The sequence below is a fragment of the Carettochelys insculpta genome, chromosome 5, assembly GCF_033958435.1.
Source record: "Carettochelys insculpta isolate YL-2023 chromosome 5, ASM3395843v1, whole genome shotgun sequence".
Lineage (NCBI taxonomy): Eukaryota > Metazoa > Chordata > Testudines > Carettochelyidae > Carettochelys > Carettochelys insculpta.
In genome coordinates, this window is record NC_134141.1 from 55,483,284 (window position 1) to 55,552,059 (window position 68,776).

At 45.6% G+C, this 68,776-nt stretch overlaps 2 protein-coding genes across 2 annotated transcripts in view; both read left to right on the forward strand.

Moving 5' to 3' along the window:
• Window positions 1-1,207, forward strand: part of LOC142013101 (cryptic protein-like) — a 3,909-nt gene extending 2,702 nt beyond the window's left edge. The window contains exon 6 of the mRNA XM_074994162.1: window positions 1,074-1,207. Coding sequence (XP_074850263.1) covers window positions 1,074-1,207 — 134 coding nt within the window. The remainder of the gene's footprint in view (window positions 1-1,073) is intronic.
• Window positions 1,208-20,008: 18,801 nt separating this feature from the next.
• On the forward strand, window positions 20,009-53,609 carry LOC142013102 (protein FAM240B-like). The gene is made up of 3 exons (XM_074994163.1): window positions 20,009-20,056; window positions 50,225-50,367; window positions 53,326-53,609. The coding sequence occupies exons 2-3, from the start codon at window positions 50,228-50,230 to the stop codon at window positions 53,402-53,404; spliced, it is 219 nt and encodes a 72-aa protein (XP_074850264.1). The 5' UTR covers window positions 20,009-20,056; window positions 50,225-50,227; the 3' UTR covers window positions 53,405-53,609.
• The last annotated feature ends 15,167 nt before the right edge of the window (window positions 53,610-68,776 follow it).

The window sequence follows — 68,776 nt, forward strand, 5'->3', positions numbered from 1 at the left end:
AGTGTATAGACTAGCATACCTCCCTCTCTGTTTCTATAGGAGCCACATAGTGGAGTCAGCATGGATGAATATCACCCCAAATCTCTTGAGCACCTTCATAGTTCTTCAGTGTGTATACACAACCTTCTCTGAAGGGAGGCATTCTCCTGTCAGCTTCCTTAATCAAGTTCCCCAAAAAGAGGTAGATAGGTTGATCTAATGCTGTCCATATGAGGATTAGGTCAGTATAACTACAAAACTCAAGGAGTACAGACTTTCCACACCCTTGAGCAAGTTATTATACCAACCTAGGGTAGACCAGGCCATAGACTTCTAAAGTGTTTTAAAGACTGAGCCCAATGTAGTGTTACCACCATGTACATTTTAATAGAGTAAAGCAGGAGTCATGTAGCACATTAAAGACTAACAAAATGATATATTAGGTGATGAGCTTTTGTGGGTTAGACCCGCTTTAAATCATTTTGTTAATCTTTAAAGTGCCACATGACTGCTGGTTTGTTTTGTCAGAATACAGACTAACAAGGCTACCTCTCTGTTGCTATTTTAACAGACTGTGATTACAGCAAAAGGTATGGGATATCCTAATCAGCTTGTTCACTAAATTTTCATGAAGTTCTTTGAGATCTACTGGTGAAAAGTTCTAGATAAGCGGATATTATTTTTGAAAGCTAAGTACAAAAAAGAATTTTTAAGGCTGACAATTTTCTGCTTGTGTGTTAATGGCTATAGAAGGGAGGCTTTTTTCCCTTGAGGAAAGAGTTAACAGTCAACATAAAGAATGACTGCATGCCAATTGCTAACATCTTTGCCGGGTTTGGTATTTACTTTTGATTATGCTGAGATTAATGCCTGCCAGAGCTGATAAGTGCTATCAGTTGCTTCTCAAACGATCCTTGATGGCATCCATTTACATCTCTCTTCTGAGAATGGACTTTTAGATTGGCTTTCACATCTGATAGCATCTTTGCAGGTACTTAAGTTAAAGCTGGGAGGAAATTTCAAAGTCTGTTGAAATCTTTCCTCTTTCATTTGTCTGTTAACTTTATTAATTTGCATTATTATTATTTTCTCAGATCTAAACGTGGAAGAGGAGGAATTTCTTCGGTTACGTTCTAGTGGCTCAAGATCACAGCAAACAATGTGCTCTCTCCTTCTACTCTCCTGCTTCTTTACGTTCTTCTGCAGCAGGCTCCATCAGCAGCTTTGACACTGGCTATGTGAAAGGGAACTTGATAAGGATGGAAATCCCCTCACTTTGAATCAGAGTTTTACCCATTGACAAAACCCTTTTTTCTAACAGGCTGAAGAAGGACAAGAGGTGAAATAATCTTCCTTCAAATCCAACTTAAAGATACCTCTACTTACTTACCTGACTGATGGGAACCTATTAAGGATTAATTAGTTAATGTTAGTAAAGAGCTTAGATTACAAAAATCACTCCACTGTATGAATGCTATGTATTAATTTTTATTACTACTTCCATCAGGGTCTGATTTAAGCAGTTCTCCAGTTTTGAAATACTGGCTCTTCCAGTGGAAGAAACCCCTGCATGCTCTATGCCTAAAGTATTGAAAATTATAACTGTTATTTCTTTTTTATGTATTTAACATTATTTAAAATGAAATAAAACAAAAATCTTATTTCCAAGGATCCCTTTGTTCTTTTTTCCTTTCACTAACTTTAAAAAAGCACAGGAGAAAGTTGGTAAATGACTGTAGCATTTCCTGTGGCTAATTGTCACTCTTGGGATTCAATCTGACCCACTCTCTGGAAATGTGTCTATTCCCCTGCCCTTCCCCCCAACCCGTCCTCATTGAGACCCAGCTCTGTGTAAGGATGCCACATTCCTCAAAGAGATAATAAAATTCTACTGCCCCTGGCTAGCAGTAGAGTAATTCCAAAAGCTGCATTATATTGACCAGCCAGATCCAAAGTTCTGTCTTCCACACTCTTCTGCCTAGACCAGCACACCTATACCAGTGGTGCATGTATAGCCTATGCTCTTCTCCACACCAGCAACTGAGTTGTGGCCAAAGTTCCCTCTAATTTTTTCCATCCATGGGTGGAATAAATTTTGTTATCTGCACCAAGGCATGTATAATAGGCACCACTAATGGAAACACTATCTGCCAGGTGTCGTTGCTGTGGGCAATTGACTAATCAGCTGTGTGGTGTCTGCACCTCTCTTGGGCAGGAGCCCAAGCACTCAGCTTACAGGGACCACTGGTTGTAGGTAGGCTGCACAGGGAAATAGAGGTCTCTTTCCAAGAAAGCAAAATCAAGTAAAACATCTATTCTCTAAGGCTATATCTACACTAGCTCCTTCCTTTCAGAAGGGGCATGGTAATGAGCAAGTTGGGAAGATGCTAGTGAGGCACTGCCATGAATATGCAGCACCTCATTAGCATAATAGCAGCTCCACACAATTTTAAAGTGACACTTTTGAATCACATGCCATCTGTGTAGACAGGGACTTTTAGTAAGGACTCCCCCAGACTTTAAAACCCCCTTCTTCTTACTTGGTTTTAAGAAGAAGGAGCTTTTGAAGTCCAGGGGGTCCTTTCAAAAGGCCCCTGTCCACATGGGTTGCACATTGATTCGAAAGCAGCATTTTAGAATCATGTGTGGCTGTCATTTATGCTAATGAGGTGCTGCATATTCATGGCAGTTCCTCATTAGCACCTTCCCAACTTGCTCATTATTATGACCCTTCTGAAAGGAAGGGACTAGTGTAGACATAGCCTAAGAGACAAATATACACACCAGTGCCCTAACCAAATACCTGACAAAGCCTTCAAGGGAGAAGGAATCATTATTCTTCCCTCAGAAAAGCTACAAAGCACCAATGAAGCCACTTTTGTGAAGTGAAGATGACCATTAAACTCCCCAACCCCAATGACTACTTTTAATGTAAAAGTAGCACCCCAGATGTAGATTAACCGCTCCAAACTCTAGAGAGGATAAGAACCAGAAGATCCTAAACTATACATGCCTTTGGTCAAGCGGGTGACGCTGAGTTCGAAACCTTGCATTATGCTCAGGTCCTTTCCACTCCCCTTGTCGTATGAAACCACTTCCCCACTGCCAGAAAGCATTGCAACCACAAAGATGGGGGCAAAATTTACACCAAAATGGCATGTTATTTTGGAAAATATTAATTTTCTTATGCAAGTTTTGGGGCTTTTGGTGACTTGGATTCTATATCAAGTGTGCATGGCCCATGGAAAGGCTTTCAAGTTTGATCTAGGAGCCCCATTTGCAAAAGGTAATAATATACCTAACACAACACTGAAATTTACTTTATGATTGGACACTTGTGAAAGTTCCCAGTAAGTATAAATTGTTAAATTAACAGTACTTGTGGCTAATTTATGTCTACTATATAAGACATGAAAAATTATAGTGATTAATGATGTAATGTAAATAAGGCATGGGGCAACGAAACCTGAGATGCTGGAGAATGTGAATGTGTGTTTACTAACCCTGATGGAGGGCTGTATCTTATTGGACTGTTGGGGCATGACTTAGATCAATAGAAAGCTCCAGCAAAGCATCATTTCCCTGCGGTTCCAAAGCCTCATTCCAGAACAGTCACCAATAGGTAAATTTTCAAAGCATTGCCTGGGGAAATCAGCTATGCAATTTGACTCATGCATCTGATGAAGCGGGTCTTTGCCCACGGAAGCTTATGCTCCAAAATATGTTAGTCTATAAGGTGCCACAGGACTTCTTGTTGTTCTCATAGCGATGCAAGTGTTTCTCTTTAACATCAGCAGAAATCACTAACACACTCTGCAAAGTCCTGATTATTTAATGTTTGTCAAGAAGAGCTGACAAAGAACAGATTGACCTTTAAAAAAAGTAGTGTAAAAATGCATGCCCCCTCCATCTCTTGCCATTATCTTCCAGGGCAGCGGAAATGTTAAAGAAGAGCTCTTCAGGCCCTATTTAGACCTACCAGACTAGGTAAGGGGTATTATTTAAGTTATATCTTTATTTTGAAAGCTATTTTACTTCTCCATGTATCAGTGTTCCAGACATTGTTTGTCTGTGGGTTCTGACAGAATAATGAAGCTAGTCTGTTCTGTTTTGAATATTTACACAGGACAGATCAGGATTTCAGTTTTAAATGAAGCAAGGGCATATTTAGTCTCTTAAGGAAACAAAACCACATGTGATAGCTGTTCCACATGCAGTTTTGCACACACTAAAATACAAATAGAAGGTCTGAAAATGTAAGAGCTGTTGGGGACAAAAGAAGCACATGGTCAGACTCTTTGCTTAGGCCAAAAGTGTCTCCGCTCTTATCTGTCTCCAGCTGTTTAGAAATGTAGATAAAAGAAAATGTTCCTCCACCCCGACTACCATGGAGGCCTGGTCCGTCCTTCTAACAAAGCAATTACAAGCACTTTGGTGAGATTTGTTTACAGTCAACACTGAAGTTTACTCTACAGCTTCATGCTAACTCTTTTTATAGACCATTCAGTCAAACATCGCATGTCCTAGCAAACTAGACATCTGTTGCCACAAGTTCATGCTTGTGCCCTCTCTCTATGTGGCCACGTTTGGGGAGGAGGGCAACTGTCAAGGGGAAATATTTATCAAATGTTTCACACCTCTTCAGGCCATTAGACTTCTCACTCCTCACAGTTTACCTCAGAACTAAAACAAATGGCACAACCTGTCCTCTATTTCTTCCCCTCTCCTTTCAATCCCACTCATGCTACCCCAGACAGCATGTAATTGATAAAGACATCAAACCATTTATAAAGGAAATACACCAAGGAACACATTTATTGTCTGAGATGTAGCATCATTGGTATCTTGAAAAAGGATCTGCCTTGGGGTGGTATAGTTTTTATTTCTCACCACTTCTGAATGGTCACTATATTTGACTAGGTAGTCATGATGTATTTAATACTACACGGAGCCTTAAACTCTCATAGGCTTGCTCCCACCTATTTTTAACTTGCTGTCCTTAAAAGACAGTTGCTGTAATTCTGTAGATTTTGGATATTTAATACAGAGTGAACCAAGACTTTTCAACAGCTTTTCAACACAGTCCTATAAACTCAACTTTTCTGTTTTGATACATTGGCTATTTTGAGGAGAAACCCAGTGGTGATACATGAGTAGTGGGCAATAGGGTACTGTGTCCCCTCCAGAAGTATGCAAAAAACTTATGTTTCTGTGTATCACTAATGATGAACACAGAAGTTCTAGAGCAGCCTACTACGAATTACCTGAACTTGTCATTCACGTGTCTCTGAGGGTTCTTCTCTACTTCCATCCTACTTCAGAGATGACCTGCAAGTATATGCCATGTACGCAGGCTGGGGAAACACTGTGAGGAGTTGGCCCTGTTATTGGTCAAGTCCAGACCAGTCCCAGTTCTTCGGGCTGTGCCTTGACTTGACTTGCTTCCAGGATGTAGACAGGGAGGTGGGTGGATATATATCAGCTGCTCAGAATCACTCCAGTGGGAAGAGAAGAGAAACTGTCAGCTGCCTCTCCCTCTATTGCCCTTCTTAGGGTAGGATTATACTCTTCCTGTCATCTGCTATGATACTGACACCTGCTGGGTCTCCACATATTTCACTAACAGACTTTATTACTAAGGGAAGAATATGTATCTGCTCTGTAGTGTTATAGGTGCACAGTTCCATCAACTCATTGCAGACTCTGATTTCCCAGTATCCTTCCTTCTTGTTTAAGACGGTGAAGAAGCTTTTCAAGCTTATCAACAGTGAGCATCTTATTAGTTTCAGAAGCTACAGACTTACATACATGCTCACCACTTCCTTCTCTCCCCTACCCCCACCTTTGCCCCAGTGCTACAATGAAATCATAAGAGTCACAAACACTGAATGGTAGAGCTTTATTGGTGCCTAAGAAACTGATGGTGCAGGAAGGAATTAGATTCAGTAGCTTTAGTCCCTGAATTAAGCTTGAAATTCTTTCTTTATATGTAGTTGAATATGAAGGTGCTGCTTAATGAGCTGTAATGGGTCTCGGAGAAGAGTTAAACATTCATTATTTTTGTGTCTTGGAAAGAGCTAAATATATATCAAAGAGGTAGCCAAGTTGGTCTGTATCTCAAAACCAACAAGAAGTCCTGTGGCACCTTACAGACTAACAGATATTTTGGAGCATAAGCTTTCATGGGCAAAGACCCGCTTAGTTATCTGTTAGTCTATAAGGTGCCACAGGACTTCTTGTTGTTTCTAAATATATATACTAATATCATCCCCAAATAAGCTCAAGTCGATGAAATTGTCAAGGACTCCAGCTCCAAGGCATCCTTCAGTCTGCGTAGACTATAGATCACGCCCTTCGTAACTCCATTTAAGATAGTCATTTGCAAAGTTGACAGTGACTGTGGAGGCCCACACGAGAGTGACAGTCCTTGCTACATCTGCTGCATATGTAGTGGGTGTCTGGCAGGTCCTTTCTGTCCTTTCTACAGGCTCGCTTCTCCTCTGCCAGCTGTCTGATCTTCATCTCGCTCTTCTGAAGGCCTTTGTGTAGTTCCTGCTTCCGGCTGCCGCGGTCGTCTACCAGCTCTTCCCAACTATCTGGGTCAATGTCTACCTCCATGAGGTCCCTCTTACAGACATCTTTGTAGCGCAACTGGGGGCACCCGGGAGGTCTTTTGCCAGAGGCTAGCTCACCGTACAGGATGTCTTTTGGGATCCTTCCACCATTCATCCTGTGGACGTGGCCAAGCCAGTGGAGCCGCTGCTGCCTGAGGAGGGTATGCATGGTTGGAATTCCAGCTTGCTCGAGGACGGCGTTGTTGGGCATTCTGGCCTTCCATGATACCCCCAGAATGTGCCTGAGACAGCACACGTGGAAGACATTCAGTCTCTTTTCCTGGCGGGCGTACAAGGTCCAAGACTCGCTGCCATAGAGGAGGGTGCTGAGGATGCAGGCTCTGTAGACTTGCATTTTGGTGTGAATGTACAGCTCGTTGTTGTTCCACACTCTCTTGCTAAGTCTGAACAGAGTTGTGGCTGCTTTTCTAATCCTCCTGTTTAGCTCAGACTCCAGCGACAGGGTGTCGGTGATGGTGGACCCAAAGTAAGTAAACTCGTGGACAACCTCTAGCGTGCAATTGTCAATGCTGATTGATGGAGGTTCAGCAATGTCCTGGCCAAGTACGTTTGTCTTCCCTAGGCTGATGGTAAGCCCGAAGTCCTTGCATGCTTTGGAGGACTGATCCAGCAGTTTTTGAAGCTGGCCTTCTGTGTGTGTCACTACAGCAGTGTTGTCTGCGAACAAGGACTACCTAAAATATATCTGTCCTTGTTACACACCATGAGCAAAAAAATTTTCTCTCAGAACACGAGAACTTATTTTAGCATCTATATGGTTCCAGTAATTCCTTGGATTGAAAGATTATGTGCAAAAGGAAAAACAACTATAACAAGCAATATTAAAATCCACACACACCCCAATTTTTCATGAGGTGGGACTAGGAGAATCTCCTCTAAAGATCTCTTGCTTTTCAGCTCCTCTTCAAGTGATGGTGAAATTTGAGGATAGACCTGTGAGAGAAATGAAATTGGTGTACAAGACTTCCCTGGGTAAAAGAGAAAAGGTTATTGACCTATTGCTTTGGTCAGAAATATGTTAGGAATAATTGGAACCTTGTTAGAATGGTTAGAAATTATTGAAACCTTGAAGATTCTGTATACTAAAGAAATTCAAATAGCCCAATTAAAAATAGCTGTATAGAGTGGTTTAACTCACTATTATTATTCACAGATTCTGGAAGGTGCTATTCCTGCTTTCCCACAAACATTTTTCCAATGATTAGGAAGCAGGCCACAGTGGCTTGTGCTGAACATCTAGGAAACATGATTTCCATCACGAAGGCAAATCCAGTCCCCATTGTTCTTGATAGTTCCAGGCTACTATGAAAACTAAGAGCCAGTAGAATAATAAATCTACTCTATCTCAAGTATTTTTCTGGGTGGAAAACTCTTTCCAATGAGTGAGGTACAAAGATACATACAACACTATATTATATTAAAATGTCCTGCAACCTGTGGTTAACATAGAGCTGCCATTAAAGAGCTAAATAAAGATTCTGGCTTCCCATTGCCTCCTTTGTTTGGAATGTTTGCATGAGTGATATCAGCGTAACTGATATGCAACATAAACTGCATTGGCTAAATTTAGCGAAGTGACACAGGCATATTAGGCAGGAATACGGAGCTCAATTCATTTTCAAGATCATGTCATCATCACAACCCAATTTTACAGTTAAAAACAATTTAAGTACTTGTAAATACTAAGTTAAATACTTAACTTTGATTTTCATTTGCATTAGGTCACCTTGGAAATTTCTCTGTTGTTTTAAAAACATTTCTCTGGCTGATGGGAACTGCACATAAAAAAGTGCCCTCACTAGGCTTTTAACATGTCCCTTTTAATATATGCCTCCATCAAAGAAGAGTTGTAAAAGTAAACTAGAGAAGTAGTCTGGACACTGCAGTTATGAGGGAAAGTGAAGAGGAGAGAGACAGAGAGAACACAGAATACATTTCACCATTCCTGTGGGGAGGTACAAATGTCTCCTTGGAGGGGCAAAAAAAACATCTAGTACTGAGACAGCATGATTTCCAAGAGATTAATGACATGTTGCAAAAGCTAATGCAGTGTAGTTTCATACTGTGTTCTTCTTTCAGTCAAGCAAATTTACAGACACGTTTACAGTATGCAATGATATTACTGTATCCCAAATTCTGAGTAAAATCCCAACATAGAGGTTGAACTTCTTTAATCTGGAATTCTGTCATTCAACAACATCTGTAATCCATCATGATTTTAGTTAGCCAGATGACCACTTATTGGGGTGTGGCCAAGTTTCCAGTGGTCCCATAAAGATTGTTCATAGTCACCAGTCCTGGCTCTGTCTTCTGTGCAGTTATTTAGCTCTAAATTACATCTAACTGTCTTCTAAGAGCCAGTAAACTGTGGAAGTGTTGGTAATTCCGCCAGGCAACACTGACCTCCCGTGGTCTGGCAAATTCATTTAGCACTGGTCAGATCCCGGGGTGCCAGACTTGAGGGGTTCAACCTATCCAAGATAAGACAAAAAATATTTGTGCTAGAATACATGCCATTATAGGTCAATTCAATTATACACCCACAGAATTGAATTGAGAGTCGTGAATATAACACTAGGAGTTTAGATTAGGAAACTAGGAATGCTGTGCCACTGAAATGTACCTACAAGAAATAGCAGATAACCATCTGAACAAAAGCTCCAAGTACAACACTGTAGCCGCATCTACACGTGCACGCTACTTCGAAGTAGCGGTGCCAACTTCGAAATAGCGCCCGTCACAGCTACACGTGTTGGGCGCTATTTCGAAGTTAACATCGACATTAGGCTGCGAGACGTCGAAGTCGCTAACCCCATGAGGGGATGGGAATAGCGCCCTACTTCAACGTTCAACGTCGAAGTAGGGAACGTGTACTCGTTGCGCATCCCGCAACATCGAAATTGCGGGGTCCTCCATGGCGGCCATCAGCTGAGGGGTTGAGAGACGCTCTCTCCAGCCCCTGAGCTCGATGGTGGCCGCATGGAGCGGCCCCTTAAAGCTCCCCGCCCCCTCCCTTCCTGTGCAGGAAGCTGAGAGCTCGTGCAGGAAGCAGCCCAGACACGCGGCCAGCCTGCACGTCCCTCAGCCACCACAGACACGCACCCCAGCTGCGATGGCCACACGGCAGCCCCCCAAGCACCCCCAGGGGACCCCCCCAAGGGGAGCCAGGGCTCCCAGCCCAGCAGCCAGGCAGGGAAGCAGCAGCGGGGCCCCTCCTGGATGGAGGCCGAGCTTCGGGACCTGCTGGGGCTCTGGAGCGAGGAGGAGGTGCTCCAGGTAATGGGGAGCAAGAGGCAGAATGTGGATGCGTTCGCTCGGCTGGCCGAGGGCCTGGCCGCCCGGGGTCACCCTGCCCGCACTCCGGATCATGTCCAGAGTAAAGTGAAGGAGCTGCGGCAGGGTTACGCCCGGGCCCAGGATGCGGCCGGCCGATCTGGGGCCGCCCCCGTCACTTGCCCCTTTTACAGGGAGCTCAGGGACATCCTGGGGCCCCGGCACACCTCCTCCCCTCCGGCCACTCTTGACACCTCGGCTGAGGAGCCCCAGCAGGCCCCGGAGCCGGAGTCCGCCCCGGAGACAAGCCCCACACCCCGGGGACCCCCCCAGGAGCCCACCCCCAGGGCACCGGAGGAGGAGGAGGAGGAGGGGGAGTCCTCCTCGAGTGACACTGGCCTCCAGATCATCCTCCCATCCAGGAGCTCCAGCCGGGCGTCCGCCCCCCAGGTGTCCCCCAACCGTGGGAGTGGACCGTCAGGTACGTACCCCCCCCGGTGCACACCCCCGGGGTTGAGGGGCGGGGGTAATAGATATGACCAGGGCCCTCCACATGCCCAGATGACCATGGCCCCAAGGACAGCAGTGGCATGTCCCTCAGAAGAGTGCATCAGCCCCTGCCCCCGCCCCCCGCCAGCACGACAGTGCCATGCCCCATCCCTGGGGCTGGGAGAAGCGGAACCTCTAGGGTCCCCCGGGGGGAGGGGGTGGGACACCCAGCAGCAGCAACAGCATGTGATGGAGTGCGGGGAGTGCAAATGTGAGACTCAGGCTAGATATGAGAAACAAGCTGAATAGCTCCCAGGGACTAGGGATGATCCTGGGGCTACAACTGGCAGGTAACACCTCTGCCCTGAACAAAGAGGAGGGAGGAGCCGAGCTGGGTTTGAATCGGGGGCAGCAGTTAGAGGCTAGGGGAAGGGAGAGCTAGAAGGCAGCCAGCCTGAGGAGGGGGAAAGCTACACCCCAGAGGGGCACCCCTCGGGGTCTTCTCCCCAGGATGGGTTGGAAGGACTGTCTCTGACTGCTGTGCTGTTGCTTCTGTGAGAAACTGGGCATCTCTTGCCTAATATACCTCCTGTCATACCTGCTGAGTGAGAGTCACTCCTGCCAGCGGATGGGGTGCAGTGCAGGGGGACCCCAGAACCCCATCACAGCAGCATCTCCCAGGGATGGGGATGGGGAACCTGCAGCAGAGGGGTGGGGGGACAAGGGCCACGGCTCGGGACCCACACTAACGGCTGTCTCCACTCTCCTTCCCCCCCTCCTGTGTTCCGCAGCTGCACCATCAGAAGGACCGGAGAGCACCTGCGAGGCGTCAGTGGTCCCAGACAGCCCTCCGGGGCCATCACTCCAGGCCAGCGCCTCGGCAGAGGACCGACCAGCCCCACGGCAGGCAAGACGGTGGACCCAGCACCACCACCCAACGGAGACGGACCCCCAGCTGCTGGCCCTCCACCGTCGGCAGCTGGAGGTCGCTGAGCAGCAGCTGCAGGTGGAGGAATGCCGCCTCCAGCTGCAGGAGCGGGTGCTGGCCTGGCACCAGGAGGCATGGGGGGCCTACATGCAGACCCTCAACCGCATCGTGAACTCCCTGGCTCCCTAGGCCGCGCCGGCCACCGCAGCGCCCACCCTGCCTGCTCCACCTGCTGCTCCACCCGCTACTCCACCCGCTGCGCCGTCCACCATCGCACCGCCACCCGCCACTGAGGGTCATTCCGCCAAGGGGGACCTGGGACCAGCTGACACTCGCCGGCCGTATGTCCCAGTCTGGCCGGCCCCCAGCCAGCCCCAGCCAGGGCTGCGGCCGAGGCAGGGATCCCAGCTGCCCACTCCCAGCACTGGACTTTAGGGGCGTGGGGCCCAGGACATGGCCCCCCCTCCCCCTTTGTATATATTCCCCCCAATTTTAAGTTAGTTTGTTGTAAATAGTTTGTATATTTGACCCCTGTTACAATGCTGATCCTTCCCCCCCACCATGTAAATAGTTCTCCCCTTCCTTGTCTTCCCCTTTCATGTTATCCCTATTTTTATAATGTTAGTTATAATGTCAGTTAGATTTCCCATGTACATAGTTAGTTAGTCTTGTTGATAATAATAATAATAATAAGAGTTCTAAAGATGTTTGATTTGACAAACAACTGTCTGCTTTTATTTTTACAAGAAAAGTAGGGGGGTGTGCTCTTGGGTGCTCTGTGGTGTGGGCGTAGGAGCAGGGAGTGTTGTGGAGGATGGCGGGGGCACAGTGGGGGGCCTGCCAGCGTTCACCCCGCAGCCTCATCAAACTGGGCCCGCAGGGCCTCCCAGACCTGGGTCCCTTCAGGGTCCACCTGGGGGCAGCGGGTAGCTGCACATTGGCCCTGCCGGCCTCCACAGCCCAGCCCTGAAAGAAGGCCTCCCCCTTGCTCTCCACCAGGTTGGGTAGGGTGCTGCATGCGCCCACAATCTGGGGGATGTTGGTGGGGCCCGCATCAAGGCGGGTGAGGAGACACCTCCAGCGCCCTTTGAGGCGGCCAAATGTGCGCTCCACCACCTGACGCGCGTGGTTCAGGAGCATGTTGAAGCGCTCCTGGCTGGCAGACAGATGGCCCGTGTACGGGTGCATGAGCCAGGGCCGGAGGGGGTATGCCGCATCTGCAATGACACAGAGAGGCATGGTGGTATCCCCCACAGGGATCTCCTACTGGGGGATGTAGGTCCCCGCCTCCAGCCGGTGGCACAGGCCCAAGTTCTAGAATACCCGGGCATCATGGGTGCTGCCAGGCCAGCCCACATAAATGTCCAGGAAATGGCCCCAGCTGTCCACCAAGGACTGGAGGACCACTGAGTGGTAGCCCTTCCTGTTTATATAGCATCCTTCACTGTGTTTTGGGGCGCGGATGGGGATGTGAGTCCCATCTAGAGCCCCGAAGCAATTGGGGAAGCCCAGGGTGGCAAAGCCCGCGATGGCGGCATCCGGGTCCCCCAGCCTTACGAGCCTGTGGAGGAGCAGGGCGTTGATGGCGCGGATGACCTGCAGGGGAAGCACATGGGAGAGCACCAATGAGGGGTGTGCAGGGTGTGTGTGGCCCTCCCCTGCCAGGGTCCCCCCTCCCCTCCCCTGCGAGGGTCCCTCTCCCCTCCTTTCCTCTCCCCTCCCCTGCCAGGGCTGCCTCCCCCTCCCCCCGTGGGTCCTCTTACCTCCATGAGGACAGCCCCGACGGTGGCCTTGCCGATGCCAAACTGCTGGCCCACGGATCGGTAGCTGTCTGGAGTGGCCAGCTTCCAGACAGCGATGCCGACCCATTTCTCGACGCTGAGGGCACGCCGCATGGTGGTGTCCTGGTGCCTCAGTGCGGGGGTGAGCCACTGGCATAGCTCCAGAAATGTCTGACGGCTCATGCGAAAGTTCTGGAGCCAGCGGTCGTCGTCCCACTCTCCGAGCACCAGCCGCTCCCACCAGTTGGTGCTCGTGGGGTAGCTCCACAGCCGGCGGCGTGTGCGGCCGGGGGGCGGGGGGGCGGCGGGGGGCTGCAGGGTTGGGGTTGAGTCCTCCTCCCCTGCAGGCAGCTCCTCCTTTGTGGCAAGGAGGTGCTCAGCTGCCTCCTGCATGGCATTGAGCAAGGCGAGCACTGCTCCTGCAGGGGCGGCTGGGTGGACCTCTGGCTGCTGCTGCTGCTGCTGCTGCTGGTGCTGCTGGGGGTCCATGACTGCGTCGCTCGAGGTGTGTCTGGGAGGGGCCCTTTAAGGGAGCGGCTAGCTGTTTCCCCGGAAGTGCTAGTCCACCCTGTGACCCTGTCTGCAGCTGTTCCTGGCACCCTTATTTCGATGTGTGCTACTTTGGCGTGTAGACGTTCCCTCGCAGCGCCTATTTCGATGTGGTGCTGCACAACGTCAACGTTGAACGTCGACGTTGCCAGCCCTGGAGGACGTGTAGACGTTATTCATCGAAATAGCCTATTTCGATGTCGCTACATCAAAATAAGCTACTTCGATGTACCATGCACGTGTAGACGTAGCCTGTATGTAGATAAAAGGGCAAATCCAAGACTTGGATGTAAAAAATGCAGAGACTGTCAGATATGAGGGAAGGAGCAGGGACGATACAGAATCATAGAAGCCTACGGCTGGAAGAGACCTCAGGAGATCATTGAGTCCAGTCCCCTGCTCAAAGCAGGATCAACCCCAACTAATCATCCCTAAGCTATGTACACACTTCCTGGGAATGTTGATGGCTGCTACACAATTTTAGGCACTCCAATTAATGTACATATATGGAAATCCACATCTCATAGAACTGGAAGGGACTTTGAGAGGTCATCAAGTCCAGTTCCCTGTCCTCTCAGCAGGACCAAGCACCATCCCTCTTTTTTTTTTATCCCTTCTATTTGGCCCAGATCCCTAAATGGCCCTCTGATGGCTAGAGCACATAACTCTGGGTTTAGCTGGCCAAAGCTCAAACCACTGAATTATCCCTCCCACAATCATGTACCTAAAATGGATTTTGCAGCCATCAACATTGGTCCTTGTCTTTGCTGCAGAATGTCTATGGGAGCGCTTCTCCCTCCAACATTCCTTAATCCTTTCAGCTTGTAAGGAGTTCCAGGTTTGACACTGATCCCGGAATGTGATGTTTCATGCATGCTCAAAACAGCACCCTGGAAGATCGAACCTAAGCATCCGTTCTTCCGCAGCTAATGTAGACGTAGCCCTAGACAGGACTTTGTGAAGCTGGGACTTAAAAACCTCTAGGGATGGAGATTCCACCACCTGTCTATGTTACCCACTGTAGAGCTTCACCACTCTCCTAAGCTACGTCTACACGTGCATGCTACATCGAAATAGCTTATTTCGATGTAGCGACATCGAAATAGTCTATTTCGATAAATAACGTCTACACGTCCTCCAGGGTTGGCAACGTCAACGTTCAACTTCGACGTTGGGCAGCACCACATCGAAATAGGCGCTGCGAGGGAACGTCTACACGCCAAAGTAGCACACATCGAAATAAGGGTGCCAGGAACAGCTGCAGACAGGGTCACAGGGCGGACTCAACAGCAAGCCACTCCCTTAAAGGGCCCCTCCCAGACACAGTTGCACTAAACAACACAAGATCCACAGAGCCGACAACTGGTTGCAGACCCTGTGCATGCAGCATGGATCCCCAGCTGCAGCAGCAGCAGCCAGAAGCCCTGGGCTAAGGGCTGCTGCCCACGGTGACCACAGAGCCCCGCAGGGGCTGGAGAGAGAGCATCTCTCAACCCCTCAGCTGATGGCCGCCATGGCGGACCCCACTATTTCGATGTTGCGGGACGCGGATCGTCTACACATGCCCTACTTTGACGTTCAACTTCGAAGTAGGGCGCTATTCCCATCCCCTCATGGGATTAGCGGCTTCGACATCTCTCCGCCTAACGTCGATTTCAACTTCGAAATAGCGCCCAACACGTGCAGCCGTGACAGGCACTATTTCAAAGTTGGCGCCGCTACTTTGAAGTAGCGTGCACGTGTAGACGTGGCCCTAGTGAAATAGTTTTTCTCTAAAATCCAACCTACAGCTCCCACACTGTAACTTGCACTTAAAGCATATCATAACCAAGCATTTGAATAAAAGCAATGTATTCTCTGAAAGTAAACACAAAAAAAATGCATTATGTGCTCTTCAGGCTATGAACCATCTTTTTCTGTGAGTATACCAAAGATTAATACATTGTCAGTGCTTAGCAAAAAATACTCTTCTCATGTTTGCTATAGAACCAGATGAGAGAGATCCTGTCTTAGGCAATTAAGAATAATATCTTTGGCTAGTTAAAATAAGTGTGCACAAGATTACAGATAAACTATGACAACAAACCAGTTATGGATAATAATTCAATATTTTTCCATGAATTTTACATATCACCATTTCCTTTGTGCATTCAAATCAAATTGGCAGGGAATAAGCATGCACCCACTCATTGCAGGGAGCCGAAGTGTAACTTCAAATCATTGCTTCTTTCTCTGCAATCTGTCACCACTGAGAACAGTTTTTCTCCATCGCCTTTAGAGCTCCCGTTCAGGAAGTTGAAAACTGCTATTAAATTGCCCCTCAGTCTTCTCTTATGCAAGAAAAACAAGCCCAAATCCCTCAGCCGCTCCTCATAGGTCACATGCTCCAGGCCCTTAACCATTTTCCTTGCCCTCTGCTGAACCCACTCCAATGCATCCACATCCCTTCTATACTGGGGGAGAAGGGGCCAGAAGTGGATGCAAGACTCCAAATGTGGCTTCACCAGTCCAGAGTAGAGGGGAATAATAACTTCTCTAGACCTGCTGGAAATGCTTCTCCTAATGCAACCCAATATGTCATTAGCCTTTTTGGCTACTAGGGCACACTGTTGAGACATATCCAGCCTCTCATGCACTGTAATCCCCAGTTCCTTTTCTGCTGCATTGCTACTTAGCCAGCTGGTCCCCAGCCTGTACCAGTGTTTGGTATTCTTCCATCCCAAGTACAGGACTCTGCAAATCTTCTTGCTGAACCACATCAAATTTCTTTTGGCCCAATCCTCCAATTTATCTAGGTCACTCTGGACCCAATCCCTACCATCCAATGTATCTACCTGACCCCCTAGCTTAGTGACATCTCCAAATTTGCTGAGGGTCCAATCCATCCCCTCATCCAGGTCCTTAATAATGATGTTGAACAGTAGTGGCCCTAGAATCAGTCCTTGGGGCCCTCCAGATGAAAGTGACTGCTAAACAGACATTGAGCCATTGACCCATTGGGCCCTTCCATCAAGACAGCTTTCTATCCATCTTACAGCTTTCTATTCATCCAATCCAAACTTCCTTAACTTATGGGCAAGAATGTTGTGGGAGACTGTACCAAAAGCTTTGCTAAAGTCAAGGTATAGCACATCCATTGATTTCTCCATGTCCACAGAGCCAGTTACCTCATCATAAAAGCTAATTAGATTGGTCAGGCATGACTTGCCCTTTGTTAAACTATGTTGCCTACTCTTGATCACTTTCTCCTTTTCCAAGTGCTTTAAAATGGATTTCTTGAGCACCCCTCAATGATTTTTCTGGGGACTGCGGTAAGGCTGACCACTCTATTGTTCCCCAGATTGTCCTTCTTTCACTTTTTAAAGATGGGCACTACATTTGCCTTTTTCTAATCATCCAGGATGTCTCCTGAGCTCCACAATTTTTCAAAGATAATAGCCAAAGGCTCTGCAATGGTACATCTGCCAATTCCCTCAGCATCCTTGGGTGCATTAAATCTGGACCCATGGATTTGTGTATCACTGGCTTTTCTAAGTAGCTCTTAACCTGTTCTTTCCCCACCAAGAGCTGCACATCTCCTTCATATACTGCATTGCCCAATGCTGTAGGTTGGGAACAGATCTTGTCCATGTAGACTGTGGCAAAAAAAGCATTGAGTACTTCAGCTTTTCCTGCATCATCTGTCACGAGGTTACCTCCCTCATCCAATAACAGCCCCACACCTTCTCTGATCACCTTCTTATTGTTAACATGCTTGTAGAAAACCTTTTTGTTTCCCTTCACATTTTTTGCTAGCTGCAGCTGAAATGGTGCTTTCGCTTTCCTGATAACTCCCTGGCATTCTCCAGCAATATATTTATACTCTTCCTTTGTCATCTGTCCAAGTTTCCATTTCTTATACACACCCTTTAGAGTTTGAGCTCACCAAGGATTTCCCTGTTAAGCCAAGCTGGTGCCTTCCATATTTGCTCTTCCTGCCGCATCAGGATGGTTTACTCCTGTGCCTTCAGTAAGACTTATTTAAAATACTGCCTTATCCTGAACTCCTTTCCCCTTCATATCAGTTTTCCAAGAGATCCTGTAAATCAGTTCACTCAGGGAGTCAAAGTCTGCTCTTCTGGAAGTCAAGGGTCTGTATTTTACTTCTCACCTTTCCCCCTTTTGTCGGGATTCTGAAATCTACCATCTCATGTTCGCTGCAGCCCAAGTTGACACCCCCTTCTATTTTGGCTACTAGTTCTTCCCAGTTTATGCATAGCAGGTCAAGCTGCACACAGACCCTGATTTTTTCCTTCAGCATTGTACCACGAAGTTATCCCCCACATTCTCCAAAAGCTTCCTGGATATTGACTAAGGGGAGCTTTTCCACTCACATAACAAAGCATTGCTCTGTGGAGTTTTTCATCTTGGTGGGAGCTAGCAAGCCCTCATTACTTGTCAGTGCTGGTTACAATTCAGTGGCAATTGTAGGTGTTCAGCACTACAATCACCCAGAGAACAGATGGGCTTTGCAGTACGCTTGGCTGAGCAGTAGGGTATTTTGGACTAAGCTATAGGGATTGAATTCCAGAGCCCTGTCACAAAGAATGCCCTGCTGGTTGCTTTCCACCCTCATAAGCCAAAGGACTCACAACTCCAGTGTCTCCACTGTAAACTGAACACAACTGAGGCAATTTCACGCAGCAGGGAGACATCTCTCTGGCAAGCAGGGCACTTGATTTAGGGCTTGCCCCACAGTTAAGACTCTGTAGTTGTGAGTGGCTGGGAACACCAAAGTGCATTGAAACAAGGCAGGTGCATACAAAGAAAGTTCCTAGTTTACGTTAATGGAGTCTTCTTCAAACATGGCTACACCAATGCAAACTAGACGCCTTTCAGTTAGGGCCTGCCATGTCATCATGGGGGGAGTCATACAATGCAGCACTTGGGTTCACACTGCAGTTTGCACTCTCATAGTCTGAACTGCGGGGCACTATAGGATGGCCTCAAGCTTTGAATGTCACAATTTACAGTTTAAAGTGAACTCAGAAACAAAAAGGTAACCAATGTACATTGCAGAACCCCAGTGCCCCATGCTTGCTGTGGGAAACATATCTGAACTTGAAAAAACCCTTGTTTTGGAATCAGAGCTATGTCCCAAAAAAACCTGTTCTCTGGGAATCGTCTTGTTGATCATTCTCAAAAACTACTTGATCTTGCAGTCCCTTCCTTGTGAAGATACCTTTGAGAAGATAAATAACTAAGATTATTTTGTGAACGATTAAACTCCAAGTAGCCTGAATACAGATCAAATACACATTAAAGGGTTTTTTACCTTTAAGTAAAGGTCAGGGGATGCATTTTGTGATAGTGTTACTGGTACTTGATAGGGATGTAATCATTATAATAGCTCTTATAATGGCTTCCTTTGCCACATTAAACATTTCAAAACCATATCAGCAACACATGTACCTACCAGACCAGCAAAAGACTTCTTTGGCTCTTTTATGTGAAAAATGTCCTTGGCTAATGCAACATACGATATTCTTCCTTATCAAAACAAAAAGCAGTCAAGTAGCACTTGACTGCTTTTTGTTTTGTTTTGATAGTGTATAGACTAGCACGGCTTCCTCTCTGTTACTATTCTTCCTTATGATATTTGAAATCGCTGGGATTCTTTCTCCAAAAAAAAAAAAAAGACTAAAATTTTCAATCTACTTTTACCTTTGAATATAATATTTAACTTACAAATGGCCTGATAGTTCAAAGATGATCAGTGTTAGAGCTGAGGGAACTAAAATTTCCATTTTCCAGGAAAGCCATAATTTTGAAACTTTTTTTTTATTCTGAATCAGAACAAAAACTAAAAAAAAAGTCAAAATTTCCCACAGAAACAAAATTTTGGAAAAAATTGATGTGGATCAGTCAGAACATTTCATTTCAATGACACTGACATGCTGCATTTCATTGTTAACTTTCGAAAAAGATAATCTCAATTACAAAATGAAAAATCACATTAAAAAGAACACTCAAAACATTCTGTGCCAATAAGGGTCAACTCATGCATATTTAACTTTATTTAAATACCTTGCTTCCATTCTTTTAAACCAAATTGTTAAAAGTGACTCATTCCTATAGAGAATTTTCATGTCAACAAAAACCTTTTTCCAACAGAAAAAACCTGTAACTGGAAAATATGTGACCAGTTCTACTGCACACCCACTGGAGTTGAAGCACACAAATTTGAAAATGTTGCCTATCTTAACAACTCCCAGAAACTGCTCCACCCACACAGGAAAAGGAAAGATGAGCTCAGGATGAGACTATCTCTTGCCTCCACCCATCCCTCAAGTATCTTGTTTCCGGACTTGGAGTTCTGCATCCTCAAAATAATCCCTGTATCAGTTCCTGCAGTTTGGTCAGATTTGTAGGGGGTTTTTTCAGTGAGTATATTTATTATGCATCTGGAGATTCTTAGTTTGCTGGTAAATATGGGATTTTAATCTGTCTCAACTAAAGCTTTACTTGATACATGCCTGGTGCCTTTCATAATATCAAAAACAATTTTTTATACTGGTCTGTTCAATTCAAAGGCTTTAAAAATAATCAACAACAGTTGCTTCTAAGGCTTTATGGTCAGTGTCTATCTCATTGTTGATGGTGACAACATGGTGATGCAAACCATTACCATTGTGCATCTCTTTTTATTGCCAGATGCAAGCAGGATTTAAAATTATGTTTATCTGCCTGTAAGTTGGTCCATTTTGGTTTACAGTGGGTCACATGCTAAGATCCAGTTGAACTTCATATGATGCAAGTCAGAAGGAGTGTATGGGAACTGCAAAGGTGGCATTATGCTCCTCTGGTCCTAAGTCTATTTTATGGGAGGTCTGTCCACCAGTTCGAGCAGTTCAGGCTGCTCTGATTTATATCAAGTGCAAATGATTGAAGGGCTAAAACAGCAAACATGGATCAATACACTTTGAGGGTGTCCCAGCCCTGACTCCGTCATCTGCTATAGCAGCAGTTGGCAAACCTTTAAGGTGAAAGATCCCTGCTAAACTAACTAGGTGACTCTACTGGAGATGGTCAAAATGGTGGTTTAGTCAGATTTTACTCTTGAGGCCAAATGCTAGTTCTAATAGCCCGAGGACAGCAAAATCCCTAGCAAATGTCATGGAGGCTCTGGCACAGAGACACTGAAATTGAAACAGAAAATAGATGGCAAGAGAGAGCACTGACACGGTGCACTTTATTAGAAGTTACTGATGACAAGGATCTTATAGAAAATCTCCTGGCACAGACTTTAAAGCTGCTTTCACCTGATGGAAAGCCCAATGTCAGGTGATATCAATTACTCCTGCCCTCTCTTCATAAGGGAATTCCCTTCCTGTAGCTCCAGTCATGCTGAGAGACACATAAATTACACATTCTTGAGAGAGAATCTGTAAATTTGGCTCTGTGTAGTAAATTATAGCCAGATGCAAATTAAACAGATGAAAATTACAACCCCTTGGAAAATGGGATTAATAATGGAAAAGCTTCAGGCAGACACGCAGTGTTGATGCAAGGTTCCAGCATAACAACCAAATGGGCTTTCCATATCTAATTTTACTAGTCTGTGTCACAGAAGCAGTATTATGACTGCAATAAACACTAAATGACCTCTATAAATGTTTCATATATCATATAACTGGTATCAGTAAGAAGTTGCAGTCAGCTAATAAACCATGTCAGTTCTCCAATCTGCTGCCTTACTGACCTTGAGATTTTCCTATAAAAGGTATTAAAAAAAACAACCTGTGTGTTCTGGTACCTATAGTTTAGCTCTTGATGATGTGATTTGTGTAACATCTGTTCTAAAACATGCCTTGATAACAAACATTATGTTATGGGCACCCACTGATGTTAAAAATAATTCCAGTTTAATCCTCATTTTTAAGTTATCTCCTACTTTTGTAAAAAAAGGGAGGGAAAAAGGTTCCTATTGGGCTAACGTTGTCCATGCTGATGCTCAACTCAAGAGTGAAATTATGCTTTGCCTTTTCTTTTTTTGAGTGAAATGGGTTAAGGCCTTACGTTCCTCAAGCATTAACACAAACATTTTTCCCAATATAATACAATCGGGCATTTTGGACTGTCTCCATCAGCTGAAGCTAGAAACTTCAAACGTGGGGTTTTTTTAATCCACGTAACTCTCATAGGCTACGTCTACACTAGCCGGCTACTTCGAAGTAGCCGGCACAATGTTGAAACAGCACGTGTCGTGTCTATGCATGCCGTGTGCTATTTCGACATTCAAATCGACGTTAAGCGGTGAGACGTTGAAATCTCTATTCCCATCAGAAGATGGGAATAGCGCCCTAGTTCGACTTTGAACGTCGAAGTAGGGTGTGTGTAGACGATCCGCATCCCATTACCATCGCAGCAATCAGCTGAGGGGTTGAGATGTGCTGGCCAGCCCCTTTGGGGCTCTATGATCTCTCCGCTCAGCGGTTCTTAAAGCTGCACGGACCTGGAAACCCTGTAGCAGGAAGCTGACAGCGTGCGCGCAGCAGCTGTGCCACGAGGTGTCCCTGCACAGCCCAGAGGGACACCATGGCAGCCAGCCACTAGATGGGCATCTCCTGATCCTGGCAGACCATGGTCAGGTACGTACCCCACAGGGCACAGACCCCCCTGAGCATGGGGCGGGGGCACCACTTGACCGGGGGCCCCCCACATCCCCACAACACCCCAGCCTGCCATGGCCCAGGCACACCACAGCACAGGAACGATGCCACAGCCACCAGTGCCCAGCAGCACTTCCACCCATGGACAGTGCCGTGCCCCGCTCCGGTGGGAGGGGAGAGGGGCGGACCACTGGAAGGGGCCACCCACAGGATCACTGCACACACAAATGGGGGATGGCAGGGGGACACAGGCCCTTGGGGGGATGGGGGTGGGCCATGGGTCAAGGCTGGGTACTCACGTCCTCCCTTCCTCCTTTCCCCCTATTTCTGCAGCCGCACTATCCGTGGTCCCAGACAGCCCTCTGAGACCACCGGACCACCGACACCCGGGGTTGCTGCCTGCACTGGGACGGGCCCATGCCCGCCATGGCCACCGCCACAGTACACATGACCCGGAGGTGGCTGCAGCCCTCCGGTGCCAGGCAGACCTCATGGAGTGGAGGCTCCAGTTCGAGGAGCGGGAGGCCACCTGGCGCTGGGAGGCCTGGCGGGAGTTTATGGCCACCTTCAGCCGGGTGGCCAACACCTTTGAGGAACTGGTGGCCTGTCTGCCCCCCGCACCGATGTCCTCTGTGCTGCCCGCCCCACCTGCTGATGTCCTGCCTGCTGATGTCCCGCCTGATGTCCTGCCTGCTGATGTCCCACCTGCCGCACCACCCACCAACTCCTCAGGGCAGAAGCCACCTGGGGCCAAGGACCCGCCTCGGCCATACCTCCCCATCCTCCCGGCCCCCAGCCAGCCCCGCTGGGGACCCCGGCTGAGAGGGGGACCAGCCAGCCGAACGCGGCAGGGCTCGTGCCCTTCCACCCCTGCCCCAGAATGATGGGCTGATGTGTGGCCTTCCCATGTCTCCCCCCGTACATAGTTGTCCCCACCCTGTATATAGTTATTTATAGTGGACCCCCCACACATAGTTTATTAGAGATGTCCCCACTTGTATATAGTTATTATTATTGTTATTTGAATCTGTTTTATTTGCTAACATTATTATATGCCAAAAAGAGGCGACATTTTTGTTCCTGTAAATAATAATTATAGTTTTATTTTTCCAAAAGCCTGTGTCCCATGTGCTTTTGGTGAGGGTGCTGGGGCGGCGTGCAGGTGTGGTCGGGGGGGTCGCTCACTAGGCCTCCTGGTCAAAGTACTCCCTTAGGGCCTCCTGGATCCGGACCCCATCCTGGTGGACCTGGCAGCTCAGGGCGGCGGCTGGCTGGGGGTAGCCTGTTGCAGCCTCCTGTGCCCAGCCCTGCACGAAGGCCTCCCCCTTGCTTTCCACCAGGTTGTGGAGTGTGCAGCAGGCCCCCCACAACCTGGGGGATGTTTGGGAGGCCCAGGTGTAGGCGTGCCAGGAGGCAACGCCAGTGGCCTTTCAGGCGCCCAAAGGCTCGCTCGACCACTTGTCAGGCATGGTTGAGTCAGGCATTGTAGAGCTCCTGGATATCAGTGAGGTGGCCTGTATAGGGCCGCATAAGCCAGGGCAGGAGGGGGTATGCTGCATCCCCCACAAGGCAGAAGGGTACGGTGGTGGTATCCCCCAGAGTGATCTCCCTCTTGGGGATGTAGGTCCCCACCTGCAGTCGGTAGCATAGTCCCAAATTCCAGAAAACGCGGGCGTCATGGGTAGAGCTGGACCAGCCCACGTAGATGTCCTGGAAGCGGCCACAGCTGTCGACCATGGCCTGCAGGACCACAGAGTGGTAGCCCTTCCTGTTGATGTAGCGCCCACCACTGTGATCTGGGGCGCGGATGGGGATGTGGGTACCATCAAGGGCTCCAAAGCAGTTGGAGAATCCCATGGCAGCAAATCCCTCGACGGCCACGTCCAGATCCCCAACTCGGACGACTCTCTTCAGCAGCAGGGCATTGAGTGCACGCACCACCTGTGGGGAGGGAACATGGGTACCTGTGAGGGTTTGCAGAGTGTGACCCCATCACCCAGGCCCCCCCTCCTCAGGCCCCGCTCCCCAGGGGGTTCAGCCCCAGACCTCCTTACCTCCATGAGGACAGCCCTGACTGTGGCCTTTCCCACTCCAAACTGCTGTCCCACGGAGTGGTAGCTGTCTGGAGTGGCCAGCTTCCAGACAGCTATTGTGACCCTCTTCTCAACGGGGAGTGTGTGCTGCATCCGGGTGTTGTGGTGCCTGAGTGTGGGGATGAGCCACTGGCAGAGCTCCATGAAGGTCCGCCAGCTCATGCAGAAGTTCTGCAACCACTGGTCATCATTCCATTCCCCCATAACCAGGTGTTCCCACCACTCGGTGCTGGAAGGGTAGCTCCAGAGTCAGCAGGGCACCCAACGGGGGGGAAGCAGGAGGCCCCGATGGTTGGGGGCGTCTCCTGGTGCTCCTGGGGAGGGCTCCCATTCCAGAAGCTGCTGGTCGGCTGCCCAGGCAGCATCTAGAAGGGTGCCTGCTCCGCGGGAGGCAGCTTGTAGGGCTTCCAGCTGCTGCTGGACATCCATGTCTGCGGGCTCAAGGTCTGCGAGGCTTGTATCACCAACGCAGGGCTGCTCGTGCGGTGCAGGCGGAGTGTGTCTGGGAGGGGCCCTTTAAGGGAGCAGCTTGCAGCTGCCCTGGAAGGGCTAGTGTGCTCTGTGACCCGGTCCGCAGGCTTTCTGGCCCCTTATTTTGAAACAGGGGGCTTGTGTGTGTGGACGCTCCATGTTTCCTTCCGGGGCAGCTCTTTCGATGTTCCCCGGCACTACTTCGACGTCGAACGTCGACATTGCCAGCCCTGGAGGACATGTAGACGATAATCATCGAAGTAGCCTATTTCGATGTTCTTACTTCGAAATAGGCTACTTCGACATAGTGTCCTAGTGTAGACGTAGCCATAGATGTGTAAATCAGTGTAATACAACTAATGTCAAATTGGCTGCACCGGTGTGGCTGAGGAGAAGCTAACCTGATTCCACCCAGGAGTGCAGTGATAGTAAGTGACCTCTCCTGGGACCAGTCAGAGCATGGCCAGCTGAGAGCTGCAAACAGGGGGCTGCTAATAGGAGAGTTTCCCTGGGAGAGAAGGTGAATCAACTGAACCACGCGAGAGCTATTGAGCATGTTTGTTGCCTGAGCTGTTTGTTGAATTTGAATTTCAGTTACTTATTGACCTCAGTTATTTCTGGGTTAGTTTGATTGATAAGCTGATTGTCTGGCTGAATTTGAATTTCAATTTCTGAATCTGAATTTCAGTTTGCTAGGCTGATTGTCTGCTTGAATTTGAATTTCAATTACTGATTGAGCTCAGTTACTGAGGCAGTTAATGTATGTGTGAGTGAGTCCCTCCCCTTGTGACTAATGAGAGGTCAGAGGCACCAAAACAGAGAGGACTTCACAAGCCAAAGGCTATGCAACCAGTGGAAGCATGACCAGCTGGGAGCTGCAAACCGGGGCATTTGCCTGGGAGTTTGCCTTGGCGGGGAGCCCCATATTATTATTATTTGGTCATTTTTTTATAGTTTCATTTTTCTTCTGCCCTTCAAGCAGGCTCTAATATCTGCAGGAATTCTCCGAAGAAAGGGGAAAATGGATAGTGACAAGTCTATTGACAAATCAGCTGTGCTGTGTTTTTCTTCCTCCTGGAAAATAGAAGGGATTTCGTTGGTACCAAGTGCAAGCTGGTCACCACCTTGGAAGAAAAGATTAGAGGACGTGAGGTGCAAATATCAACCCTCCAGTCCTCGACAGAAGGCAGCATTTAGTCTGCATGCACAGCAGGCTGAGCAACCAGTGGGGGCAGTACGAATCAAAGAAGACTGGAAGCATGTAACCTCCAGGACAAGAAAGCCAATTCAGCTATCTCCAATTCTGGTAGAGGTTTCACTGCTACCAATTCTCATAGAGGTTTCACTGGTCAACTGCTCTGATGGAAGGGATCAGGAGAAGACCCCACTGACTGGAAGGTATATGTGATGCATATAAGATACATAGTCTTAGGGATGGCAGTACTGTGAGCACCACCCCTAAGAGAAGAACATGGGTGGTGGTTGTCAGGGACTCCCTCCTAAGAGGGACAGAGTCATCCATCTGCCATCCACACCTGGAATCTCAGGGAGCTTGCTACTTACCAGGAGCTAGAATCCAGGATGTGACAGAGAGACTTCCAAAAATCATCAAACCTGCAGATTATTACCCCTTCTTACTTCTCCCTGTAGGAACTAATGACACAGCAAAGAATGACTTTGAGCAGATCACTACGGATTATGTAACTCTGGGAAGGAAGGTCAAGGAATATGGAGTGCAAGTGGTGTTTTCATCCATCCTCCCTGTTGAAGGACGGGGTCCAGGTAGAGATCGTTGAATCATGGAAGTAAATGCATGGTTGCGCAGGTGGTATCAGAGAGAGGGACTTGGTTTCTTCAGCCATGGAACTCTGTTTCGAGAACAAGGATTCCTAAAAGTGACGGGATCCACCTAACAAAGAGAGGAAAGACCATCTTTGCGGGCAGGCTTGCAAACCTAGTGAGGAGGGCTTTAAACTAGGTTTGTCGGGGGAAGGTGACACAAGCCCTGAGATAAATGGGGAAGGAACAACAGAGGAGGACTCCAGTACACAATTAGAAAGTAGGCCAATCAACTACTCATCTAAGGTGTTTGTACACAAATGCAAGAAGACTGGGAAACAAACAAGAAAAATTAGAGGTCTTGGCATGGTCAAAGAAGTATGAGGTAATTGGAATAACAGAGACTTGGTGAGATGGCTCTCACATAATCGGCGCATGGTCATGGAAGGGTACAAACTGTTCAGGACTGACAGGCAGGGTCAAAAAGGGGGAGGAGGAGTTGCAATGTATTTGAGAGAGCAGAATGATTGCTCAGAGCTCCAGTATATGGAGGGAGCAAAGACAGCTGAGAGTCTTTGGGTTAAGCTTAGAAGTGGATGCAACAGAGGTGAACTTGTGGTTGGTGTCGACAATAGACCGCCAGATCAGGTAGATGAGGTAGATGAGGATTTCTAAAGATAACCAAAGAGAAGCTTCCAAATCACAGGCTCTAGTTCTCATAGAAGACTTTAATCACCCTGATATTTGCTGGGAGACCAAAACAGCAGCACACAGACAATCTAGGAAGTTTTTGGAGAATGTTGGGGATAACTTTCTGGTACAAGTGCTGAAGGAACCAACCAGGGGCTGTGTGCAGCTTGGCTTGCTGCTCACAAACAGGGAAGAACTAGTAGGCAAAAGAGAAGTGAGTGGCAACCTGGGTTCCAGCAATCATGAGATGGTAGATTTCAGCATTCTGACAAAAGGAAGAAAAGTAACCAGTAAAATACAGACCCTTGATGTCACAAGAGCAGACTTTGACTCCCTGAGAGAACTTATGGACAGGCTCCCCTGGGAAGCTAATAAGAATGGAAAATGAGTTCAGGAGAAATGGCTATATTTTAAAGAAGTCTTATTGACTAAGAAGGAGTATAAATATATGGCTTGAGAATTCTGGGGTGTGGGGGGTTATCAGGAAAGCAAAAGCACAGTTGGAATGGCAGTTAGCAAGGAACGTGAAGGGCAACAAGAAGGTTTGCTACAGGCATGTTAATAAGACAGTTAACAGGGAGGGTTTGAGGCTGCTACTGGATGAGAGAGGTAATCTGGTCACAGAGGAGGTGGGAAAGGCTGAAGTACTCAATGCTTTTTTTGCCTCAACCTTCACACAAAAGGTCATCTCCCAGATTATGGCACTAGGCAGTGCAGTATGGGAAGGAGGTGGGCAGCCCTCAGTGGGAAAAAAAACAGGTTAAGGGATATTTAGAAAAGCTAATTGCACAGAAATGCATGGGTCCAGATTTAATGCATCCAAGCAAACTGAGGGAATTGGAGATGTCATTGCATACCCTTAAGCTATTATCTTTGAAAAACTCATGGAGATCAGGCAAAGTCCCCGCAAATTGGAAAAAGACAAATGTAGAGCCCATCTTTAAAAGAGAAAAGGACAATCCAGGGAACTATAGTCTGGTTAGCCTCATTTCAGACCCTGGAAAAAACATGAAGGTCATCCTCAAGGAATCCATTTTGGAGCACTTGGAATAGCGAAATGTGGTGGAGAGTAGTCTAGTGGGATTCACCAAGGAGACGTCATGCCTGATCAATCTGATTAGCTTCTGTAATGAGATAACTGACTCTGTGGACAGTGGACGACAATGGATGTGATAGACCTTGATTTTAGCAAGACTTTTGATACAGTCTCCCACAACATTCTTGCCCACAGGTTAAGAAAGTATGGATTGAATACATGGACTGTATGATGGAAAGAAAGCTGGCTAGACAGTCATGCCCAATGGATAGTGCTCAATGTCTGTTTGGTGATCAGTTTCAAGTGGATTGCTGCAAGGATCAGTTCTAGGTCCAGGATTGTTCAATATCTTTATTAATGACCTGGTTGAGAGGATGGATTGTACCCTCAGAAAATTTGCAAATGCCACTATCCTAGGGATAGAGGTAGCTATGTTGGAGGGTAGGGATAGGGTCCAGATTTACCTAGACAGATTGGAGATTTGGGCTAAAAGAAATCCATTGAGGTTCAGCAAGCACAAGTGCAGACTCCTGAACCTGGAACGGAAGACTCCCAAGCATTGTTATAACCTGGGGACTGACTGGTTAAGCAGCAGCATAGAAGAAAAGGACCTGGGGATTACAATGGATGAGAGGCTGGATATGAGTCAACAGTGTGCCCTTGTAGCCAAAAAAAGCTAATGACATATTGGGTTGCATTAGGAGGAGCATTTCCAGCAGCTCTAAAGAAGTTATTATTTCCCTCTATTCGTCACTGATGAGGCCACATCTAGAGTATTGCGTCCAGTTCTGGGTCCCCTAGTATAGAAAGGATGTGGATACATTAAAGCAGGTCTAATGGAGGGCAACAAAAATAATTAGGGGGCTGGAGCACATGACCTACGAGGAGAGGCTGAAGCATCTGGGCTTATTTAGTTTGTGGAAGAGAAGAGCGAGGGGCAATTTGATAGCAGCCTTCAACTTCCTGAAGGGGGGCTCAGAAGCAGATGGAGAGAGTCTGTTCTCAGTAGTGGCTGATGGCAGAACAAGGAGCAATAGTTTAAAGTTACAGAGGGGGAGGTGTAGGTTGGATATTTGGAAAAACTATTTCACAAGGAGGGTGGTGAAACACTAGAATGTGTTACCTAGAAATGTGGTGGAATCTCCATCGCTAAAGGTTTTTAAATCCCAGCTTGACAAAGTCCTGGCTGGGATGATTTTGTTAGGGTTGATCCTGCTTTAGAGAGGGTCCTGGACTAGATGACCTCCTAAGGTCCCTAGGATTCTATGATTCTTTGATGACTTTGGAGGATTCCACCCCATGTCTTCGGGGACATAGAGGGACTTTAGCTTGAAAGCTTGCAAGGCCAAATCAGCAAATATATTTAGGCACAAAGTTGGATTTATTAAAGCTCCTCACTCTGGAAAGGTGCCTAACCTAATCTGCCCCTGAGCACCTCTCTGGGTGACAGCTTCATTCTGGAGATCGGGAAGTGTGGGGAAAAGTGAACCTGTATAGCTGCTGTTGCTCTGCTACTAAAAAAGTCACCACACTTCTTTCTGGCTATGAAAGAACCAGGTGAGAGGGAGCAGAAGAATGACATAGATTCCCAAAACTAAATAATAGGTGAATGAAGGTCACCCCATACAGCAGAAGCAAGTGTAGGGAATGTGGCAGCAGGAAGGCAAGGTTACTGAGGCTGGGAGGAATGTGTCTCCCGGAGATCATTTGCATGAGAATGCAAAGGCGTGCATGTCTGATACCTTTCAGGCAAAGCCTAATGGGTAGCAAGTAAGTCATGAGATTTGGTCTATTGTAAACATGTTGTTGTAGAATCACAATTTAAGCTGACACTCAGTGTGGCAGTTGTGAGATCTCACCAATGCTCTGGGTTGTTGTCGGGGACAAGGCAGTCACCATAGCTGCATAAGACATTGATTGCACAGGGCTCTCTGGTTTAAAGCATTGTAAAGCAGGAGGGGAGGGCGGTCGGTCGGTCGGTCGGTCGGTCGGTCGGTCGGTCGGTCGGTCGGTCGGTCGGTCGGTCGGTCGGTCGGTCGGTCGGTCGGTCGGTCGGCCGGCCGGCCGGCCGGCCGGCCGGCCGGCCGGCCGGCCGGCCGGCTTGTTGAGTGCCTTGGTGCTATAGCTGTAAGCCTGGCTTGATTAGCCCTCCCCACCTGTTGAAAGGTAGCATTGGATACTAGGGTGTTCAGGAAACCCTACTGGTGATATTAAGAGCTGAAATCCTAGGGCTCTGCCTCAGGCTGCCCCCTAGCAGTGTGATCTGTAAGGGAGCAATGATGGTGACCAGTAGGTGGACTGGTGGGTGGCTGGTAGGGGAGGTGGCAGTAAGGGGATGCTGCAGACAAGTGGACAGCTAGTGCTGCCTGGTGATGTATCTGTGGGCTCTGGGTTTGGGACTGCATAGTGGGAGGTACCTCCTGTAACTGTGTGTGGGGTAAAGGGCCAAGAGCCCCTGCAAGAGACTTGGTTCTGCTGCATATGGGTAAAAGGATTTGTCTCTTCTTTGCTTAGATATACTGCATCTGTCACTGTAACCTTGGGGTAGGTTATGGTCATTAAACAAGCCATTTCTATCTCAGACTCTGTGCTTGCGAGGTGGGGAGAACTGCCTTACAGGCAGCCAGCACGTGGAGTGAAATTATCCCAGGCCACTGGATGGGGGCTCAAGCCAGTTGGTTGTATCCTTGACAGGAAAGCCCCCAGGAGTTGAACCCAGCCCTTCTGGCAGGCAGCTGGCATTGATAGAAGGGTTACACAAGCATCTTTAAAAACTTATGCATCACCCAGAAACACATTCTGATATTGTCTACTAGATTTAACATTCAGCTTACTTCTCGACTGCCACTCTGGAAGCCTTCTGCCAACATCCCAGTCATCCTTGTTCCACAAGGAAGATGGGATGTGTCAGCAGAGGGGGTTTTCCCCAACATTAGCTATGTCTACACTAAACAGTTTGCAGACAAAAGTGAGGTTTTTATTGACAAAACTTGCGGAGCATCTACACACAAAATCCATTTTGTCAACAGAAACTGTCAAGAAAAAAGCCATGTAAATGCTCTGGGAGGCCCTCTTGTTGACAGTGGTTCAAAAGATCGATCTGCTTTTATGGGTAGGCATGATCTGTTGACAGAAGTTTTGTTGGAACATCTCTTCGGACTGTAACTTCTGTAGCCAGCTTCTAGTGTAAATGTAGCCATTTGGTCCTGCGTGGCTGGGCCAAATGTTGGGGAAAGTGTCTCCCAACAGAATTGTTGGCAGGAGATATGCAAATGCGTTGCACAATTTGCATGTCTTTTGTGGACAGATCTCTTCAATCTAGACATAGCCCTAGAGAAAAGAATATGAGACTCTTGCTCTGTGACAAGCTCCACTAATGTTCAGATAATTTCTATTCCTTTTTGCCTCCTGCTCTTTATGTTGGACCCATGAACTCTCTTACAAATACACACTAGAACTAAAAGGAAGAGGGTGCCCAGATTGGGAAAGAAGGTCCCGATCTGCAAATACTCAGTGAGGCTGAGACCGCTCACATGAGTTTGGGAGACAACTTAAACATTGCTCATTTTAAATCACACAACCCACCCATGTGCGTGGCAATGTGTGCACTGCACATGGGGACAGAATTTGATAGCTACAGATAATAAACCTCAGCCTCTCCAGAGACGTCTGCTTTATAGTCAAACATTTTGTAGAATCTACAAAGGCCCATGTTAATGGCACTAAGCAGGTGTTCACAGTATACTTCTGAGCCACAGAAGAGTAGCAATATATGAGCAGTTTATAGTAAGCTGCTTCATGGAGATTTGCTAATTGAGTGAAACAGTGCCTTTTTTTTTTTTAAACACAAAAGTGCTGGTACTCAGCCAGGTTTCTGCCCCTTCCCCATCCTCAGCCAATCCCATGGCTGGGGCTGTTGAGGTGCCAGTACTCAGTAGCAGCAAGTACCAGAATAAAAAAAGCACTGGAGTGAACAAAGTGTAGATTTCTGATACAATTGGAGTAATTATCACTACATGGAAGGCTTTGGCTACCCCTCAGACAAGTTAAAAAAGACCCTGACCCATTTTAGACATTTCCATCTCTGTCTTGTTTGTACTGCACGGAAGCAGTTTCAGATCTGGCAGGTGCGTGCGTGTGTGCGTGGCTATATTTAAGGTCAATGACAGAAAAAACAGAGCAGCAGCATTGACAGCTGCTGCAGGCTCCAGCTGAAAGTGGGAGGGGGCCCAGTTCCATGCCCTAGAAGAGGTAGGGCCAAATGCAGCTAGCTCTCAGTGCCACCTGGACCACAGCACTAAGCCCCTTCCCACTCCCTCACAGCAGCGTGCAGCTGGAACAGTGCTTCCATGGCACTTCAAAGGGGCCCAGAGCTTCAGTTGGCACCGTTGCCAATGTAGTAGTGTCAGTGGCCAGAGTTCCAGGAGCCTTTGAAACATTGCGCCTGGGGGACACCTTCCCCCTTTGCTTCCCTTCCCTTCCTCTCCCCGTCAGCAGGCCTGAAAATGAGTCAAAAGTAATCTGGCTGGAATATTAGTGTTCACACAGGCTGCATCTACACAGCATTCCACTTTCAGAGGAGGAATGCAATAGAGGGAGATTGAAAGTGCAAATGAAGCACTGATTTGCAAATCTCATGCTTCATTTGCTTAAACTCACGCAATCACATTTCCAGGAAAGACTTTTTCCAAAAGCAAAAACAGCTGTGGGGGTGGGGGAAGGGTGCTTTGGGGGAAAAAAAACCCCATTTTCAAAAGAACCCTTGTTCCTGAAACAAAGTTTGATCCACCTTTTTATATTTATGGAATTTGTCAAGTTAGTGATAGTAAAAAACCTTTAAAAATCTGAACTACAAAAGCATAGACATAAAACACAACTCAAAATACTGCCTGTGGCTTTTGCTACTTGGAATTTGAAATATGACAGCAAAGGAAGGTTAAAGTAATCAGTGATGTTATAAGTACCACTTAAGGTGAGTGTCATATATGATATATTGGCAATATAGGTGGATTTAATGAAAACTGAGATTGGGATCCACATCTGTCATCAAACAAATGTACAAAATATTTTCTCTGAAAATGAAGTGTAATAATTCAAGCAATGATCTATCATACAGTCATAACAATTCCAAACGGTGAAGCTAGTGCCAGTTTAATACCTTTTGTCACCTAACATTAATGGAACAGACTATTCCTGTGACTATTGTCTTGAGAAAACAAACTGTGATATGTCATAATCAAGGACGCATTGTTAGGTTGGCAGCTGAAATAAACGGCATTCTGGAACAAGTCACCCTCCAATGTAAAACCAAGTATGATTTGCTGCACCATTCCAGCCACCATAACAGTCAAGATGGTGGTGTGGAATTTTTCAGGCTTCATGGGATGAATATTAGAATAGATAATGCCAGTGTGTATGTTAAAGAATAATTCTTCGCTCTTGCCAAGTCGTGCTCTTTGTGGTATCCACCAGAGTGGGAGGGAGGCATGCTCTCGGGGGGCCTGTGTTTCATGGTCACCTCAGGCAGGGGGCTGCAAAGTTCATTAAATGAGCCTGATCTTATCTCTCTACTAGTTCTGTTCAAAATAGCCTGGATACGATGAAGGATTTATGTTACCCCCACTTCAAATAAAAAGTACCAAGGGATGGATTTCATTCCTGCCCATGGCACTGTAGAAGCCAGGGCTGCAGTTGCAATATTCATCACTGATTGGTGTCATACAGAAGATTTATTGCAGGAAGAATCCATCTCCAAGGTAAGTAAGGATTTGTTTTTCATAAAATATTTCATCACCTTAATGTCACAAGAGGTGAGTACCTTCTCTAACTTTCTTATAAGACTATATTCAAATAAAGGTCAAGGTGTGAAGCAAGCCAGGGATCAGTGCCCAGTTTAACAGCATTCTAGAAAAGATTAGAAGTATTAACACCGAAAAAATGTTTCAGGATGAGGTCTGTTGGCACAGAGCTGGACAAAACACCAGTGGGTGTCTTTGTATATTATAGACTGATGTGCCAAATAAGAGTTGGGGTTACACACACCTTTTCTGCAAAGGCTTTATCTACATTATCCACTACAAGGATGATTTTAAAAAATAGATACCCGAATCTGAGAGTGGAGCTCTCTCCTTTTCAGTATGCTGTGCTATTACTCTTTCATCTGATGAAGAATGTGAGATGCAGACAGGATCTCTCATGTCCTGTGATTCCACAGCATCAAACCTGGCTTCTCAAAATCATCATTGTGATCTTAACAGAAGTTTTCATAGGTAATAATTAATGCTATTTACCAAGCGATTTGAATTCAGCCATTCATTGGATCAAGCTTCAAGTGACATGGATGAGGGAAAACTCATGTATTACAAACAGTATTATAATGAGACAACACACTACAACTGCTTTGAATGTTGAATGTCAAAAGAGAGTCAGTAATAGATACGGCTCAGAAAAGGGCAGTCATTTGGATATGGTCTGATGTGCTACTCCTGGGTAAGTGTTCACACTCGTAAGTAGTTTAATCAAAATCAGTGGATCTGACCCCAAAAGTGCTCACCTTAGTGAGCCACATATGGGCCCTGCATATTTTTGACCTGTGGTAGGGAAGGATAGAGAAAAGTGAGGCCAAGAGGGGACAAGGCTAACTGAAAAAACCCTCTAGGACATGACACTATAAAAGCATTGATGCTGCTGTGTTAGACTGAGTAGTCTCCAGGGATTACCTATAATAGCAGCACTATGGATATCATTGTACACAAGACAGCTGCCAGGAGCATTGCATTATTCCAGGTTTCTTTCATCCAGTGCTATTGTGTGAGAAAATGTCTCAAAGAAAATGAGCCCATGTTGTGTTTTATGGCAGTCTGCCAAGAATCAGCATGTTCCAATTCTGGCAAATAGGTTAGAGAAGTGATTAATAGTTCACAGGGAAAAAATGGTGTTAACAATGGCGCTGTGGACAGAGTGTTGTGTGCTGCTGCTATACAAAAGTTTTTCCTCACATGAATAGTTCCGTGTGTTCTCTTCATATATGCAGGCAGCCACCATTAAAATTAGCCAGACTCACACTCAGATATGCATAGTAACAGAGAGTGAGCCGTGCTAGTCTATACACTATCAAAACAAAAAGCAGTCAAGTAGCACCTTAAAGACTACAAAAATAGTTTATTAGGTGAGCTTTTGTGGGACAGAACCACTTCTTCAGACCATAGCCAGACCAGAACAGACTCAATATTTAAGACACAGAGAACCAAAAACAGTAAGCAAGAAGGACAAATCAGAAAAAGATAATCAAGGTGAGCAAATCAGAGAGTGGGGGGGGGGAAGATCAAGAATTAGACTGAGTCAAGTATGCAGACGAGCCCCTATAGTGACTCAGAAAGTTCACCTCACGATTTAAACCATGTGTTAATGTTCCGAATTTGAATATAAATGTCAGTTCATCCACTTCTCTTTCTAAAACGGAGCGATAATTTCTCTTCAGTAACACACATACCTTGAGGTCATTGACAGAATGCCCCATTCCATTAAAATGTTGACTAACTGGTTTGTGGATCTGGAGTGTTTTGATGTCTGTTTTGTGCCCGTTGACCCTTTGTCTAAGGGAGTTAGAAGTCTGTCCAATATACAAAGCATCTGGGCATTGATGGCACATGATGGCATAAATGATGTTAGTAGAGGAGCATGAGAAAGTGCCCGTGATTCTGTGAGTAACCTGGTTAGGTCCAGTGATGGTATTTCCAGAGAAGATATGTGGACAAATCTGGCAGCGGGCTTTGTTGCAGGGAAAGGTTCCAGAACTGGTGTTCCTGGGGTATAGACTATGGCTGTTAGTAAGGATCCTCATGAGGTTGGGAGGTTGTCTGTAGAAGAGAACACAATGTTACCCAGGGCCTTCTGGAGTGTAGCATCCTGATTAAGAATAGGTTGTAGGTCTTTAATAATTCGTTGCAGTGGTCTGAGTTGGGGGCTGTAGGTGATGACCAGTGGTGTTCTGTTCTTGGCTTTTTTGGGCTGATCTTGGAGTAGCTGGTTTCTGGGTATGCGTCTGGCCCTGTCGATTTGTTTTTTTACTTCTCCTGGTGGGTAATTCAGGTTTATGAATATTTGGTAAAGTTCTTATAGTTTTTGGTCTCTGTCAGTTGGATCAGAGCAAATGTGATTATACCTAAGAGCTTGACTGTAAACAATGGATCTAGTCACGTGTGCAGTATGGAAACTGGAAGGGTATAGATAAGTATAGCGATCAGTAGGTTTTCGGTACAGTGTGGTACTGATCAGGCCATCCTTGATTAGTACTGTAGTGTCCAGGAAATGTATCTCTTGCATGCTGTAATCGAGGCATAAGTTGATGGTGGCGTGTAGATTGTTAAAGTCTCTGTGGAATTCTTCTAGCGCCTCTGTACCATGGGTCCAAATCATAAAGATGTCATCAATATATCTTAAGTAGAGGAGTGGTAATAGGGGACGAGAGCTGAGGAATTGTTGTTCCAGGTCAGCCATAAATATATTAGCATATTGTGGGGCCATGCGGGTGCCCATAGCAGTTCCACTAATCTGGAGGTATAAATTGTCCCCAAAACGGAAATGATTTTGTGTGAGAACAAAGTTACAGAGGTCAGACACCAGATTGGCTGTGGTTGCATCAGGGATGGTGTTCCTGATTGCTTGTAATCCGTCTTTATGTGGAATATTAGTGTACAGAGCCTCTACATCCACTGTGGCAAGGATGGCGTTAACAGGAACTTTTCCAATGTTTCGTAATTTCCTCAGGAAGACTGTGGTATCTCGGATATAGCTGGGAGCATTCGGCATAGGGTTTGAGGAGGGAGTCTACGTAACTGGGTAGTCCGGTGGTAAGGGTGCCAATACCTGAAATGATAGGGCATCCAGGGTTTCCAGGTTTGTGGATTTTGGGAAGTAAATAGAATAATCCAGGCTGCGGCTCAGATTGTGTGTCTGAGTTAATGAGTTCCCGAGTAGCAGCAGGGAGTTCCTTCAGTAGTTGTTGTAATTTCCTTTGGAATTCCAAAGTGGGATATGCATGAAGTTCTTGTTCACAGAGTACTCTCCCTGACTCCTTGACACCAATCACAGATTGGAAAAAAGGACATGTACTTCAAATCTTACCTTGCTCAAGTCATCTGGTTTCTCTAACATTCTGGGACCAACAGGGCTACAACACTACATGTTTCAAATTCTGGCAAGTGTAGCAGGGAGAATAGATGTGTGCAAGGGAGTAAACCAGTCCAGAATTCTATTCTTTCAGTGATGTCTATATACAGTGCTATACTAACCCATGATATTCTTATCAAAATATGATTCTTAGATCTAAATGACAAAATTGTGCTTATCCAAAACACACACACAAAAACACATTCTCTTTAACTACGCATATACTCTGCAATATAGATACATGTTTGTATTTCTTCACTGTCCTCTCATTAAATGCCCCAAACAAATTTTAAATCCTGTGGTTTCAGGACAACCCCAATACATTTTTCTGAACACCATTAGGAAAAGGATGTGCAATTTAATTGCCCTGTAATGACAACAGTCCAGGTTCCAGTGCTGCTAAAGATGTTGTATTTTATTTCTTTAAATGTCCTACTGTTTGGAAAATGTATTCCTCACAGCTGCTAGCCGTGCAACTCTTGTTGGACAAATCCTGACCATACTCTGTAGCTCCCAGTCACGCAGCAATCCAAAGCTGCACTACTAGCGTAGCCACAATTTCCTTTTTTGCAAAGCTTACCAAAATCAGACCAACTGTCATTGTTCTTATAGTTTGACCCCACAATGTAACAACAGAGAGCTCACTGGAAAATGGATTTTTCATGCCACCAAAAATTATTGAGATTTCATTTCATCCCAATTTAAGACAAAAAGTCATAACTGTCTGAGAACTGACATTCCAAAAAGTTTTGTTTGAAGCCATTATTATTAAGAATACATAAAATACAATAGATTTCAAAATGAGAAATCATTTCAAAATGAAAAATCAGAATGTTCTGTTCTGAAAACATGGAAACAGCATGCTTTTACATCTTTGAAGGGCTTTGTTTTAAAAAATAACATTTAAAAGTGAAAATATTGTCAAAAATCAATACAGTTGCCTGGAATTACTGAGGTTCAACAAATCATCATTCCACCATAAAAATATTCCCTTGGAAAAATTTCAACTCACTTTAATTACTATGCACCCCAGAATTTACAGATAAAACTCTTGACATGTCTGCATACTTTGATACGTTTCCTCAAATCTGCAAACCTATTGCAGCTTTCCCAGAACTAATTTTAGTTGACAATGTCTGGAAATATACACTGTATTACTTTTGTTTTCTTAAATAGGGAATATTTTCTATTATATCATTGCAACTAGTTTTCTTCCCACATATAAAGTTTTTCCAGGATCTGAAACCAAACTGATATGTAAATCTAATGGATGCTGGGTATTTCAAATCTCGTAATATAGGTTGAACCTTTCTAGTCTAGCATGCCTGGGATCTGACCAGTGCTGAAGGAGAGATTTTGGTGATCCATGGGAGGTCAATATTGTGCAGCAACATTACCAACATTTCCACTGTTCACTGGGCTCTTAGAAGGCATTTAGGCAGTAAATTATAGGTAAATAACATTGCAGAACAATGTGAGACTGGCTGTAAAAAAACTTTACAGGGCCATGTGAAACTTGGCCAAACCCATGATAAATGGACATCCAGCTAACTAAAATCATGCTGGACCATGGACAAGAGATTGCTAGATTAAAGAGGTTCAACCTGTCAAACAATTCTTTGCATATCTACAGGATCTGAAATGAATCCTCATTCATCTGAGACAAGAATTACTACCCCTATTTTGTAAATGAGAAAATCAGTGGCAGACCTAATAATAAAACAGGGGGCAGGGGCCTGTTTCAGTTCCTAAATACCAGCTGTTATGATCATGAGGGTTAGCCAGCAGCCTGGGAGTAAGAGGGTTAACCTCCTTAGCCAGGTGGGGTTGGCCTATAGAAATGTAGGTAAGAATTGAATTTTGGCTCCTATCTCTTTTGTTCTCTGTTTTCTCTTCTTCTTTTCAGCCATGAGGGAGAGAGACACAAAATATCTCTCTCCAAAAACAGCCCCTCCAATCTTCTGTAAGGAGGGTAAAGTTTAGATAGCTCCATTAGGCTTTATTGTTTTATGGTTTGGGAAGTGGGATCTAATGTCTGTGCACCTTTCAAAAATGTTCTTTTACTCTCCTTGTAACTAAGTTCTAGGCCTATGGTGAAGACTTCCCATGTGTTTTACTTTGTGACTCTCCCATCTAGTCATGAGGCTTGCAACACAAATATTGTTGTAATAATATAAGTTCTTTCTTTTTCTTTTTATTAACTTGGTATTGGTTAATGTTTGTGTCCTGGTTTTTACTTTTGGGGCTAAGATTTCCAAAGTAGTGTCTCCCTGGTTTCCTTATTATTACTTGGGTGGTGGCAGCAAATTTTATCCCCAAAATCTAAGGTTTTTAGGATTTCTGGGGGGAAGTTTAAACCAAAACCTGGTAAATAAGGTTTTGGAGGTACTTTTGCTGGCCCCCACTTCTGCATTTATCTTGCTAAAGTGGGGAAAGAGCCATGACACCAAGTATTGTTTAAACTTTGTACAAAGCTCCTGGTATTTTAAAGTCAAATAGTAGCAATGACACACACACGAGTTCTCTGTCTCTCTCTCTCGTGTGTTTGTGTGTATGTGTGTGTGTGTGTGTGTATATATATATGTGTATATATATATATATATACACACACACACACATATATATATAGTGGATATTTCCCAGACTGCTCTGCTGTGCAATTTTTGTATTGATCGAGCACATATATATTATGAAGGGCACTTACTAAGCAAACTACGTGTAAGGGAATATAAAAACACAATTGAATTTTTATAGCAGGAGATGAATAACAGCTAGAAACCCCAGGTAGAAAGAACTGGCAGTTGTGATCTGGGTATGACAAATATAGAAAGATTTGTTACAGAATGAGAAAAAAGCAGATACTGTGCGGTACTGGTGATGACTGTAAATACTTTTGATACATGCTGTACTCATCTGCAAGGAACCAAAAAAGAAAAAAAAACCTAAATAAATCATTACAATAAATTCCAACCGGATTTCTTTCTTTGTATAGCCTTCACTCAGTGCCTGAGACATAAATCCTCATAGGTGCTTATCAGAACTGTTGGGTTTTATTTTTCTCCTATGACTTATATCATTATCATAATATTTAAATTATCTCTGATCTCTGTTGCAGAGCTCTCTCCCTCCAACCCTATCCATCAACATTGCCATCAGCCCATTCTACCATCTCCAGTCACTTGACCTTTCTGCATGGGCTTCTGTGTTAATGATTTCTCATCTGCTTTCAGCCTTTTTCTCCCAATCTCCTCTTCCCTTTCCTCAGCACAGTTGTTGAACCTCCCCATTCATCAGCCAGCACTCTTTTGCCCCTCTCTCCCACCTGAAGGTCAACCTTGAAAACTCCTAGACCTGGCTCACGCCCAACATACACTTCCTTTGGCCCTGCTTTAGGGCTGCAGAGCATCTGTGTTGTAAGTCCTTTGACCAGGCCGCCTTCCTCTGACACAAATTCATTCTTGGCTCTTCCAGTTCACAACTCTAGTTCTCCAATGTAATTGAATCTCACACCCACAATCCCAGCTGCTGGTTTCCCCACCTTTGACTCATTCCTTAAGCTCTCCCTTTCTTCTGTCTCACTTTGCCTCTGTACAGGATCTCACTGAATTCTTCTTACAAAATACATTGTAATAGTCCCCTCCCCAGAGCTCACATTTACTCCCCCCCCCCAGAATCCTCTCGTGCTTTTCCCTGATCAGAGATGCAGAAGTTTTTCATTTGCCTTCCTTCTCTAACCAATCCACTTGCCCCGCATACCCTATCCCAGCTTTTGATCTCTCTTCTTCCCACTCAGCTACTCCCTTACTCCTTTCCTTAGCCTCTCACCCCTGGTTTTAGCATGCTCTAGTCTCTCCCATCTTAAAAAGGCAAACAATTTAAGCCCACCTGTCTGAGCAACTAGAACCCCACCTCTCTTCTCCCTTTTTTGCTAAGCTCACCTAACTCCCTGTCTCCAATTGCTGTCTCAAGATCCTCTCCTCCAATTTCATCCTAGATCTCCTGCAGTCCAGCCCTTGCTACTGACATTTATCTGAAACAACTCATATCCAAGTCTCTCATGACCTCTTCCAATCTAAAACTCAGAACAAGTATTCCATCTTCATTCTCCTTGACCAGTCAGCCAGCCACCTTTGACACAAAGTCACCATGCTCCTCTCAAAATTTTGTCCTCCTTTGGTTTTTGTGGCTCTGTCCCTCCTTCAACCTTCATAATCACTCCTGTGTGTCCTTCAGCACTTCCTCATCTACCATTCAATTGTTTATGGGTATTCTATTGGGACTGGTCTTGAACCTCATCCAATGAGTTGCCAGACAGCCATTGCATCCTAGCTATCACCTGGTAGAGGCTGAAGCCTGAAGGATAGAGTTGCTACATGACTAAAGCCTCAGCCAAGGTACCAACTTCACAAGCCCAGAGTGGAGGATCATCCAGCTCCACCAAGTGGTCCAGTCTGAAGGAGGCACAGGAAGATATCTGAGCAACTAGATAATTCACTGCAGCCACTTGTGCCTGTTTTCTGCATTTTGCACCCATATCTGTTCTTGGTACTTGCTCTTGTATCCTGCTTTGCCCATGCCTTTGCGCCATGCTCCAACCATGTTCTGGCTCTGCTCTTGGTCCTTGCCTCTCCTCTAGTTCCTGCCGTAGGCCTTACCTCCAACCTTCAGTTAACAATCGGTCATTTCCAATATCTGACAACAACTCTTGCTTGAGCCTTGGTTCTGGAATATGGTAGGTGGCCCCAGCTTTCAGCTTTAATTCCTGACTCTGACTTTGGTTTGATCTCTGGCTTTGGTAATTGGCAGTTGACCTTTGTTCAGACCCTCAGCTTCATTTCCCAATCTGAATGCCTGCTCAGACTGCTAGACTTGGCTCCTGGTCTGACCACTAGGCAAACTGCCTCCACCCAGACCCCTCTATACCCATTCAATATTGAGATGTCACTTTTAACATTCAGCTGGGGGACACCAGCCTCTTTTGCCCACTTGTTATATTTTCAAACACCTTTGCACTTTTCTCCCATGTTGTCCTTCACACTTGAGAGACAATCCCATAAACATCTGCTACAGAGCTAGCTCATTATGCACCTGCCAGTCTCTCCTTAAACTCTCTTTTGCCAGGACACTTACACCACATAGTGACAAGCTGCTGGTGGACAGAGACCACAGCCTAACACAGTCTCACTGTTTCCTTGTACTCCCCATCTATCTGCCTGTCTCCATATGTCATCTGATAACTTCAGCATAAATTGTAATTCCTGGATACAGCTAACAAATTTCTGTTCTGCATTTGTACAGCCCCTAGCACAGTTGGTGACTAGGGATCCTAGATACTAAGGTAATACAAATAATAATGCAAGAATGATGAGCTTTCATGTGGCAGACCCACTTCTTCAGATCTAGAGATAAAAAGCTCATCACCTAATAAATTATTTTGTTAGTCTTTAAAGCACTCCATGGCTACATCTACATGAGCCCCAAACTTCGAAACGGCCACGCAAATGGCCATTTTGAAGTTTACTAATGAAGCGCTGAAATGCATATTCAGCGCTTCATTAGCATGCGGGCGGCAGCGGCATGTCGAAATTGACGCGCCTCGCTGCCGCACGTCTCGTCCCGATGGGGCTCCTTTTCGAAAGGACCCCGCCTACTTCGAAGTCCCCTTATAGGGGACTTCGAAGTAGGTGGGGTAAGGGGACTTCGAAGTAGGCGGGGTCCTTTTGAAAAGGAGCCCCGTCGGGACGAGACGTGCGGCGGCGAGGCGCGTCAATTTCGAAGTGCCGCGGCCGCCCGCATGCTAATGAAGCGCTGAATATGCATTTCAGCGCTTCATTAGTAAACTTCGAAATGGCCATTTGCGTGGCCGTTTCGAAGTTTGGGGCTTGTGTAGACGTAGCCCATGACTGCTGGTTTGTTTTGTCAGAATACAGCTAACACAGCTACCTCTTTGTTACTAAAACATAATAGCTTAAAAACCTTTGTAAAATAATGAGTTGTATCCCTGGATACCAACTTTCTATCTGAGCTAGCCAAGTCCCTTTGTATCTACTCTTTTCTGGTACAGGAACTTGAGATCCAATTCCTTACATGGAAAGGTATTTTTCTGCTGATGGCAATTGTTTCATAAAATAGTATGTTCCAGCCTCTAGCTATTGAGCTTCCAGCTACAGAATAGTCAAGATGTTACTATTTACTATAAGCTTGTTAGTCCCAATCATATTGCTAGTGATTCCAAAGAGCACTGTCAGTAACAGTTTTCCTACCCTGGGAGGTATACCTTTGCAAATTAAATCTAAAAATAATCAATGCACTCCAATATGATTAAATCTAAAAATAAGCAATCATATTAATCTTGTATAGGAAAAACCCCTTCGAAAGTCTAACCAGCTATTTCTTTCATTTAGGAGCAGTCAGGTTTGGTTCAGCTCGTTTGCAGCCAGATCTATGTCAGAAATGACTGCCTGTCAGTGAGTCTCTCCTTGTCCTTTGGAAGGATTTTCACCAGAGGCTTAAATTAAATCCCTTTCAGTCAGAACTATTGCAGTCAGGGCAGGACAGCTCAGGTCAGTCCTAATGCCTGAGATTTACAAGCGAGCTACTTGGAGCAATTTACATACTTTAACAAAACATTACTGTGTAAGCTTTACATTATGTGCACAGACCCTGAGTTCAGGATCCCGTGTTCAGTGCCCCAGTCAGCCTCTGACTTCTCCCCTCTTCTTTCTTTTGTCTTTACCTGAAGAATTTTTTTTCATTTGCAGCGTTAAACAATTTTTTTTTTTTAAAAAGGGAAATAGATAGTGTATGGCACCCAGGCCCAATTTGCCTTTGCTGGGATAAAGGTACAAATAGGGCAAGATTAAGGTCCTCCCTGCCAAGAAATAGGATTGACTCAGCAACACAGCATCCACACCCAGCCCAGGTTGGCCAACTCTGGTTCTCAGTGGTCACTGCTGTATAAACTCCTAGGCTTGGCCTGGAGCCAGGCTCTAGGACAATGATGGGCAACCTGCAGCCCAAGGACCATATCTGGCCCACCAGGGTTCTTTGTGTGGCCCACAAAACATTTGTTTTACGATTGCTCATGCACAGAGTCAACAGATTTTGCTGGTTTCCATCCAGGTAGCTTTTTTCCTACTGGTATTACTAAAGTGACACACACATAAAACAAGGGCACCTGGAGTGAGGTATGTGCTGACTGGACACACCATTAGCTGTGAGAGCCATGCACTCCTCCTGAATCAAAGTGCCATGTATCAGTCAGCACTCCCTGAACATCCTGGGTACAAATGTGCACTGAGGAAATGTGCCAACAATGCCCAGATGCTTTGTATATTGGACAGACTCCTAACTCCCTTAGACAAAGGGTCAACGGTCACAAAACAGACATCAAAACACTCCAGATCCACAAACCAGTTAGTCAACATTTTAATGGAATGGGGCATTCTGTCAATGACCTCAAGGTATGTGTGTTACTGAAAAGAAATTATCGCTCCTTTGTAGAAAGGGAAGTGGATGAACTGACATTTATATTCAAATTCGGAACATTAACACATGGTTTAAATCGTTAGGTGAACTTTCTGAGTCATTATAGGGGCTCGTCTGTATACTTAACTCAATCTAATTCTTGATCCTCCCCCTCACCCCTCCACTCTCTGATTTGCTCACCTTGATTATCTTTTTCTGATTTGTCCTCCTTGCTTACTGTTTTTTGTTCTCTGTGTCTTAAATATCGAGTCTGTTCTGGTCTGGATATGGTCTGAAGAAGTGGGTCTGTCCCACGAAAGCTCACCTAATAAACTATTTTGCTAGTCTTTAAAGTGCTACTTGACTGCTCTTTGTTTTGTTTTGATACCCTATCCAGGGAGACCACCTTGGTTACATCAATCTTGCAGCCCACTGAGATGAAGGAGGGCCACTTATGCAGCCCACTCGCCAGCGCAGGTCAACCATTGTTGCTCCAGGACCATGCAGAGTGGGAGGAACCCAGAGCTTGGGCTCCAGCCAAAACTCAGAAGTGTACATCACAGCAATGAAATGGCTTTGGAGATCAAGCCCAGTGAGCTGGAGTCGGCTGGCACAGGCCAGCCACAAATTTTTCTTTGCTGTATAGGCATGCCCATGGAGGGCTTCCTGGGGAGATGCAGATCCACTCCCTGCAGAAGTTTCTACCACCAGGGCAGCATTCTGGGACAAGCCAGAGATTGGCATGTGACATAGCTGGTGCATCCCATTTTGCAGCTAAACTCAAGCACATGTGCATATGAAGGACAAAGCAAAGAAAACAGATATATTATTCTGGACAGATTGAAGTAGAAATCCTATCAGCATGCGTGCTAATTGAGGCAAACAGTGAACGCACTGGAGCTTGAAAGGGGTAGGAAGATTCATATTTTTTTTAAAAAAACTGTATACTCACATGCTAAAGTTTTCAAACTCTGGTGTTCAGAAGGTTTGTGCATAACCACTGTGGACTACATATGTGGTACAGCACCTCAGAACTGCAATGCCCAACCAGCACTGAGCCAAATTCTAGGTTTGTCTGCTACAGGAGGAGGAGACAGGAATGGGGTAAAAAGCCTAACTGCAAATTAATCTACATTTGGACATACAATAAAAAGTTTGGTATAAATGATAAGCTAGGCAAGTACACCCATCCCAAAATACACAGAAGTGTCAGCTTCCCAATGTAGCCGATAGCCCATTAAAAGCACTTTAGTCTCCCGACTGTTCTAAGATTCTTCCCACTATTGCTGAACAGAACATCATGTGACCTAACAGTGAAGACTAATGCAGAGTTGCACACCTTCTTCTTCTTTTTGATAGGTCACAACCAAGTGTTGTTGCAACAGATAGGTTGGTTCTTTTAATGGTTAAGACCAAACAAAAATCACTATTTACCTCAGAAGCAAGAGGACCTTCAATAAAACTGAAAGGCAGGATAGTTAAAACAGATAAAAGAAAATACTTTCTTTCCCCAGGAGCCTTTGAAACTCATTGCCACAAAGTATAAATGAAACCAATAGCTCAGTAGGGTTCACATAATGAATGGATAATAAAGAACCTCCACAACTATATTAATCAGAAATTTATAAAAATAAGAAAGAAAGAAAAACTCTTACATTTTAGGCTATTAGGCCACATCTGATTTAGGCAGAGAGAAAATAATAATCCCTATGGAAAAATCCTAATTGCTAGATTCTTGTCTTTTTTATTTTTTTAAAGAACCTGATACTGGCCATTCTCAGAAACAGAATGTTGCATGAGGATGATTAGTCTGATCCATATTGGTAAATGCTGTGAAACCTCCTACCTTTGTAATATTCTGCTGTGTTTAGCTAAAAGGGAAAACACTCACTTGCCTTTAAAGCTAGAAAGAACTAATTTTTTCATTGACGCAAGAATTCATGAAACAAAACAAAACAAAATGAAAAAGAAATAATATTTTCAAAAACAACCAAAATGTTTGTGGGCACAATTTTCAATCAAGAAATAATGCAACCCACAATTTTGTTGCAGCATACAATTGCACCAGCAATTAATTCCACATACAAATATCACCACACATATAACTGTGAGAATTATTTGCTCTGCATGTCACCTTCAAAAGTGTGTTTACCACAGTGAAATCTTTCTGAACATCAGACTCAAAATGAAGAGCCCTAATAATTCAGGGGAATTGGGCTGGCAAATTAGCTGGGCTTTTCAAACTCAGAAACCCAAGAAGAACACAAACAAGTCACAGCAAAGTCTCAAAAAGAAAAGAAAATGATCCCTTCAAAGGGGCTATATTTTGTTCCGAGTTTCTCGCTTCTTTGTCGTAAATGCCTCATATTTTCTCATAAAACAACTGAATTTCTAAATGGAATTATATAAATATTACAAGCTCCCAGCTTTGCTTTTCACTCTGTGCCTGGAAGGTGAATGGCAGCAATTTCTTCGAGCTTTTCCAAGCAAGCCTAGAGGGACTATTTTACTAGCTCGCTGTAGCTCTGATTAAAATTACAAATAATGGTTACAAATGCAGACAAGGCATAAGAATCCACATACTTGTTAAAAATTAAATGTTGTGGAAGATGATGTAATGACATTTTTATGCAAAACCACATAATTTGGAAAACAGGATGTAAAAATATAATCTAAAAACCCTTTCCATGCTTAATGAAGAGCACAAAGGGATGTTTTTGGAAATAATGACATTTTCTGGCTGTTATACAGGACACAGGGGCATTGCTATTAATCCGTTAATAGTCCCATTGAGAGACGAGAAACAGACAAGGAGATTGTTATTCTTTTATAAAATTCCTTCCCAAATTTATTTCTCAAGCTGATGGATGTAAACTGCCTTGAAGGTACAAGATGGCCATCAGAAAGAAATGTAACAAACTAGCCAAATATATTAAATTAAGATGGTTTTATTTTGATTTTTTTTAATTATTAATAAGCTTTTGAAAATTTGTATTCTGTATGAACTTCAACCTTCCCATTTCTGAGTAAAATAAAGGTAAATTTTATCCATTTAATGCTTTGGTAGCGGACTGCTATAGCTATTTTACAATCTCTGTGACAGGATGTACCTCCCTAATCAGGCACTCTTTCATCCAGCAACATCAGTAACCCAGTATGATTTTAGTTAGCCGGATTAGCACTTATCATGGGTGTAGCCAAGTTCCCTGTGGTCCCATAAAGTTTGTTCACAGCCACCAGTCCTGGCTGTCAGTGTTCTGTGCTGTTTAGCTCTAAATTACATCTACCTGTCTTCTAAGCGCCTCATAAGCAGTGGAAATGTTGGCAATGCCGCTAGACAACACTGACCTCCTGTGGCCTAGCAAATTCTCTCATTTGGTCTGGGTCAGGTCCTGAGGGCGCTGAAAGAGAGAGGTTTAACCAGTACAAGTGTAAAAACTTCAGAGTGGATAACCTGTTGCCTCATTCCCCCATATTATTATTGGGTCTCAGTAGAGTTTCTCACTCTTTCTCTCTGTCTCAGGCTATGTTTATAGCCTGATGTTGCTGTTGGCTACATCTACACTAGAGTACTTAGAGCAGCACAGCTGTACCGAAGCAGTGAAGCCACTGTAAGATTGTCATGTGTAGCTGCCGTATGCTGATGGGAGAAAGTTAGCATCTTTTGAACTTCCTCATTAACATGCCCCTTCCGAAAGGAGAGGGCTCATGTAGACACACCTTTGATGTTCACACCTCCACATTAGCTACTGATAATGAGCCACATCCTCCCTGACTGAATTGACCTGGTTTCTCCTCTCTTGATGTCCAGAACTCTTCATTAGCTGCTAATAATAGGCTACATCCTCCCTGACTGAACTGACCTTGTCAACTCTGGCCCTCCTCTTGACTGGAACTCCCTCCTTTTCATGAGCTTATAAATTTAGACCCTCCTCTGGAACCCCACTCATGCATGAGATTAATTAAGCTGGTCTTTGCCCATGAAAGCTTATGCTCCAAAATATCTGTTTGAACCCAGGAGGTCAGGTGGGTTGGTACTTGTGCAGGTAACCCAGGCTGTCACATAAGCCAACATGGCCACACTGCTATTTTCAGTATATTCACTCAAGCAAGGCTAGTACCTGTCTGTCCTCCCAGATGCTGTACAGATGTAACTAATGGCAGATCCAAAGTCAACCCTACAAGGCTGCAGGAATACCTTTAAAAGCACTCTCCCAGTCTTTGTAAGCATAGGAATGTACCACTTGTAACAGCTGACCAAACTTGTGAGACCTTGCACTCACAAGATGATGGCACTTCTGTGTCATGTCATAACTTTTGATTACCTTATCTGATCAACAATTCCACTGGCCAGAAAGGTGAACCCTTGACCCTATTTTTAGGCACTTGCTTTGCAATACAAAAGGAAGCTCTGAAAAGGAATAATTATACTGAAAGTGCTTTAACCCATGCAATATCTTTAACTATTGAGTAAGGTTACTGCCTGACCCCCTTAACTTTTCTGGAGTGTTTCACCCTGGTAACCCCAGATATATAAGTCATTAACACCTTTTGTTACTACCATACAAAATGTATCAATATCAACTGCAATCGGTGGCGATAAAATGGAATGAAAGGCTAACTGCACTATTAATCTCACTGTAAAGTCTTTGGCATGTCAAACTTTGGGGGCCATTTCTATCATGTTTGTGTACATAATTAAATAGTCACATAAAGATATGCTTTCCTGCATCTTGCCAAAATGTGAAGATGCTATGAGAATATACCTGCCAGAAGTGGGTTTACTCAGGATCTCAGGTGTTAAAGTGAACAGGTAATTTACTTTCACAGAAACCTTGGAAAAATCTTTAAAATGTCAGCTGTTTTTTATATTATCTCTTTAACTTCTGAGCACAGCAACAAGGAAAACTCTTCTTCATTATGCTAAAGTGAGTCCCAAATTGTGCACTAAAAGGTTACAACCACAATTACATGGAAGTGAAAGATGCACTCTAAGAAGAAGAGTTAGGAATTGTAAGTACTATATCACAGCATAAACCACAAGTGCCGTCTTTCAGAATGAAGAAGTAGAAGCAAGATTCATTCCCATTAAACTCTTTTTTCCCTCTTCCATGGCAAAAAGACTGCTTGTGAATTCAGTGTTGTAAGGATTTAAGCTGCTGCATCAACATATTACAAGCTGCAAAATAGAAAAGGACTGATAACTGGTCATTTGGGTTCTGCTCCTTACAGAAAATGAATAGCCAATACGTGCGCTTTGAAGTGTTCGGATGTGAAACTGAGGAACTAACAAACTTCTGGGAAAAAACCATTGAAAAACAAACTAAACATCTGCAAATTGAAAAAGAACGTCAACAGAGAAGCGCTCTGCCAAAGTAAGTGGGGTGTGTGGCTGCTTGGCTCATTGGGTTTGTATTGTAATCCTTTAAAAATAGCCAATAAATATATTTGGCGCATACAATAGATGCCAGAATGACAGCCCAAGGCTTTGGAATTCTTTGTATAATAGGCAACAAAGCTTCATGTACTGCATGTCCCTCCATGTGCACTTCAACCATAACCTCAATGGCGATCCCTGCTCAAGTCATTAATGCTGACTTTACCCTTAACTGTGTGATGCTGTGCGGAGCCTCATCTCAACCAAAGCAGAAAATCTGCCCTGACATCCTTTAGCCTTGCTGGCTTTGTGTTCCCTAAAATGTGTGTGTTCTTAACTTGGAGTAGCTCACTCAGTAATACAAGGTCAATCCCTAATGAAAATAAGGCAACTGTAGTTTCAACATGTGTCAGAAAGTCAAGGAAAAGGCTAAGCCTTTACCTCAGCCTGCTAACCCCTGGAAACTATGTCTTCAGAGGATCTTGCTTTGAGCTAGTCACCCTGAGGTAATACACCTTTTTTTTTCCCACCTAGTGAAGATGCTCCTTTTGCCATAAATTGGCCCCAAATAAAGGATGAGTTTGTGCAAAATTCACCTCCCTCTTTCTCTTTTGGAAAAAGATTAAAATCCAACAAAAGAATAAGGAAAGATGGTCTTGCAGTTAGTGCCTGGTCTGGGAGCTGTGAAAACTGAGCTGAGTTTATTTCTTGGGTCTGCCTTAGGTTCACACTGCAACCTTGAGAAAGTCATTTAATGTATCCATCTTCAGCTCCCCATCTGTAAAATTTCTCCAGTCTCTTGTCTGACTTGTCTATTTGTTCTTTGGGCTGGCCAGGAACTGCCTGAGTAAGAATCTGTTCAGTGCTTTGTGTATTGCCTTCATCCTGACTGGGGCCTCTAGGTACTATTGCAATACAGATAAATTCCCACCTGTCACCTAACCTATCTGGTCATCGAGTAAGAAGCATTGCTCCTGGTGCCAAAGGCAACCAAGAGGTTGTCCAGCAGGTGGCAGCAGTCAATCTTGAGAAATAAGGGCGGACCCACAAAGTCGCTTTGTCAAGACAGAAGAGGTGAGAACTAGAGATGTCAGTGAGTTCCAAAGCTCAGGTCAGGTTCCCGCCTCATGTTATAACTATTCCCAGTAAAACAAGCCACATATCATGTCGCACTTTAAAGACTACCAATGAGCTTTTAAGGGGCAGATCCACTTCCTCAGACCTGAAGATATCTGGAGATGTCTCCAAAGCTGAGGAAATGGGTCTGCCCCATGAAAGCTCATCAACTAATAAATTATTTTGTTATTCTTTAAAGTGCTACTTGGCTGGTGCTTTGGTTTGTTAGAATACAGACTAACATGGCTACCTCTCTGGTACTATTCCCAGGGACATTATGCTAGAAGGCACTCCAGATGACTGGGATTTAGTCATTCTCCCACTGATGCTACTGCAGGCAATGGTGGAAAAGGTTCAGAAGATACAGCAAGGTCACGACATTCGCAAATTTAACATTCGCAAATTCAATTATTCGCGAGGGGCTCATTGTCCCCTGAACTGTTGCCGCCACATGGCACAAGGCACTGTAGGTGCCTGCGCAGTGCTGCTATTGCTGCTGCGTGGCACAAGACACCACAGCCCCCCATGCGGTGCTCCTGGACTGCCCCGAGGTGCCCTAGCCACCCGTGTGGTGCATCCAGATATTCACAAAATTCAGCATTTACAAGGGCTGTCAGTGCCAAACCCTTGCGAATGTCATGACCCTACTGCAAATCTGTGGGGCTATGTCTATAGTAGATACATCTGTGGACAGTAACATCTGTCAACAGAGCTGTGGTGACAGAAACTCTGTCGACAGAGTGCATCTACATAGGCCATGTCTACGCTTGCATTCCTCTTTCGAAAGAGTCATGCAAATGAGGAAAATCAAAAATGCAAATGAGTAGATTTACATAGCTGGTGCCTCATTTGCATATTCTTCTTTCGAAAGAAGAAAAGCAGGGTAGATGCAGCTTTTGCTAAAGTAAACCCCGTTTTCAAAAGAACCCTTCTTCCCATTTTTTTATGGAAGAAGTGTTCCTTCGAAGAGGGGGTTTACTTTCGAAAGAGCTGTATCTACACTGCTTTTCGTCTTTTGAAAGAAGAATATGCAAATAAAGCACCAGATATATAAATCTTCACCTCATTTTGCATTTTCATTTTCTCTTATTTGCATGCCTCTTTCAAAAGAGGAATGCCAGTGTAGACACAGCCACACGAAAGAAGATCTCTAGAGCAATCTGCTCTGTCGACAGAGAGCAGCCAGGCTCCCCGCCCTCTGTAGACAGAATGGCTGACCCAAAGCTCTGCAAACAGAACTCTGTCAACAGAAGTGTTATTCCTCAAATTTTTAAGGGATAACGCTGTCAAGACAAATACAGAGTTCTGTTAAGACTCTGTTGACAGAACATTTTGGCCGTGTCTACACTAGCCCAAATCTTCGAAATGGTCATGCAAATGGCCATTTCAAAGATTACTAATGAGGCGCTGAAATAACGTATTCAGTGCCTCGTTAGTATACTGGCGGCTGCAGCACTTCGAAATTGCTGCGGCTCGCTGCCATGCGGCTCGTCCAGACAAGGGTCCAGACAGGGCTCCTTTTCTAAAGGACCCCTCCAGCTTTGAAATCCCCTTATTCCTATCTGCTGATAGGAGTAAGGGGATTTTGACGCTGGCAGGGTCCTTTTGAAAAGGAGCCCCGTTGGGATGAGCTGTGTGGTAGCATGGCCATTTCGAAGATTTGGGCTAGTGTTGACATAGCCTTTATGTGTGCAAATGCTCCCTGAGTTATGTCAACAGAAGGCCCCTTCTGTCGACAAAACTCTGTAGTGTAGACACATCCTTGGTGTCTCTCAAAGTGCTGTGAAAAGCAAGACTGAAGCCATTTTGGTGACCCAGGTGCTTATGTTTCCTGTCTTAGACTCAGAACTGAATGGAAGGAGAGGTTGGAAAAAAGGATACAGGTGATGAAGACACAAAACGAAGAGCCAGCTAGTTGAAGATCTCTGGGGCTTCTTACACATTTGGAAAAAGAAGGAAAAAAGGTTTTGCAGAAGCAAATCATAGTGTATAGCAAACGCCCAATTTACTTTTATTTACAAGCATTAATGAGATTTATATTATAGGACCCTAATCATGTAGAGAGTGCATATCTGAAACCTCTGTTATTGCTTATGAGACCTACTATCTATGTCAACCCCTAATTCAGTGAGGAGAAAATAAACGTGCATGGATCCTAAATTGTTGTTCCCTGCTCTGGACAACTGTCTGTATTTAGTATCATTTTACCTAAATACTCATGTCTCCTGTGTATTTTATTAAATACTCCTTAGGTTTCTCTACATACAAGACGAACCTCCCTGGTCAAGCACCCTTGGGACTGGACCAGTTCTGAACAAGAGAATTTTCCATGCCAGGGGAGGTCAATATTGTCTGGAAGCACCACCAACACTTCCACTGCTTACTGGGCTCTTAGAAGACATTTAGGTGCACATTACAGCTAAATAACAGCACAGAATCCTGAAAGCCAAGACTGGTAGCTGTAAACAATCTTATGGGACCATGGGAAACTTGGGCACACCCATGGCAGGTGGTTGTTTGTTCAACTAAAATCATTCTAGATGACAGACATTGCTGAATGAGAGAGTGCCAGACTAGAGAGGATCACTCTATATTGATATTATACAGCAACTTATTGCTGTGATTTTCCTTTAAAATTGTTCAATACATTTTTGGGGTTTTGACCACTATGAAGCCACCAATATACACACAGAACAAATACACTGAAAATATATTAATTTATTACTAATAGACTTTGGGATCAGGTCCAGCTCCTCCTCCTCATAAACTATTGTTTAAAAGTATACCTCTAATCCTGTTACTACAACTGATGTGTTTCATGGAAATAATACTATCACACTGATTCTTTTTTAAAGTGACATGTTCATTGCCACTTGGAGCACCTGGGGTAAAGCACTGCAACATGTTTGTTTTAAAATGTACCAAAAATCCCTTTCCCTCAATCGCTCAACTGGCAGTCTCTTGTGATTACATCATCTGACTAGTTCTCCAGTCTCCATATTATTCCAGAGTAAGCTAGATTTTAATTATCAACGGGAAGAAGGAGAAATCAGTAAATGCCAAGTTTTGGATTTTAAATTGCTTAGATAAACTATTCATAAAAAACAGATTAAAAATATTAGTTATCCTTTATATATCACATTTCAAATATGCCACTTTGGTGTGATCAGAGGGCAAAAAAAACCAAATCTGGCATCCAATAGAAGTTGTCCTTGTGGAAATGACAGCCTGATTGGAAGCCTGAAAAAAACAGTTAAAACATTTTAAAAAACTACCTCTAACACATGCTCAAAAGTCAAGTCATCAGAACTTTTTTGGATCAGAATTTCCTTTTGAGCTGAAACTGCCTAAAATATGCTATGCTCCATTTCTTCAATATGGTTTCCTTACACTGCTTTCAAAGTGATATAAGCTAAACCAGAAAGGCACTCTTTTTCCACATCTACATGGGAAGTTATAACAGTATAGCTATAGCCACAGAATTATATCTGTAAATTTCCCCATGAAGACAAACCTCAAGGTGTTAGGTACATAGTTCCCATTACGTTTTTGTTGGAGTTACCACCTGTGGAAATCCCAGCCTGTACAACTCATTTCTCTCTTCACTTGCCTGTGCTCAGCTCACACTATATCAAAGCTCATATTCTACTCTCAGGTGCACTGTATTTTACACTGGTGTAGCAGAGATCAAAAATGGGAACCAAGGGTCAAGGGTTGTGGCTGTACTACAGCTTAAGTTAATCAAGTTATGATGCTCAGGGATGTTATGGGCTCAGATATGTGAATTAGTCACTGTCCAGGGCAGATCACTCATTACCATGAGTCTTACTAGATATTCTATACGAAGGGTCAGCAACACCTGGCACAGGCACCAAGAGTGATATGCAAGCCAATTGTCATCAACACGCAAGGCGGGAGCTCAGCCCCGCCCCTCCTCCACCAGGCGGCCAGGAGCTTGCTCAAAGCCATGTCACCAGTGGATTAACAAAAGACCAGCTAATGCTACCAACCACCACCTAAAGGGTAAAACCTGCATCTTAATTTATTTATTAATGTAAGTAGGACTACTAGTGACTTTAAAAAGTACCACCGGCACTTGGACCATACACAGAGGTCAGAAGGTCAAATTTCGGCACTCTGCCTTGGAAAGTTGCTGACCTCAGTTCTATATAGTGCTAGAGCATTACAGTCATTTGTATTACTGCATCAGGTAGATGGCTCAATGAAGAGCATCTAAATAGATAAGACAACTTACGCACCCATAGCCGTGTCTACACATGCACGCTACTTCGAAGTAGCGGCACTAACTTCGAAATAGTGCCCGTCACGGCTACACACGCCGGGCGCTATTTCGAAGTTAACTTCGACGTTAGGCGGCGAGACGTCGAAGTCGCTAACCCCATGAGGGGATAGGAATAGCGCCCTACTTCAACGTTCAACGTCGAAGTAGGGACCGTGTAGTCGTTGCGCGTCCCGCAACTTCGAAATAGCGGGGTCCGCCATGGCGGCCATCAGCTGAGGGGTTGAGAGATGCTCTCTCTCCAGCCCCTGCGGGGCTCTATGGTCACCGTGGGCAGCAGCCCTTAGCCCAGGGCTTCTGGCTGCTGCTGCGGCAGCTGGGGATCCATGCTGTATGCACAGGGTCTGCAACCAGTTGTAGGCTCTGTGGATCTTGTGTTGTTTAGTGCAACTGTGTCTGGGAGGGGCCCTTTAAGGGAGCGGCTTGCTGTTGAGTCCGCCCTGTGACCCTGTCTGCAGCTGTGCCTGGCACCCTTATTTCGATGTGTGCTACTTTGGCGTGTAGACGTTCCCTCGCAGCGCCTATTTCGATGTGGTGCTGCACAACGTTGAAGTTGAACATCGACGTTGCCAGCCCTGGAGGATGTGTAGACGTTATTCATCGAAACAGTCTATTTTGATGTTGCTACATCGAAATAAGCTATTTCGATGTTGGCTTCACGTATAGACGTAGCCCATGTGAGCAGTGCTACTTCAGTGAGAGCATGTCTCCCAGCAACTGAGCTAACAGCACTCACAGATGCTGGAAAAAGTAAGTCAGTGGGACTGCTCTCTCCCACTGGTTCAGAGAAGCTACATAAGAGAGCATAGGGCAGAACAGCTGCGTCAATGCAGCTGTTAAAAAGTGAAATCCAAGAACGAGTCAGACTTCCTGCATCTGAAAATCCAGGAATTGAAATTTGACTACAGTATTTAGATGGATGACCTATTTGCCAAACCTATTCTCTCCCAGTGAAATGAGTCATGAGAAGCAGACCCATCAGAATCCACAAGGGAGCTAGGCTAAGAAACAGAATAGAGAGTGTGATTTCCAAAGTACTATCCCTGGGTACTTTCCTGACATCACAGAGTTTTGTTTCAACAAGGTCACCGAATAATGCAGTGTGGGAGGTCTTCAGCAAATTAGCATGTGCCAGTATATTTGAAGAAAAGTAATTTTTTTGAAAAAAATAGTAAACCAAAGCTTATCTTTGTGCAGAATGCATCTTCCCCAGCCTAGATCCTGGGGGCTCTGAGAACATATTTTTTGGAGTTACCCCTGTGTTCCGTTTAGCTTTGAGTGCTCAGCTGAATTATTTCACATTTCACTGTGGTGGATTTAGGACTTTGGGTCATGTATTATCTTTATTTCTCCAGGTGCTAGCAACCCATTTTGATTAAAAGCTCCGTTTCTATTTCAGGGGTGATTTGATTAATAACTATGAATTTCTAGTAACAAAACAGTACATTTTCACAGCAATGAATACAATTTAGGATCTATCAGGGAAAACTAAAACGTGATAAAAAACTGAAATTTAAGTCTAAATGTCAAGAAAGAAACAATCAGGAGCAAGAGCAGAATGTGAGATGAAAATGTGTGGTGTGAATTGAAAAGATGGAAGTATAAGTTTTTAGTCATCCTAAATGTCATTATTAAAATCAAAAGGATGAGAAGAGTAAAGACAAACTTTAAGATGAGCTGAAACACTGAAAAATGTTCCTTCCCTATTTAGGATTCAAACATGCCATGCTTTAGTAATTGCTACAACTATGTGGGCATGGTTGCAACATTATTGCTCAATAGCCATATATCACTTTGCATTATTATCAACTGCTCTTAGTAAAGGCAGAACTTTTAACAGAGTAGGATGTGGAACCAATACAGTGCGATATCAGCATTAACACACACACACACACACACACACACACACACACACTTCTCCAAAGGACCATTTAATTTGATTATCACAAAGCAAATTTCTACACTGGTTTTCAGTACAACAGTGGGATATTTCATTTCTGGCAATCCATAGTAATTAAATTTGGGGATTGAAATATGATACATTTGTTTACCCTTTCTAGCAGCGTAACCTGTAAGATGAGCGCTTGGGCAGCCAGCCAGGAGAAATGCAGGTGCTGCCCAGCTGATTAGCAGAGAGCTCACAGCCACCTAGTGTGGGCCACATGTGTTTCTGTTGGTGGTACACATCCACATGTGCCTTGGTCACAGAACAATTTGTATTCCACCCATAGATGGAAAAAATTAAACAGAACACTGCTTTCTAGCTTTCTTCTTCCTCTCCCAGATACAGTGGTACTAAAAGATGTACTATGCCTATCTCATTACATAGTCATGATTCAGAACAAATTATTACAAACTTATAACGCACACAGTATCAAAAGGAGCATAGTTTTACCATCATCTGTAACAAACACTAAATAATCTGGATCCAGTCCTCCTGAGGATCTGTTTATGAGAAGTATATTCATTGCTTCTGTGAGAATGACAGATACATTTTACCTGTATTAATGGCCTTTCTGTTATACGGATAAGGTCTGACAACTGTGAAGAATGATTCTGTAAGTAACTTAACAGACTTCTGCCTCTTAGCAGTTTAGCTGAAACTGTGTTTAAAGGAATTCTGAAATACAGCTCCTTGATGCTGTTCCTGCCAGTTGTTTTTCCACACACTAGAAATTATTTTTATGCTTGTTTATGCTGTGCTTTGGACCTGAAACCAGTGCAAAGTTTTCTGTTGCTAATGCAGAAGTGTTAATTTTGGCACCAAGTCCAAATGGGACTGAATGAACTTTTACACAAACCTAACCCAAGACAGTTTACTTAAGGAAGGGAACGGCTGGCTGCTGCAGAGCACCACTCACACTTTCACAAGTGGTACATGTCTTGACAGTGACATCTGTTGGAGACACGGACCAGGACCTGCGTGATTCCTGTGTGTCCTGTTAACTATGTGTGTTTGATTTTCTTTTAATAGGGGACAGCACTAAAGAAAGAATGACAGACTGACCTCCATCCCAGTGCAAAGATAAGCAGTTCACTCAGCATCCTGAGTCACACTAGGTATTCTATAAGTATTAAAGCATTGGAGTTATTTGTATTACAGTGGCACAGAGAAGCCTCTGCAAACTTCAGGACCCCCTTTGTGCTAGGCATTATACATATATTTAGTAAGAGACAATCTTTGCTTCATAAAACTTACAAGCTAAACAGGCAAGACAGAGAGAGAAACAGAGGCAAAAGAAGTGAAGTGACTTGCCCAAGGTCAGGGGCACAGGTGTGTTTTCTAGTCCAAGTACCAAGCCCCAATCCAATGTCCTAACCATTGCATCAAATTATCTAAATTTACAGTAACAGAGAAGCAGCTGTGTTAGTCTGTACTCCAAAAAAACAGGAGAATTTTAGCACTTTAAAGATTCACAAAATGATTTATTTGGTGTTGAGCTTCTGTGGGACACACTCACTTCTTCAGATCAATCATATCTGATCAAGTGGGTCTGTCCCAAGAAAACTCATCACTGAATAAGTTATTTCATTAGTCTTTAAACTGCTAGATTTCTGCTGTTTTGTTTTTCTAAATTTACAGGACAACTGCCACAAATGAATAATTCAGAGAAGACCTGAAGCTTGAGATCTGAAAAATAAACCATGCAGAGCCCAGCACGATCACAGACCCTGGGATCTAGTGAACACGTCATCAGGAATGGATTGGGAAGGGGATTCTAGGGAAGCAAAACTATGGGGGCAAGGTGATGAAGAAATGAGAAGACTCACTAGGCCTAACTGAGATGACTGAGTTTAAAGACACAGGAGAGAGATGTTTTTAGAAGGCCTGTAGAAGATTTTGGAGGGAGAAGTAACATCTGAACTAGCAGGGCTTGGATATGGTTCATCTGAAGGACTAAGGTTAAGGCCACGTGGTATTTTGAATTAGCCCATTTATCTCTACTTATTACACCAGTGGTCTCTGAATGGCATCATCACATTTGTGTTGGTCCGTCTGTTGCACATACACATTAAGGGCCCCATCTTATTCCCCATATGCATTGGGTGTGTCTACATATGCACATTATTTCAAAAAGACCAGCCCTCCTTCTAAAGAACAGAGGAAGTGTCTACATGCGCCATGTGCTCTTTCAATCAGAAATCGGAGAAGCACAGCCCAGACATCGAAAGCCGGACCCCGATCCCGTAGTGGGAAGAGTTCCCCCCTTCACAAAACAACATCAAAAGAAAGCACGTGTAGATGCTCCACAGCCTGCTCTTTTGAAAGAGGAGTCCTTCATGACGGTGCCCAGCTGGAGCGCACAGAGGCCCTGCCCCGCAGAGGGGAGCTCTATGACCCATGCGTTCGGCTGCTCTTAAAGCCGCACAAACCTGGAAACCCCATGGCAGGAAGCTGAGAGCAGGCAAGCTGCAAGCACACGAGCTCCTCACAACACGCCCACTCAGCCACCCCCAATGACAACCCAGGCCATGTGGCCAGCGCCCGGCAGCCCCCTTAGCCCCAGGGGCCCCCTCTCAGAGCCCTCACAGGGATCCCAAGAGCCCGTCCCGGAAAAGAAGAAAAGGGACCCCTCCTGGATGGACTCCAAACTTAGAGACCTCCTGGGCCTCTGGAAGGAGGAGGTCCTCCGGGAGATGGGGGTCAAATGGAGGAATGCCACTGCATTTGCCTGCCTGGCCCATGGACTCTCCAGCCAAGGACACCCATAGTGGACCCCAGAGCAAGTCCAGAGCAAAGTCAAGGAGCTCCAGAAAGGCTATGCCTGGGTCTGAGATGAGGCCAGGTGCTCAGGGGCAGGTCTCTCCACCTGCCCCTACTATCGTGAGCTCCACAGCATCTTGGGGCCTCAGGACCGCTCCCCACCCACAGCAGTCATGGACAGCTCCATGGACCAGCTCGAGCCAGAGGAGCTGGAGGATCCAGGACTGGCAAGCCCAGCTCAGGGGGTGGACACCACTTGGGAGTGGTCCAGTGATGAGGGTGACCGCATCATAGATGTCCCCTCCAGGTCATCCAGCCAGGCCATGGGGAATCGTGCAACCTCGGAAATCATTGTGGTCCCCCCAGTAAGTGCATGGTGGGGCCGGCACCCTGGCTGGCAGGGTGGGGGTGGCACCACTGCCAGTGGACCGGGCAGAGGCCCGAAGGCCCAGAGCCAGACCCCCCAGCTGGCCCCAGCCCCCAACGTGCCCCTTGTGCCTGCCTGCAACACCCAGTTGCCCAGTGGGACACCCAAGGGCCAGCCCACACCTGGGGATGGTCCCACCTGGGGGAGAAGGCCTGCGCACACCTGATGCCACAGGGATGCCATGCCCACCATGGCCAGGCCCTGGGGGAGGCAGGTCCCTCGGGGGACAGAGCCCGGGGGGACAGGGGGATGAGGTCCTGCTCGGGCACTGACATGCCATCCGTCTCCCCTTCCAGGTGCAGCGAGCGAGGGCCCACAGAGGCTATCTGTCTTGGTGGTCCCCAAGAGCCCCCCCGAGGCATCGGACAGGGGTCTCGTCTCTGCAGCCGCACCAATGCACCGGGCACGCAGCTGACAGTCACAGTGTCGCATGGGAGATGAATCCAGCAGCCTTCGCCAGGCAGAGCTTATGGAGCGCCACCCCCGGCTGGAGGAGGCCGACCTGGTGTGGCTGAGGGAGGCATGGGACCAGTTTATGTCCCACCTCGAGGGCATCCATGAGACTCTGCGGGAGCACATGGGCAACATGGCACAGCTCCTGGCCCTCCACATACACACTCCAGCTGCCCACCCCCACAGAGGGCCTCCTGCAGAGTCCCCTGCCCATCCTTCACACCCCCACAGAGGCTCCCACCCCACCCCACACCGGTGCCCCACTGCCATCCCACCCTACCTCCCAGTGCCCCCCACCCTGTCCCATCCCCACCTTGGAGCTCAAGCAAGTGGCAGAGGTTCCCGGAGCCAGCGAGGCTCTCTGCCTGCAATCCCCTTGATTGAGTGACCCTCCCAATTCAAGAGCCCCCTGCCCACCCCCTCCAGGTTCAGAACCCTGTCCACCCCCCTCCCAGTTCAGGACCCCCTCACCCACTCCCTCCTGGTTCAGGATCCCCCAGCCCACAGCATACAGGGGTGTCCCCCTCACCCACAGTGTAAATAGTTAAATGTTCAAACAATACACGGTTGTGGTTTAAGTTATAAATGTTTATTATTGTGCACCAATGCCCATGTCCCATGGTCCTGCGGCAGGGGAGCCATGGGTGCAGTGGTAGAGGTGGTGTATGTGGTGAGGGGTGGATGCATGGGGGGACAGTGAGTGGTGCGCATCGGGGGGGGGGGTCAGTATGGCTGAGGTCTGAGGCTTACCCGGAGGGCCTCCCAGAACTGGACCCTTTCACAGTTTGCCTGGCAGCTGGCAACAGCAGCTGGCTGCTCAAATCCCATGGCGGCCTTGGCCGCCCAACCCTGCATATAAGCGTCCCCCTTGCCCTCCATGATGTTGTGGAGGACGCAGCAGGTGCCCACCACTTGTGGGACACTGCACACCGCAACCTCGAGGTGGGCAAGGAGGCAGCGCCACCACCCTTTGAGGTACCCAAAGGCCTGCTCAACTACGTGCCAGGCCTGGTTGAGGCTGGTGTTGAAGGCCTCCTGCATGGGGTCAAGGTGGCTGGTATAGGGCCGCATCTGCCACGGCAGTAGGGGGTATGCTACATCTGCAACCATGCATAGCAGCATGGTAGTGTCCCTGATTGACATCCCCCACTGGGGGATGAAGGTGCCAGCCTCCATACGCCAACACAGGCTGGAATTACAAAAGACCCTGGCGTTGCGGGCCCACCCCAACCAGCCCACATAGATGTCCATGAACCGGCCTTTGTGGTCCATCAGGACCTGGAGGACCACCAAGTGATAGCCTAGCCGGTTGATATAGCAGCCAGTGGTGTGGCATGGATGGGGATATGTGTCCCGTACAGGGCACCAAAGCAGATGGGAAGCCCAATGAGGAGGAAACCCCCCCGCAATGGTGTCCAGGCCCCTGAAGCAGATGACCCGGTGCAGGAGCATGGCGTTTATGGCATGGACAGCCTACATGGGAGGAAGTACATGCACTTTCATGAGGGTGTGGCAGGGTGTTCCCAGCCAGCAACCCCCTCCCAGCCCCCCCACCAGGGACCCATTCCCAGCCTCCCCCTCTGCCAGCGACCCCCTCCCACTCCCCCACCAGTGACCCCCAAGGAGTCACTGTGCCCAAGGTTCCCCCTTCCCCCTTCCCCTGGTGGGAGTGTGCCCTGGGCCCGGCTTACCTCCATGAGCAATGCTCCGACAGTGCCCTTGCCCCCCCTGAACTGGTGTCCCACTGACTGGTAGGAGTCTGGGGTGGCCAGTTTCCATACTGCAACTGCAACTCGCTTCTCAAGGAGAAGTGCAGGCCACATGGTGGTGTCCTGATGCCCCAGTGCAGGTACCAGCCAGTGGCACAGCTCCTGGAAGGTGTCCCGGCTCTTGCAAAGGTTCAGGAACCCGGTAGCATCATCCTATTGCCCCAGAACCAGTCACTCTCATCAGTCTGTGCTGCTGGGGTGGCTCCACAGGCGCCAGGTGCCAGGGGGTGGGGTGCATGCTGAGTGGGTTCCATGTCCTCAGGGTGGCTGTTCTGTCTCCCCAGAAGGAGGGGGTGCAGCTGCAGCAACCATGCAGACAATGTGGGAAACAGTGCCCCGATGTCTGCATCCAGCACAAGGAGCAGGGTGTCGTCTGCCATGGTACTGCTGCACTGGGGTCTGCATCACTGCAGGCAGCTCGGCAAGCCTCAGCTAGTGCAGGGCGAGGGAACTGGAGGGGGGCCTTTAAGGCAGCAGCTGGCTGCGGGCCCCAGAAGGGCTTGGTGGCCATGCGACCCCATCAACAGTATCTCTGCCTCTCTTCTTTCGAAAGAGCACTCATACACATGTAGATGCTCCCTTTTGAAATAATGGGATGGGGTCTTCGAAAGAGGGGGTCAGAACTGCAATCCACCTTTGTCATGTGGTCGTGTTCTTTTGCAAGCCAGTATATTGACTTCTGACTTTCGATTTTGCCCTTTCGATGGTGGGCTCCCATGTAGACTCAGCCATTAAGGGCCACACTACAAAACTTAGTCTGCAGAATAAAGTCTTATGTATTTGGGAACACTTTTCAAACTTGGTCACTTAGTTTGCCTCAGAGCGCCCCAATCAGCCCGGAGATAGCGGTCTTAGCTGCCAGAGGGCTGAATGGAGCATCTCCCTGCAAATCCAAGCTCCTAAATATATAATTGTACACCCTAAATTACATATCATTTCTTTTGGGAGCATTTTATAATCTGTGCAGGACCACAGCTGAGAGCCACACCACAACCTAGTGAGCATGGAGCAGCCCTTATTTTGTTTGAACTCTCTCACATCTTGCAAGGAACACATGGTAGGACAGTCCCAAGGGTTCTTCTGGGCTGATGCAACAACCTCACATGACCTGTTCCAAAACCCATTCAAATCAATAGAAAGCTTCTAGTTGATTTCAATAGGCTCAGAATTAGGACCAGAGCTCCTAAAGGGGAAGTCTCAGTAGCGACAGCTGAGCTATGGGCAGCTGACAAGCGTTATGACGTTGTTGTCTGTGTACCGCATTTTTATATACTTTTACATGTCTGCAGCTGCTGACTGCCTTTTTCAGCAGCAGGGTTCTGTGCAGTCTGCCAAAGAGATTACCCACAGTGCATGCTCTCACATAGAGATGCTACTTTGTTCTCTCTTGACTTGCTGCTTCTCAGTATAAGGTAAATAGCATTATCACACAGTTTGCTCTTTGTTTGTGAGTAAGCATAACCACTCTATCCATCAACTCTTATTACTGCAATCCAGCCAGTTTACCTCCAAGACTTTTGTAACCAACCTAAATCTACTCTAACCATCTGCTGACTTGTGAAAATACTACTCCTGCCTACATCCTGCCTAAGGAGAGCCTAAACCTTCGGGAGAGTCATACTTTAATCCCCTTCTCCCTCCTGCCTGAAAGCAAAGATTTGCTTTAGCCCCTTTTGCTCAAGAGAACTGAGCTGAATAAACTTGGCAGTAGGAGTCACTATTACATGAAGTTCATTCTATGACTGAGTCACTTCTCTGACCTTGCTGCGGAGCCCTCACCACATTGGAAAAAAAAGGCTCAAATCCACAGAACAATCTAACAATGACCTGTCAGCATTCCCTTTGGAAAATAAAGCTGTTTTTGACATGTAGGAGTGGGGAGCAATTTAAGGAACCAAGTTTTAACATTTTAAAACACAAACAGCATCACAGAAATGGCGAACAGTAATCAAATGTTTAAAGAAAAGTCCTCCTTATCCCAGGATGAGATTTAATACCAAATTCCATCACAGAACAAAATTTTACGGGCAAGCTATAAAGGCCTTTGAAACTAGGAGTTTTTAAGGGAATGCTGAAACAGCTTTACCCATGGTTAGGGAAGAACAGCACTGCTACAATCGCTGAACACAATCTATAATCTGCATGGTGCTCTGAGTCAAAAGGAAAATGAAAGGCTTTGCATACTGTTGAAAAACAATCAGGGCTTTGAAGTTGCTCTAATCCTACCTATCTCATGTCCAAGTGATGTGTCATGTCATTCAAGATTATTGTAATTAGAAGGCATGGATCAGAACCCAACATGAGAAAGAATATTTGCTTCATTTGATTTGGAGTTACTTAAATTGAATACTATTTTTTGGAATCATATTAAAGCAGCAGCTACTGTTTTAGGTGGTATTTTTAAAGGAAAAGAAGGGAGATTATCAAGGCTATTCAGAAAGAAAAGCAAACAGAAAGCAGTTTGTATAATCCTTGTACTGTGTGCCGGTTATTAATATGCAATGCATGCATTGAAAGTCAAATCCTGGAGCAGCCTACATTATGCCCAGAGAGTGCCCCAAATCAGTTTCAAAGCCAAAGCTCAGCTGCACAGAAAGGCAAATTGCAGTGGCGATTCTGTGCTGTGGGGCCATGCTATTCACTTGCTAATGAGTTTCTGTCCCCAGCAGGAGCTATGCGGGCAGCCGTGCAATGTGTTTGACCAATTGGGCCCTGCAATACTTAGATTTCAAACAAAGATGTCTAGCCAGTGCTCCAGGCACTCTAATCCATCATCAATAATACAATAAAATTACAGTCGCATTAAAGTAATCATTTCAGAGTCTCAGACAGCCAGACATCTACTGAAACTCCTTTTCCCCCTGTATCTTTACTAGAAACTACAGCTGTATGGAAATACTAAGATCTAGCAGCACAAAAACCCTACATATGGTGTGACAGGGAGCATCATCTATTCTGGTCAATGCCCTGCATTACAGCCTGTGGCCTTGGTTTATGGACAGCCTGGCTTCTTGTAAGCTAAGAAATCTCTCTCCCAGCACCTGATATTTTCCACGCCTTGTGCTACTCTTATTACATCAGGCTTTGCCCCAGTCTTAAGTTATACAGTGTGAAACTTGCCATTTCAGATTGCAGTGGACAATGGTACAAGGCTTCTTCTTAATCACAAATGACATAAATTCACAGCCAGAGTCTTGGGCTCAAACAAACCCAACAGGGTTTCTAGTCTAGCCACGCTGTCCTCAGATCAAGACCAGGAACAAATGTGATTATAAGCTTGTGTTCCCTGGTCCTAGGATCAGCAGGAAGCTTCCCTACTCCAAACTGATGCCCACCTGCTCACAATCTGAAAGAGGAAATTCTGGAAGTCATGGATCAACCAGTGTGAAGGATGTCCAGCAAGGACCCCATTTGCCAAATTTCCTACACTACCCTGGTATACCAGTGAGAAGGACAGAGGGAAGGTAAACAGACTCCAGAAAATAGCTACAAAAGCACTCCCCTATTCAGGCAGAATCCTCCCAAGTGGGGTTAAATAGGGTTTATAGTGGCTTTAAGCTTCTGTTATTATGCCTAGGCCACAAACATCAGCCACAACCACTCCACTTGGCATTACTTACGCCTCACCTGAACCTATCGACAACCACCACGTTCAGCAAGCTCCTCTCCTTTACACACACACCCTTGAAAAAAGCACATCAGTCCCAGAACAGTCAAACTTACCAAAACATTTGAAGACATTTAGTGAGCTTGGCCACAGTTTGGGGTATGTAACAAAACCCAAATGAACGGCTCTAATCACTATGCTTACTCAGTTTTTTTCCAGACACTGTTTTATGGGACAAGGATATTACTAATAATATTCAGATGTGCCAAAATTTTTCACTGCAACCAGGTGAAAAATATTTCACTCCTAAATCAAGGTGAAAGGAATGTACTTTTTTTCCATAATTATTTGTTGTGTTGGGGTTCAAAATTCCTCCTAACTCTCAGGACAGTTCTTTGGAAAGCAGTTAAAAAATACATGATTTATACATTTGAGAGATAAATGTGGACTTACACACATTGATCCAAACCAAATCTGCAAATAATACATCTGTTTGGGGAGCTGAGTGAAAAATTTGATTGTTCCTTATCTTTTGCCAAGCCAGTTCACTCACCCCAATTATTTTCAGGTTAAATGGATTAAATCAGGAAGTAGTTATCACTGCAGAGGCTGCTCCCTGCAGCCAACTAAACCATTGTCCTTTACAGATAGGTTATGGGCATCACAAATTATGGTTATAATTAAGATGACCTTGTTCTCCTTTTTTATAACTTCATTAAATGCAAGCTTAAGGGAATGCAAATTAAAGTCTTCAGCTCCTCAGAACAAATGAAATAAGACAGACTTAGGTCCATCTGGGCCATATGTACACTAGTAAGTGTTACAGGTAACACTTTTGCCAGCACACAGCTGCCACCATTGTATTGCCAGCCAGGATCACATTCAGAGTCATAAGTCAGAATTATCAAAACAAAAAAGCAGTCCAGTTGCACTTTAAAGACTAACAAAATAATTTATTAGGTGATGAGCTTTCGAGGGGCAGACCCACTTCTATCTCTCTGTTACTATTGAACATGCAAGTCAGAATTAGTATTTGATACAGCATTGTAGCACTTTCACAGCCAGCATGAAACCAGAAGCCAGACCAAGAAGCAATTCTAAAAAAAGCTAGTCATTTTCTTCCTGACTCTCACACACAGGCTTTGGCCTTTGCACTGAAAAGCGGATTTGAAGGCCCTTATATTATCCCGATTAATTCTTCCACAGCAGCTTAGCCCTATTGAGTTTGCTACCACCACTAGGTTGCTCGGTTTGGTCGAGCTCACATTTATGGAGGGGAACAGTCAGCCCCATCAGTCTCACTGGTGGAATGGAGTTGTTCATGTATTATGTTGATTAGCCAGACATAACTGGGAACTTGCTTCTATTTTTTAACATGGAAAATTTCAACTTGTCATCAAAGCCCCAAGCCAATTTCAGTTTTGGCCAGAACATTGAATAATTTGTGGGAAAGACTAAATTTAAAAAAAATAGAAAACCAAACCTTTCAGTGGAAAAAAACCTTCCATTGCATCTGACTCAGAATCACCTGACTGGCCTATAATGTTAGCCACAGCTCAAGTGCATGCCTCCTGGTAATGGAAACACATTACTGAACAATCAGACAGTTTTCTGATTTTCAGTAACCACAAGCTATTTGGCCAGCCTCACATCTTTCACATATTTACCTCCCAAGTGCTACCACTAGTCACCTAGTCTCTTAGGCTCCCTGGGTTTCAGCCCTGCAGAGACTGGGGCCATGCCTCTAACCCTCCTGGGGTTGGGAAGGCTGGGCTGGGCTGGGCATTGCTCATGCTCTGGAGTCAAGGGGGATGCTTGATGTGTGCTATCCAGGGCTGGGAGTTGCCCTCCCCATGCTCTGAGGAAAGCTGGGGCCAGGTACACCTGGTCTGCCCTATGCTCCAGAAGGGGCTGCAGAAGGCTAGGGCCACAGACTGCATGGTGCCCCAGCCCCCTAAACTGGACCCGGGTGGGAAAGTTTGGGGCCACACAAAGCTCCCCACCCCAGCCGCTGCTGGGACTATACACCA

What these genes read in the sequence shown, in the direction of transcription:
- LOC142013102 (XM_074994163.1), top strand. Translation starts at nt 50,228, where the DNA reads ATGAATAGCCAATACGTGCGCTTTGAAGTGTTCGGATGTGAAACTGAG. An exon ending in CAGAGAAGCGCTCTGCCAAA is followed by an intron (nt 50,368 to 53,325) that starts GTAAGTGGGGTG and finishes TTCCTGTCTTAG; the next exon opens with ACTCAGAACTGAATGGAAGG.